The following is a 72,089-nucleotide window of genomic DNA, read 5'->3' as shown; positions in this document are numbered from 1 at the left end:
GTAACCTATCCCTTCTCCAGCGGATCTTCCCGATCTAGAAATTGAACCAGGGTCTCCTGCATTGCAGGTGGATTCTTTACCAACTGAGCTATCAGGGAAGTCTATGCATATAAAATACAAAATTAATAAAATTCATATTAAAACATTAATGTGAGAAGTGATATTTTACCGAAACTAAAGAGGTGGTGAAATCTCATTAGAAGAAAGCTATAGATTGTGTCATTCAATAATTCACCTGATTAAGATGATTTGGAGCTTAATGCACTAGTGTCTGCTGCTGCTGCTGCTGCTGCTAAATCTCTTCTGTCGTGTCCGACTCTGTGCGACCCAATAGACGGCAGCCTACCAGGCTCCTCCATCCATAGGATTATCCAGGCAAGAGTACTGGAGTGGGTTGCCATTGCCTTCTCTGCACTATTGTCTGAATTACTGTGATTTCCAGTATTTTTACTTCTATTCAAAAAAATATATTTAAGTCATTATATAACTCTATTATTGAACAAAGCATCAAAAAACCAGCACTGAAAAAAAAATATTGTGCATTTACTGCTACTCTTTTTCTACTGAATTGCATGTTGATACATTCAAACTTTTTAAATGTTTAAAAATATTCTTAAAACTTTTATCCATTTAAAGACCTATGATGCTTTTATTTGTAAAGTGTCATTATTCCATTTGTCTTTAATTAGAAAATGGAGAGTATTTTAAATTCTCCCAACAGATGATTAGAAATATTAGAAACATGATAGAAAATATTTAATTTGTTGTCATCAAGCAAAAAAAAAACAAATCGAAAAATTCTAATGTAATTCCTACACCCTGTAGGTTGGCAGACTTTTTTGTCTATAAAGGGTCAAATAGTAAATAGTTTAGGTTTTGAAGCCGTACAGTCTCTGCTACAACTATGCTGGTATAGCACAAAGCATCCATGGTCAATGCATAAATAAATGAGCATGGCTGTCTTCCAATAAAACTTTATTTATAAACATAAGTATCAAGCCACTTTGCCTTGTGGCTATCCTTTGCCAATCCTCACTATACTCCAAGAATTTATCCATAAACCTTTAAAATTACTTTTTTCACTAAATATTAGCATAGCTTTTTGAGGAGGCTTAAAATAAAGAACACATTAATGGATAGAAAAGAAGAAAGAAATTGAATGATGCTAATGCCAAAGATACTTCCTGGGTGGCTCAGTGGTAAAGAATCTACCTGCCAATGTAGGAGATATGGATCTGATCCCTGGGTCAGGAAGATCCCCTGGAGGAGGAAATGGCAACCAACTCCAGGATTCTCACCTGGAAATCCAATGGAGAGAGGAGTCTTGCAGGCTACAGTCCATGAGGTCACAAAGAGCTGGACACAAAGAGTTTAGCAACTAAACAACAATAGCAAATGCTTCAGATACACTGATGCTGAGTTTTCAAGAATGAAAAACACAGATATGGACACTATCATCAAGGAGATCACAGAGTAGGATTGAAAATAGACCTTAAACAAATAATGAAAGAAATAAAAGTAAATTACAAACCTGAAAATGCAGAGGTCTATAATTCTAAAAATACCCACTAAGCTTTCCTTAGCTACTGACTCTTGGACAAGTATACAAGAATGAGTAGGCATTTATTATTTTTTTTTTAAATTTTATTTTATTTTTAAACTTTACAATATTGTATTAGTTTTGCCAAATATCGAAATGGATCCGCCACAGGTATACATGTGTTCCCCATTCTGAACTCTCCTCCGTCCTCCCTCCCCATACCATCCCTCTGGGTCGTCCCAATGCACCAGCCTCAAGCATCCAGTATCGTGCATCGAACCTGGACTGGCGACTCGTTTCATATATGATATTATACATATTTCAATGCCATTCTCCCAAATCATCCCACCCTCTCCCTCTGTCAGAGTCCAAAAGACTGTTCTACACATCAATGTCTCTTTTGCTGTCTCGTATACAGCGTTATTGTTACCATCTTTCTAAATTTCATATATATGAGTTAGTATACTGTATTGGTGTTTTTCTTTCTGGCTTACTTCACTCTGTATAATAGGCTCCAGTTTCATCCACCTCATTAGAACTGACTCTTTTGAAGCAAGGAAAAGAATTTTAGGAAAAGAAAAAAATAAGAAAATCACCTAAAAAATCTATGAATGGGTTATATAAGAGGAAAATAGTGCCTTTGACCAACTTAGTATTGTTGAAGAGAGAGGGAGAGACAGAGATGGAGAGATTAGGGATGCATAATGAAATGAAGTTGGAGAGGTAGCTTTTCTTTGTCCTAAGAGCAAATGGGGACCCAGGTGACTGACATGCTAACATCTGCACTCTGGCAAAATCGCTCTCACTATGGAAAAGGGACTACATGGAAGAGTGATGGGGTGTGTCAAGTGTTGAGCAAGAGACTGAGATGGATTTTTAATGAGGATTGTGGAGGTGAATTGGGTTGTGGGGATTGTGACATCTGCTAGAGGACTTTTAGGAAGCAAAGTCAACAGAACTGGGAAGTAGACTGAATACAGTATCTCAAAAATGAATATAACTAAACAAACAAAAAACCTACATGAGTTGTGCTGCTGCTGCTGCTGCTAAGTCACCTCAGTTGTGTCCAACTCTGTGCGACCCCATAGACAGCAGCCCACCAGGCTCCCCCATCCCTAGGATTCTCAAGGCAATAACACTGGAGTGGCTTGCCATTTCTTTCTCCAATGCATGAAAGTGAAGAGTGAAAGTGAAGTCACTCAATCGTGTCTGACTCTTAGCAACTCCATGGACTGCAGCCTACCAGGCTCCTGCATCCATGGGATTTTCCAGGCAAGAGTACTGGAGTGGGGTGCCATTGCCTTCTCCAATATAGCCTAAATTGAGAGTACAGCAGAAACTTCTATTTGCCTATAGAATGCTCATTTTCTACTACTTCTAATAGAACTACGATTTTTTAAATTTTTATTTTATATTGGAGTGTAGTTGATTGGCAGTGTTATGTTAGTTTCAAGTGTACAGCAAAGTGATTCAGTTATACATAAACATGTATCTATTCTTTTTCAAATCTTTTCCCACTTAGGTTACTACAGAATACTGAGCAGTTTTCCCTGTCCACTACAGTGGGTCCTTGTTGAATATATACTTTATTTTTTTATTTTTAATTGGAGGATAATTATTTTATACTCTAGCGATGGTTTCTGCCATAGATCAACATGAATCAGCCACAGGCATACACACGTCCCCTCCCTTTTAAACCTCACTCCCACCCCTTCCCCATTCCACCCCTCTAGGGTGTTACAGAGCAGTGGCTTTGAGTTCCCTGCATCATAGAGCAAATTCCCACTGGCTATCTATTTTACATATAGTAATGTATATATTTCAGTACTACTCTCTCAAGTCTTCCCACCCTCTCCCTTCCTCACTGTGACCAAAAGTCTGTTCTTTATGTCTGCGTCTCCTTTGCTGTCCTGCACATAGGTCCATCATCGCCATCTTTCTAGATTCCATATGGATGGGTTAATACATAATATTTGTCTTTCTTGTTCTGGCTTACTTCACCCTGTGCAATAGGTTTTAAGTCCATCCACCTCATTAGAACTGACTCAAGTGTGTTCCTTTTTATAGAGGAGCTGCCCCAAGTCCGACGTCAGGGGCAGTGGTCGGGAGGAGCTATCCCCCGCCTGAGGCCAGGGGTGGCAGCCGGGAGGATCTACCCCATGCCTGAGATCAGGGGCGGCGGCCGAGAGAAGCAACTCCACATCCAAGGAGCAGTGGCTTCGCGGATGTAGGAGGGCCGAGAGGAGCTACTCCATGTTCAAGGTCAGGAGGGGTGTCGGTGAGGAGATACCCCTCGTCCAAGGTAAGGAGCAGCGGATGCGCTTTGCTGGAGTAGCCATGAAGAGATATCCTATGTCCAAGGTAAGAGAAACCCAAGTAAGAGGGTAGATGTTGCAAGAGGACATCAGAGGGCAGACACACTGAAACCATAATCACAGAAAACTAGTCAATCTAATCATATGGACCACAGTCATGTCTAACTCAATGAAACTAAGCCATGCTAGGTGGGGCCACCCAGGACGGGTGGGTCGTGGTGGAGAGGTTTGACAAAATGGAGAAGGGAATGGCAAACCACTTCAGTATTCTTGCCTTGAGAACCCCATGAACAATATCAAAAGGCAAAATGATAGGATACTGAAAGAGGAACTTCCCAGGTCGGTAGGTGCCCAATATACTACTGGAGATCAGTGGAGAAATAACTCCAGAAAGAATGAAGGGATGGAGCCAAAACAAAAACAACACCCAGTCATGGATGTGCCTGGTGATAGAAGCAAGCTCCAATGCTGTAAAGAGCAATGTTGCATAGGAACCTGGAATGTTACGTTCGTGAATCAAGGCAAATTGGAAGTGGTCAAACAGGATGGCAAGAGTGAATGTCGACATTCTAGGAATCAGCGAACTGAAATGGACTTGAATGGGTGAATTTAACTCAGATGACCATTATATCTACTACTGAGGGCAGGAATCCCTTAGAAGAAATGGAGTAGCCATCATGGTCACAAAAGAGTCTGAAATGTAATACTTGGATGCAATCTCAAAAACGACAAAATGATCCCTGTTCGTTTCCAAGGCAAAGTATTCAATATCACAGTAATCCAAGTCTAAGCCCCAACCAGTAATGCTGAAGAAGCTAAATTTGAACGGTTCTATGAAGACCTACAAGACCTTCTAGAACTAACACCCAAAAAAGATGTCCTTTTCATTATAGGGAACTGGAATGCAAAAGTAGGAAGTCAAGAAACACCTGGAGCAACAGGCAAATTTGGCCTTTAGAATACAAGTCTTTGCAGGGCAAAGACTAATAGAGTTTTGCCAAGAAAATGCACTGGTCATAGCAAACACCCTCTTCCAACAACATAAGAGAAGACTCTATACATGGACATCACCAGATGGTCAACATTGAAATCAGACTGATTATATTCTTTGCAGCCAAAGATGGAGAAGCTCTATACAGTCAGCAAAAACAAGAACGGGTGCTGACTGTGGCTCAGACCATGAACTCCTTATTGCCAAATTCAGACTTAAATTGAAGAAAGGTGGGAAAACCACTAGGCCATTCAGGTATGACCTAAATCAAATCCCTTATGGTTATACAATGGAAGTGAGAAAAAGATTTACAGAACTAGATCTGATAGAGTGCCTGATGAACTATGGACAGAGGTTTGTGACATTGTACAAGAGACAGGGATCAAGACCATCCCCATGGAAAAGCAAAAAAGCAAAATAGCTGTCTGGGGAGGCCTTACCAATAGCTGTGAAAAGAAGAGAAGTGAAAAGCAAAGGACAAAAGGAAGGATATAAGCATCTGAATGCAGAGTTCCAAAGAATAGCAAGAAGAGATAAGAAAGCCTTCCTCAGCGATCAGTGCAAAGAAATAGAGGAAAACAACAAAATGGGAAAGACTAGAGATCTTAAGAAAATTAGAGATACCAGTGGAACATTTCATGCAAAGATGGGCTTGATAAAGGACAGAAATGGTATGGACCTAACAGAAGTAGATGATATTAAAGAGGTGGCAAGAATACACGGAAGAACTGTACAAAAAAGATCTTCATGACCAAGATAATCACGATGGTGTGATCACTCACGTAGAGCCAGACATCCTAGAATGTGAAGTCAAGTGGGCCTTAGAAAGTATCATTACGAACCAAGCTAGGCGAAGTGATGGAATTCCAGTTGAGCTATTCCAAATCCTGAAAGATGATGCTGTGAAAGTGCTGCACTCAGTATGCCAGCAAATTTGGAAAACTCAGCAGTGGCCACAGGACGGGAGAAGGTCAGTTTTCATTCCAATCCCAAAGAAAGGCAACCCCAAAGAATGCTCAAACTACCACACAATTCCACTCATCTCACATGCTAGTGAAGTAATGCTCAAAACTCTTCAAGTCAGGCTTCAGCAATATGTGAACTGTGAAATTCTAGATGTTCAAGCTGGATTTAGAAAAGGCAGAGGAACCAGAGATCAAATTGCCAACATCCGCTGGATCATCAAAAAAGCAAGAGAGTTCCAGAAAAACATCTATTTTTGTTTTATTGACTATGCCAAAGCCTTTGACTGTGTGGATCACAATAAACTGTGGAAAATTCTGAAAAAGATGGGAATACCAGACCACCTGACCTTCCTCTTGAGAAACCTATATGCAGCTCAGGAGGCAACAGTTAGAACAGAACATGGAACAACAGACTGGTTCCAAATAGGAAAAGGAGTACGTCAAGGCTGTATATTGTCACCCTGCTTATTTAACTTATATGCAGAGTACATCATGAGAAACGCTGGGATGGAAGAATCACAAGCTGGAATCAAGATTGCTGGGAGAAATATCAATAACCTCAGATATGCAGATGATACTACCCTTATGGCAGAAAGTGAAGAGGAAATAAAAAGCCTCTTGATGAAAGTGAAAGAGGAGAGTGAAAAAGTTGGCTTAAAGATCAATATTCAGAAAACTAAGATCATGGCATCTAGTCCCATCAACTCATGGGGAATAGATGGGGAAACAGTGGCAGACTGTATTTTTAGGGGCTCCAAAATCACTGCAGATGGTGACTGCAGCCATGAAATTAAAAGATGCTTACTCCTTGGAAGGAAAGTTATGACCAACCTAGATAGCATATTGAAAAGCAGAGACATTACTTTGCCAACAAAGGTCCATCTAGTCAAGGCTATGGTTTTTCCAGTGGTCACATATGGATGTGAGAGTTGGACTGTGAAGAAAGCTGAGTGCCAAAGAATTGATGCTTTTGAACTGTGGTGTTGGAGAAGACTTTTGAGAGCCCGTTGGACTGTAAGGAGATCCAACTAGTCCATTCTAAAGGAGATTGGTCCTGGGTGTTCTTTGGAAAGAATGATGCTAAAGCTGAAACTCCAATACTTTGGCCACCTCATGCGAAGAGTTGACTCATTGGAAAAGACTCTGATGCTGAGAGGGACTGGGGGCAGGAGGAGAAGGGGACGACAGAGGATGTGATGGCTGGATGGCATCACCGACTCGATGGACGTGAGTTTGAGTGAACTCCGTCTGGGAGTTGGTGATGCACGGGGAGGCCTGGTGTGCTGCAAAGAGCTGGACAGAAATGAGCAACTGAACTGAACTGAACTGCACTGAATATTCCATTGTGCATATGCACCACAACTTCTTTATCCATTCATCCGTCAACGGACATCTGGGTTGCTTCCTTGTCCTAGCTATTGTAAATAGTGCTTCAATAAACTGGAGTACACGTGTCTTTTTCAATTACGGTAGAATCACAATTTTGTTGTGAGTGACAACATGCTGAGATTGAAAAGATCTTGACATCCCAACCTAGACAGCATATTAAAAAGTAGAGACATTTCTTTGCCAAGAAGGTCTATATAGTCAAACCTGTGATTTTTCCAGTTGTCATGTATGGATGTGAGAGTTGAGCCATGAAAAAAGCTGAGCACTGAAGAATTGATGCTTTTGAACTGTGGTGTTGGAGAAGACTCTCAAGAGTCTCTTGGACAGTAAGGAGATCAAACCAGTCAATCCTGAAGGAAATAAGTCCTGAATATTCATTGGAAGGTTGATGCTGAAATTGAAGCTCCAATACTTTGGCCACCTGATGTGAAGAACTGATTCATTGGAAAAGACCTTGATGCTGGGAAAGATTGAAGGCAGGAGGAAAAGGGGATGACAGAGGATGAGATGGTTGAATGGCATCACTGACTCAATGGACATCAATTTGAGCATCACCAATTTGGGAATTGGTGATGGACAAGGAAGCCTGGCATTCTGCAATCCATGGGATTGCAAAGAGTCAGACACAACTGAGCGACTAAACTGAATTTAATTGAGAACAACAATTTTGTTGTGAGCGACAACATGCTGAGACTGAAAAACTCTTGATATCCCAGGCTCCTTTGCAGATTGAAGAAATGTGGGGACGTGGACTAACACTCTGATAAATTAAATGCAAGTAGAAGGTGCTGGGTGAAGCTTCTGAAAATTATTGACTTGGCCAGCATGTACTCATTTGCTTCTTGATGTTCTTTCTGGAACGTGTATAAAGTGGATGAATTTCTTGCTGTTTCAGCAAAGTATATAAACAAAAGTGACAATTTAAGGACAAGAAACAGCTAGAAAGAAGACCCTTGACTCCTCCCAAGATTATGAAGCTATTACACCAGCCCTGGACTGCACATGGTACATGCGATAGAGCTGCTTTATATGAGAGGGAAGTAAACTCCAGCTTGTTAAAAACATTATCTGAGTTTTTTGTGACATGAAGCTGAACCAATATCTGATATAAATGATGTTTGATAAAAATACAATCCATCACTACATCAGTATGATTGAGTAAACTCCTAATAACCCAGGTCTTCAAAGGTGTTCTAGGTGATTCTGACACAGGTGATGTTGGTGGTTTAAGGTCTGGAATGTGGGAACCACAGTCCTACCAACCTTTCCCCTGCCCTCTCCTACCTTTTTCACCAAGTGTCACATAAATACAAATGTCCTTAGCCCACAAACACATTTTCAGTAGCATCAAAACTGTATCAAGAAAACTATTCTTACCAGGAACAAGAATACAATGGATGGAAAACTGTTATATATGTGATAATAAACAGAAGTATCCACTTTTAAAAAACAATATTTTAAGGGCTGATAGCAGAAAACATATATCTCTCACTTGTAAGGGGAAAAATTCTGACTTTTGGATAAATTTCCATCTCTTTAATGGAGAAATTGATGCTTAGAAATCATACAAACCATAAATGGCAGAATCAGATTCACATCTTTGTCTCTTTTACTCCAAATACTGAGATCTTCGTGTCTATTATTACATAACATTTTCACTCCTCAGTTTTAAAGTGAAAAGTTTCATGGAAACAGTCCTAAATCCTTTTTATTTCTAATGTCTGATGAATCTACTGTTTTCTATACAGGAATTAGAGAAATACTAAAATCATCTCATGCATCTTAAAGCCCCACCTAGGTCTTGAGGGGACTGCACATATAACAGATGAGCCCTTCTAATACTGAGAAGTCCTTCTTCATCCTCCAGAAGTGACCTGGTAAAATTAGAACTTGAAGGGTCTTTAAGCTCATCAGTCTAAATCCTTTGTTTAAACTGAGGACACTGAAGGCTGCTACACCCATGATATACCTAAAGACACAGCCAGGGTAGGCAGAGCTGAATTTGGCACTTCAGCTTCCCATTCTAAATCCCATGCCCTTTACTATAGACATGCTACCAAAAACTCAGGAATTTGAGAGGAGCTCCCTTTCGTGTTGCTAGCCGTTTGCAGACTCTCCTTTGTGGGAAGACAAAACCACCAACTCTGCACACTGTCGCAGCTTCTAAGAGACAGCTCTGGCAGGTTTGCACTGGGGCTGCGGATGCCAGCTGAGCACTGTGTGTCTGGAGCACAGAGGTAAGTAGCAGTGTCCTCAGCCTGGGAAGCCGTGATGGACAAGGAGCTGCTTTTGATGGAGTTGTCAAGCGTGAAGTGCAGTCTTCCACTATGTTTCTGTCTCTCATTTGAACGCATTAAAATCAGGTGAACAAAGCCTCGCCTTGAATCCTGTCTGTACCACTGTAAGGCAGTTAAAGTAATACTTTTATAACTGCAGTTCATGGTGACATTTTCACCCTCCTGGATGCTCAGGGTCTGAAGCTTCTGTTTTCCTTGCTGGTTATTGACCTCTAGTCAGAAACACAAGGACAGAAGCCAGGAGTCAGTCACTGCATTTTCAATCGCTAGCGTTTGCATTTCCTTCCATAATTTGAGGGTACATTTCCCAATTAACAGGCTTTCCTGGTGGTACAGTGGTAAAGAATCTGCCTGCAATCCAGGAGATGTGGCTTTGATCCCTGGATCAGGAAGATCTCCTGGAGAAGGGAATGGCAACTCACTCTAGGGTTCTTGCCTGGAAAATTCCAGGCACTGAGGTGCCTGGCGGGCTACAGTCCATTAGGTCACAAGGAGTTAGACAGGACTGAGCGGCTAACATTTTCACTTTTCACTTTTCCCAATTAAAGAGAAGATTTTGCCCCTCAGTCTTGTGAGTTCTGAACTTTGGTCACCCTCTTCCCATCACCAAGAGCCCCAACTCACTGGCCAGCTGAAGCCACAGAATCACCAAAGACAGGGCCAGAAGCTTCTCCATTCTTCTTCTTCAGGGGGATCATGGAAGACACAGCTCTCGCCCTGAAATAAAGCCAGGTTCCTCAGTCTAGCTCTCTTTTTTGAGTATATTCATCCAGTCCCTCTGAGTCCCAGAGAGAGTCTCAGGTTTCTTACCCAGCCAATCAAAGGAAGCTTAGTCTTTTTGCTTTCAATACAAACATGTTGATTTCAAACACAGTGAGTCTGAGGAGACAGGCACTGCCATCTTGTGGGGGCAACATCATCCTGCTGAGAGAACCACCTGAGGAAGATTAAGTGTGTTAGGGCTGGTTCAGAGGAAATTGCAAAGCTGTTCTATTCTCTGCCTTTATTGAACTCCAGTTCCAGCCTAGAGTGAGAATGGATACAGATACAATTTTATGCACTAAAAACTCAATGGAGAAAGAACACTGATGCCCAATATTTACAGAATACCTCTGAGGAGCACGGTTAGACTTCTTCAGTCACTTCTGATACCCTGTCCTTCTTCTTTTTTCCTAATTTGCCTCATGCTGGAATGAGATTGTATATGAGTCAGGGTTCTTACTTATGAGTAACAGACACTGACTCTGGCTGAATTAAATAGAAAAGGAATAAGTTAATTAATATTGGGTTTGCCTGAGAATCTTCAATATGGTCAGAGAACTGGACTCCAAAGCTACAGAGTCAGTCTACCAAACATTTAAGAAAGAGTTAACACTGATCCTTCTCAAATTACACTCAAAAGTTGCAGAGATTGCAGAGGAAGGAACATCTCAGTGCAACCTGCTTCATCACTTTGGCCTCATGATCTCATGATCCAGCCTTGCTAGCAGTGCTGAAAGTCATGCATGAGCTCAAAAACACTGATTTCCCCTTACCAAGTTTGACCTCACTGATGCTATTGCTCAGTGCCCAATATGTCAATGACACAGACTAATACTGAGTCCCTGATATGGTGTCATTCCCCAGAGAGACTTCCCAGATGCCTGATGACAACTGGATTACATTCAGTTCAGTTCAGTAGCTCAGTCATGTCGACTCTTTGCAACCCCATGAATCACAGCATGCCAGGCCTCCCTATCCATCACCAACTCCCGGAGTTCACGCAAACTCATGTCCACAGAGTCGGTGATGCCATCCAGCCATCTCATCCTCTGTCATCCCCTTCTCCTCCTGCCCCCAATCCCTCCCAGCATCAGAGTCTTTCCCAATGAGTCAACTCTTCACATGACGTGGCCAAAGTATTGGAGTTTCAGCTTTAACATTAGTCCTTCCTAAGAACACCCAGGACTGATCTCCTCTAGGATGGACTGGTTGGATCTCCTTGCAGTTCAATGGACTCTCAAAAGTCTTCTCCAACACCACAGTTCAAAAGCATCAATTCTTTGGCGCTCAGCTTTCTTCACAGTCCAACTCTCACATCCATACTTGACTACTGGAAAAACCATAGCCTTGACTAGACGGACCTTTGTTGGCAAAGTAATGTCTCTGCTTTTGAATACGCTATCTAGGTTGGTCATAACTTTCCTTCCAAGGAGTAAGCATCTTTTAATTTCATGGCTGCAATCACCATCTGCAGTGATTTTGGAGCCCCCGAAAATAAAGTCTGACACTGTTTCCACTGTTTCCCCATCTATTCCCCATGAGTTGATGGGACTATATGCCATCATCTTAGTTTTCTGAATGTTGAGCCTTAAGCCAACTTTTTTTTTTTTTTACTTTACAATATTGTGTTGGTTTTGCCATACATCAGCATGAATCCACCACAGGTATACATGTGTTCCCCATTCTGAACACCCCTCCCACCTCCCTCCCCATCCCATCCCTCTGGGACATCCCAGTGCACCAGCCCTAAGCTTCCTGTATCCTGCATCAAACCTGCACTGGCGATTCGTTTCTTATATGATATTATACATGTTTCAATGCCATTCTCCCAAATCATCCCACCCTCCCTCTCCCACAGAGTCCAAAAGACTGTTCTATAGATCTGTGTCTCTTCTGCTCTCTTGCATACAGGGTTGTCATTACCATCTTTCTAAATTCCATATATACGCGTTAGTATATTGTATTGGTGTTTTTCTTTCTGGCTTACTTCACTCTGTATAATAGGCTCCAGTTTCATCCACCTCATTAGAACTGATTCAAATGTATTCTTTTTAATGGCTGAGTAATACTCCATTGTATATATGTACCACAGCTTTCTTATCAATTCATCTGTTGATGGACATCTAGGTTGCTTCCATGTCCTGGCTATTATAAACAGTGCTGCGATGAACATTGGGGTACACGTGTCTCTTTCAATTCTGGTTTCCTCAGTGTGTATGCCCAGCAGTGGGATTGCTGGGTCATATGGCAGTTCTATTTCCAGTTTTTTAAGGAATCTCCACACTGTTCTCCATAGTGGCTGTACTAGTTTGCATTCCCACCGACAGTGTAAGAGGGTTCCTTTTTCTCCATATCCTCTCCGGCTTTTATTGCTTGTAGACTTTTGGATCACAGCCATTCTGACTGGCATGAAATGCACCTCATTGTGGTTTTGATTTGCATTTCTCTGATAATGAGTGATGTTGAGCATCTTTTCATGTGTTTGTTAGCCATCTGTATGTCTTCTTTGGAGAAATGTCTGTTTAGTTCTTTGGCCCATTTTTTGATTGGGTCGTTTATTTTTCTGGAAAACTTTTTCACTCTCCTCTTGCACTTTCCTCAAGAGGCTTTTTAGTTCCTCTTCACTTTCTGCCATAAGGGTGGTATCATCTGCATATCTGAGCTTATTGACACTTCTCCTGGCAATCTTGATTCCAGCTTGTGCTTCTTCAAGCCCAGTGTTTCTCATGATGTACTCTGCATAGATGTACTCCTTTTCCTATTTAGAACCAGTCTGTTGTTCCATGTCCACTTCTAACTGTTGCTTCCTGACCTGCATACAAATTTCTCAAGAGACAGGTCAGGTGGTCTGGTATTCCCATCTCTTTCAGAATTTTCCACAGTTTATTGTGATCCACACACTCAAAGGCTTTGGCAGAGTCAATAAAGCAGAAAGAGATGTTTTTCTGGAACTCTCTTGGTTTTTTGGTGATCCAGTGAATGTTGGCAATTTGATCTCTGGTTCCTCTGCCTTTTCTAAAACCAGCTTGAACATTTGGAAGTTCACGGCTCACATATTGCTGAAGCCTGGCTTGGAGAATTTTGAGCATTACTTTACTAGCGTGTGAGATGAGTGCAATTGTGCGGCAGTTTGAGCATTCTTTGGCATTGCCTTTCTTTGGGATTGGAATGAAAACTGACCTTTTCCAGTCCTGTGGCCACTGCTGAGTTTTCCAAATGTGCTGGCATATTGAGTGCAGCACTTTCACAGCATCATCTCAGGATTTGAAATAGCTCAACTGGAATTCCATCGCCTCCACTAGCTTTGTTCATAGTGATGTTTTCTAACACCCACTTAACTTCACATTCCAGGATGTCTGGCTCTAGGTGAGTGATCACACCATCATGATTAGATATCTCCTATGATGGAGATGGCTGAGATTTGTTCTCACTAGAATAGACATTTTACCTGCATATGGATTTGTCTTCTTTGTTTATTATACTCTGCCAGCCTCATCCTCATAAACTCACAGAATGCCTAATTTCAGCAAGATATTCCCCACAGCATTTCTTCTGAGGAAGAATCTATTTTCACAGCAAAAGATTATAGCCATTAACACACACCTACAGAAAATTATTTATCTTACTACATATCCTATCATCCAGAAATGGCTGACCTGATTAAATTTCGAATGGCTTATTGATTCTATGGGCTTCCCAGGTGGTGCAGTGTTAAAAGATCCACTTACCAATACAGGTGATGCAAGAAACACAGGTTTGAGGCCTGGGCCAGTAAGATCCCCTAGGGTAGGAAATGGCAACTCACTCCAGTATTCTTGTCTGAAAAATTCCAGGGACAGAGAAGCCTGGTGGACTATAGTTCATGGGGTCACAAAGGGGACTGAATGAATGAGCATTCACACACACACATTGATTCTATAATAGCACTGGTTGAAAAACAGCTCTGAAAAGATGGCATTCTGTCTCATCAGATGAAATGTATGCTTTATAGCAGAGATAAGTAGTGGTGTTGTCTCCCCCATAGCCAGAATGCACAATTCCAGAAATCAAGGAGGTGGCACTGGGAGTGGATCCTTCATTATTATTTTCAGTAACTCACTAGCAAGATAGTAATATTTTTAACTTTGAGTTGTATTAGTTCTTATTATATAAAAGAAATAATGCTTTCACCAGGGAACACAGCAATGGTTTCACTGAACTGGAAGATAAGACTTCCCTATGGCTATTTGGGCTATATACATCTCACAATTAATGGATAGAAAATGAGGTTACTCTACTGACTAGAGTGGTTGATACCAATTACCAAGGAGGAATGGGTTGTTGCTACATATCAAATATAGAAAGGACTATGTCTGGTGCCTGGAGCCGGCGAGAGGCACTCCACTCGGGAAAAAGGTCATAAGGAAGGAGGCTCAGCATACACAAAGGTGGGATCGAGCCTCGGGAGTCCCCCTGGACATTCTCGAGCATCTACCCCCAAAAAACCAGAGTCTGCCTACTTTATTGCTTTGTGCTCTCACCTCTGACTTTACCGGGGGCTGTCCCCCACCACCATCTTGCTCTCTCTGACAAAGAGTTAACTTACAGCTCCAATTAATAAGTTCCTGGGCAATTAGGAATGTTTAAATCCAAACCCCTCAGATAGCTCTCTAACTCACCCGACAAGTTTACCCAGACTCCTACAGCTATGCATACGATTGTTTACAGTCTCTCAGTCTCCAGAGGCACGGGAAGCTTAAGATATTCAAATAGCTTAGAGCCTCTCAGAGAGTTAGAAACTGTCAGAATAAAACTAGTAAAAGATTTCATTGATGAGCCAATGCTTGCTGCCAAGTTTCCACATCCCCTGTATTGTATCCTTGAATGTGCATTAATTAATATAGTTGGTATGTAGAAAAAATAAGTAGTGGCCTTGGTGTTAGCAACTTTAGACCCTTAAGGTAATACATTCTTTCCTTTGTTGTAAACCCATTACACCTCTGCCTATAGGGATGCAATTTTATCTAACACCTTCGGAAGATGGCTCCAAACCTTAAAATAATTACTCTTAGAGAAAATAAGTCTTATGGTTGACAAACCTTTGTCAAGGGTCATAAAATGTTAATAGGTCTTCTGGCCAGAAGATGATGTAAATCACCTAAACCATTTGTATCTGATAAATTTCCAGGAAAGAAACCCTGGTTTTTGATAAGAATCAAAGACTGCTTACTTTGTATGATTTCACATCCCCTATTATCCTCTATGTGTAACTTAGGGTATAAAAACCCCTGTTGAAAATAAAGCTACAGGCCTTGCTCACCAAAGCTTGGTCTCCCCATGTCATTCTTCTCCTCAATTTCCAGCTGAGTCTCCATCTGGAGTGTGGAGGTCCTCTGCGACCATTTATTTGCCTGGGCTTCTAAGACCCACTCGAGAAGGTGTCTAAGGTGGGGCACCTTCCGCTATTCGAGAGGGTGCCTGTGGCCTCTGTGGTCAGAGCTAACCTGGTGTCACAGGTTATATTGATTTTCCATGTAAACCAAGCTACTCAGCCTCTTTTCTCCACTGAATTTTCCTACTGAGCTATCCTCATTCTATTATTCTTTATATCTTTGATGAATATGTAAATAGTCGCCGACGCCGTCTCCCCTTCGAATACCCTGGATCAGCTGGGGCTGGACCTCGGCAGTCTGGAACCCAGGAGATTTCCTAGGGGAGCCTCTTGGCACTTTCATGCCCAATACTAAAAGTTAATGTTAAGTTACAACAACCAATAAAAAGACAAGATTTTTGAGTACTCAGATCCTTTGAGAATGAAGGATTGGATCACACCACTAGGTAAGTAACCCAATTCACAGAGGTTATGGCTGTGAGCAGGGAAAATATAAAATGTGTAATAAGAAAAAAAGGTCATCTATATCAATTGCAGCATCGCCACCAAATCGGGAATCAAAGAATGTAGTAGTTTCCTACATTTTCTTCTTGCTCTTTACTTTCATGTGTTCCTTTGTGTACACTGCCATTTCCTTCTTCCTTCTCCTCACTATACTTATTCTATATACAACCTGAGAGAGATTAACTTTAGAATTTAGTCTGCATATAACAGAATTTTCAGTGGAATTTCCTCTGAATTTTAGAAGTAATTAATACAGCCAGTGATCTGTAGTGACTGTTGGGACCACAGGTCTCCTCATTTGGGAGAAAGGATGAGAACTTCTTCACTTGTTCAAAGGACAGACTTAGCTTGTGAGATGGAAACAGTCTTTTCACCCTTGCTTGAAAGTTCAACTGTGTGTGGAGGCGTGTGTATGAAAGATGTGACAGTTATCAACTTATTGCCTTTGAACTACAAATTCCCCCTTCATAGATTCAGAGGGTAATTCCAGACATGGGCCTTGTAAACATTTCTCATTGCCAGTTGGCACGATGTTAAGCTTTGTTGGTAGAGAGGATGGAAAGGACCTGGCAGGAAGAGCCAGCTTCTCTTCTGGGTCCCAGCATGCGCTCCACACTTCTTGTCTCTGGGTGCTTGGCCATCCTGTGGGGCACCTGTGATGCTCACGCCCAGCAACGTTTAGTGACAGCCCCCGGGTGCTTTCTTGGCAAGTTTCACAGGCACCCAAGCAAGTTCAGCAGTGCTCCTTTGCCAGCTTCCTACAAACTGTGCTAGAACCCTGGGAGCTGTTCTTCTGCTTGTTAGTCTTGTTCTCTGGCACCTCTGCAAACTTCCCCATCCAGCAGGCTACAGTCACACACTCCCCAGTGAAGCCTGAGTCATCACTGTGATAGGAGAAGAGAGTACATATTATAATGTGTCACTTTCTGTGAAACTCTGGCTTAGTCTTAAAGATAACAATGTCTCCCTACAGATGCTATTCTTATGTTCTTTAGAGTTCTTTCTAGAGTTCTTTAGAGTTCATTAGTAAATAATGCTCTGCTATTTGTTAATAATTCCTTATATTAAACTTTCCTTTTTCAACTTGCCACGATTTTTCTCCTGATGGCCCCTATTTGGATAGTATGAGTCCATCAAGTGCATGAGAAGAAAGGCATTAGCTGCAGAAAGATCAGCAATCACATGTCAGGAAGCACCATTCTACTTGTAAGGAATTTCAGCATGTGGTGATGATATGCGTGGGTGTGGATGAGGTGGCAGCAGAGTCGGAGAAATGGGACTGTATCACTTAAACTTGGGGAGCCCATCTGGGCCAAGAAGAGAATTTTCATACTGTTACATAGGTTTATTTCAGAAGTATTTTTCCAGGTACTAATATCTAAAATAAATATACTTACTATTTAAAAATTAACATATACAGAGTAGGTAATGAGAATTCCCTTTAAAAACAATTCTACAGCTATTTGACAACTGATGACAACTCTGTATCTGAGAGGTAAATTCAGAGTCAGTCTCTAGAGAGACAATGCCCCACAGTGGTCAAATAAGGAACATGGAAATGCTTTCTGTAAGGGGTTTGTGCTGTGCTTCTCTTATAAAGCCAGCTACTGTGTTACCCAGAGCACAGTAATACACAGCTGAGTCTTCTTCCTGAGCCGAGGGTTTTTTCAGATGCAAGGATGCCTCAGTCTGGCTGAGCTCAGCAGTGAAACCCTGGATGCTCTCTCTTGAGGTGTGTTTCAGGAGTAACTGGAGGCGTTGTCTGGGGTACTGGACATACCAGAAGAGCACAGGACTCCCAGAATACGAATAGTTGCACTTCACCTGCACTGGGGCCCCTTCAGACACATAGGTGTGGCTCTCAGGCTGAGTCACTGTCTGGGCTCTTGTTCCTCCTGTAACACAAATTTTGGGTCAGGGATTGACTTGCAAACAGAGCAAAATATTTTGTTAAACCAATTCTGAATCAGAAGACCATAGTAAGATAAAATAAAAAGAGACTTACTCACCAAGTGTGAATATCATCACAAGCACTGAGATGAGGGCGCGCTTCATGTCTGAGCTCTGAGGAAGCAGGAGGCTCCTTTCTGCAGGTTTTTCCTGGAAACAATTCAGCCACATGGACACCCTGACAGAGCCGTGAGTGATTTACAGGGCATGCAAAGTAAAAGCTCTTCCTCAAAGGGCTGGTGGCTTTCTGGCTTTCTGGCTTTCTATCGAGTTCAAGTTGTGTAGCTTCTCCCTCTAGAGGCCAAATATGATACTGCAGGTAATCTCAGGCTTCACGAAGACCAATTCTGAAACAAAATGGAGAGGAATTTCCTCCAGTTAGTAAAACAAAGTGTAATGCTATGTTAAGTAAAGAAGCTTGTTACCAGAAAGATCCAGACATCAATGGAACATAATAGAAAGTCCAAACATACAAGTTACTTATGAAAATTTAGTTATTAAAAAATAGGAAAAAGATGGTATATTCAATAAAACATGCCCTCAAAAATGGAGAGTCGTCTAGAGATTAACAAATAAATTTGGACCCCTACCTTAGCATCTGTTATTAAATAAATTCTGCTGCTGCTAAGTCACTTCAGTCGTGTCCGACTCTGTGCAACCCCATAGACGGCAGCCCACCAGGCTCCCGCATCTCTGGGATTCTTCAGGCAAGAACACTGGAGTGGGTTGCCATTTCCCTTTCCAATGCATGAAAGTGAAAAATGAAAGTGAAGTCGCTCAGTCGTGTCCGACTCCTAGCAACCCCATGGACTGCAGCCTACCAGGTTCCTCCATTCATGGGATTTTCCAGGCAAGAGTACTGGAGTGGGGTGCCATTGCCTTCTCCGAAATAAATTCTAAATATAGATAATTAATATTTTTAAATAATAGTTTTTTTTTAATAAGTTTAGGATGGTCATGAATTTTCTAAGCATGAAAGTCAGAAAGAGTATAGGAAAATATTAGCAGATTAGACTTCACAGAAATTTAAGCTTCTGTATAGGTTTGTTAGTGAAATGCTTAAACATTACCATACCGAGTTATTTTCCATTCATCATCATTGATTCTGACCTTCCTCACACCAGGAATGGGCCTTTAGAATTTTAGATGTACAGTCTATTTTTAAATAGTTCATTAACAAAGTAACAATCATTTGAACTAAAAAGAAGGCAATTGTAATAATTGCCTAAAACTAATACAATACTGTAAAGTTTAAAAATAAAATAAAATTTAAAAAAGGAGAAGGCAATTGTAGAAAGAGGGTACATTTAAAATGTTCCTGATCCCCTGTGTTTAGCCAAGGAGCTTTCTGTTGAAGCCAGCCAATGCTGTGCCAACAGAGCTCAAGTGAGTTATTCCATTGGGGCTCATAATAAATCTAGGGTCAATAGCAAGGAACTCCAGGATAAGGAGCAGAAAACTATAGGTTGTGAAGAAAGCTTTGCATGCAGAGATCAGTGGACCTCTAAGGAAGCTAGTTCTTTTGAAAAAGTATTTTCTCTAGCCCCCAAATAGCTGAGAAGAAAGTAGCAGGTTGAGTGCCATCTGTCCTAAATGGAGAGGAGTACAACGAGATTGGAGAACAAAGACATGTTTTTCTAGTTTTTCAGCAAGGTACGGGCATTGCTGCTGAGACCAGTGCCGTACTGCCTAAGACACTGCTGATCACAGGTACAGAAATATCTAGGCTTTTCACTCTCACAGCATTGCCTCCACTTAAAGTGCCCCAGCAATCAGACACGTCAGAAAACAGTAAAGAAAGGGAAAGGATACCTCAGAGAAAAATAAGGGCTTCATCTGGGGAAAATAAAGTCTGAAAAAATGATCAGGGTCATTGACCCAGTTTCCCTAGCCAAGAATCAGTACACAAAGTTTTCAATGATTGAGAATTCATTTACAAGGAAGCTCTCACAAAGAAGGAATATCTTACTGAATGCTTTGCTTATTTATTGAATCCTCTTGAGGGAATAAATAAAATTAGGAGAATTATGTAAACCTCAGACATAATTATCATGAAAAAATACAGTGTCTCCAACAAGATTTTGACTGATGGAAGAGAAGCAGGACATGTACATGATGGCAATTCCACCTCCCTTCTGCTCCTCTCCAGCACTTTCCCCACTCACCTTGCAAGTACATCACACTGATTCTGCTCTGTAACTATGAAGTAGGGGCCACAATTCAAGTAGCTGTCTCCTATTTCTTTCTCCCCAGTCTCTCTTTTCTGTGCACTACTTCTCTTCTGTTTCATCTTCTCATCTCCTTTCTTCTTCTTCTTTTTTTTTTTTTTTTGTCTCTGAGAGAAATGGAGGTGTAATAGAAGGTAGAAATCATTGGAATAATTGTGAAATGACCATAAGGCTCATATTTTAGAATTTTTAGTCATGAGTATCAAAACTCTAGATAGGTAATGCATGTGATTTCTTCTTGAACTTTTTTTAGTTTCACCATGGCCCTAATCTGATGCTCAATTCTGCTGGGGAATCATCTCTTTACACCATTCAAAGCAACAGATCTTCCTCACAGATGAGTATATGGAGATGCCCCAGTTCCCCATATGACTAGTTCAGATGTTTTCCTAACTGCCAGAAACCCTAATTTAAATGCTCACCAAGATTCTTCTCAAACGTTGAGAAAAAAATTTGTCATTTGGAGTAGCTTAGAGTGCCCTTTGGAGAAGGCAATGGCACCCCACTCCAGCACTCTTGTCTGGAGAATCCCATGGACGGAGGAGCCTGGTAAGCTGCAGTCCATGGGGTCGCTGGGAGTCGGATACGACTGAGCGACTTCACTTTCACTTTTCACTTTCATGCATTGGAGAAGGAAATGGCAACCCACTCCAGTGTTCTTGCCTGGAGAATCCCAGGGATGGTGGAAACTGATGGGCTGCCATCTATGGGGTCGCACAAAGTCGGACATGACTGAAGCGACTTAGCAGCAGCAGAGTGCCCCTAGTGGTCTAAAATTGTTGGGTCAACTAGCTCATCAGCAGCCACTAGCCCTCCATTCTCTCCTGAGGACCATCTACAAATTATCAGGAACAAAAGACCTGTCAGCTTGGGTGGGGATTTTTTAAGTAAACTTATTCCTTCTTCAAAATGTCAGTTAATGGAAACTACTATCTTAAACTATTTTGTCAAATTTCATCTTCAAAGTTGAATGAAATTTTTCCAATCTATTTCAAAATAAGTCCACAACAAATTATCAAAGTTTTTCTATGAGTGAGATCTTTTTCTAAGTCTTTAAAACTTAAAAACTGAATTCAGCTCTGTCTATTTACAAGACGTTGCAGTATAATAGGAAAGACAAGGACACGTGTGTATGTGTGTGTATTCATATACAAAGTGGCACATGAGATAGTACAAAATCAATCTAGAAATAAGGAGACATTTCTTATAACAGAGAACAGTCAGACAAAAAATTAATGAGGACAAAATCGCTTTGTCTTTTTCCTGGAAATGATAGAAAGGAATGTTATCAGAGGTTATGTAGAGATATTGGGTTGGGGGTAGACTAAAGACTAGAGACACTTTCTAGATGAAAATAAAAGTAGGAGATGGACAGATCGGTGGAAGTAATTTGGGAGATATGAGGTAAAGTGTTCTATTCTATTATGCATTTCAAAATTTTAAAGGACATATAAATATATTATTAACCTATCTCTCCTTTCTATATGTAATAGTATACAGTTTGCAACTTGAGTTATGGAACTCAGTTATACATCCTGATGACCTATTGATGCTCACACCCTGCTTCATAATAATTAAGTCCCCTTTATATGAACCTTCAAGTTTCAAACTTTCAAAGATGCAAACATGCATTCTCATGTCCAGTCACTTAAGTCAGTTCACATATCTGGTGTAATTTTCAAGGTACTGTAATTTTATTTTGTTTTCTTTATTTTTGTATTTGTCTTTTATGTATTATTTGTGTGAAAAGTATTGTAAACCTATTACAGTACAGTACTATATAATCGATTGCTTAGTTGGGCAAAGCTAGCTTTGTTGGACTTAAAAACAAATTGGAGTTGTTCACACGCTCTCAGAATGGAACTCATTTGTATGCAGGGGGATTAATGTAGAATAGATGTGCAATACAGCTTTTGAATTCATTTTATGAGAAGCACTTTGTGTTTCTTTTTTCCAACTATTACCACCCTCAAGTGCCACAATAAATGTTTCAAGCTTGTCTCCTGAGCAGAGGCCAGAATGAAGTGAAAGAATAAGCTAGGTGGCTACCTGGAGGAAAAGCACTCAAGGTACAGGAAGAAGAGCTGCAGAGACCCCAGGGCAGGAAAGCAATTGCCATGTCAGAGCAATATCAAATGTGGTGAAGGTGGAGAGAGTAAGGAGGAGACAGTGACTCATGTCAGAGAGGGGGCAGGGAACCAGATGGAGTAGTCTTACAGGTTGTAGTAAGAATCTGCTTTTCATCTCAGTGAGATGAAAAACCACTGGAGAGTTGTGAGCACGGAAGCCACATGATCTGAGTTATGTTCTCAAAAGCTCACTCCACTGGGTGGAGACCAAACTGAAGAGGGGCAAGAAGGAAAGAAGAGAGATCAGGTAGGGTTATTATTGCCACCCCCAGGCAAGAGATGAGAGTGGCTTGGATCAGGTAAGAGCAGAGTTGGAAGTGAAAAGTGATGAATTCTGGGCCTGCTCTGAAGAAAGAGCTAATTGACTTTCCTAACAGATCAAATGGAGATATGAGAAAAATTTAGGAGATAAGGGCAACTTCAAGGTTTCTGACCAGGTGATTAGAGAATTTCATAGACAGAGCTGCCTTTTGCCTAAATGAGGATGAATTCATAAAAAGCAGCTGGGAGGTATGGAGGGTGAAGTAGCTGGAGTGGTGGAAATCAGGAGATCACCTAGAGATATACCAAGAAGATGCCCCAATGGGGATGTCAGATAGATCATTTAATATACAAGTTCAGAAATCAGAGGAGCCAGGTGGGTTTCAGATATAAATGTTGATATTTAAATAGTTTTTAAATCCAAGAGACTGGATACAATTAGTTGGAAATAAATTGTTGGTAGAAAGTAAAGAGTTCTAAGAATAAATTCTTGAGGCATTCCAATGTTTAGAGATAAGGGGGATGAAAGAAAAACCATCAAAGGAGACTAAGAAGGAGCAACTGATAACAGGAAGAGAACCAAGAAAGTGCTCGGTCTCTAAATCTAAATAAAGAATTTCAAGAAGGGAGCATTCTATAATCTCAAATGTCATCATTATTTGCTATGAAATTCATATGTTGAAACTCTAATCCCCCAATGTCATTGCATTTGAAGGTGGGGGTCTTTGAAAGGCAATTAGGGTGGAGCCCTCGCTGTGGGATTTGTGCCTTTGTAAGAGATGCAAGACAGGCTGCTTCTCTCTCTACTCTCCATTTGAAGCTACAATGAGAAGTGAGCAGTCTGTAAACCAGAGAAGGGATCTCACCAGAAACTCACCATGCTGGCACCCTGACCTCAGACGTCCAGCCTCCAGAATGATGAGAAACAAATAAATCCATGTTGTTTATAATCCACCTGGTCTATTGTACTTTGGTCCAAACAAAGACACTGCTTTAAGTAGTTAAAAATACTAGCTGGAACAATAAATGCTTGTAAAGACAAATATAAATAGGCAAATTTTCCTATTAAGTTACAGAGACAATCTGAATAATATTCAAATCTTCTGTAAGAGACATAAAAATAATGCAATGAAGTGACAGAAATGTTAAAAGTCTGTGATTGGGCTCCCTGCTGGACTCAGGTGGTTCAGCGAGCATCACATTCACAAAAGGAAGGATGAATATGAGTGTCATCACAGATATGGGATGGGGAGAGATTATTCCTTTGTTTGGTGCTAAAGGGGAAAGAGTAAATTAGATCAGGGACTTATACTTAACATCAGAATGGAACATGTAACGTTAATTTTTTTAATCAGTGCATATTAATAAAAAACTACAATTTTCTTTGTCAGTCATAAAGTCTAAATATGACTCGGTCTCAGGTGAACAACTTTGATACTTGTTAAAGCCATAAAAAAAAAAAAATGACTTGGGCACCACATGTTTATATTCACAAAGGGAAAGTCCCATTCCAATTGTCAATGGTCAGAACAGACAGGTATACGGTGCCAAATTAAGGGGACCTCACACTAAGGAGAATGTCAACAGAGGAGTATCTGCAGAGAAACCTGAGCTATGTTCTAACAGTAAAGAAAATATAGCACACGTATAAATGACTCTGGAAAGAATTGTGAGAAAAAGGAGAGCACACTTATATAAACTCAATAAAGCGGGAAGGAGTGAAGCCAGGAGAGCAGGAATGAGAAGAACTTCTGTAGGTACAGAGGACACAGCGGTAAACTGACACAGACACTCAACACAGCAAAGCAATTAGCATCCCATGCAGGTAGGAGAGAGGGTCTGTCATTCAAGGAGCACTCCTTCTGTGGTCTAATAATAAGATGCAACTCTAAAGGGGAAAGACTTCCCTACCCAACTTATTTTAGCATAGAGAACACTAAAACCTAATGTTGAAAAAATTAAGCAGAGAAATCTCCGCTGAAATGAAAGTCTGGTCAGCTGGGGTCCTCTTGACAAGGCTAAAACAACTTCCTTCTTTCTGAGCACTCCGTTGACTTGTACCAGGTTGAAATCAGTTCTCCCTTGTGTTTCTATTTACTTCTTGATCCTGTTGATAGATTTTCTTTCACATGTAAGACCAAATCATATGGTCAGTTTGAAAGTTTATATGAAAATTTAAAAATGGGACCTAATTAAAATTAAAAGCTTTTGCACAACAAAGGATACTATAAGCAAGGTGGAAAGATAGCCTTAAGAATGGGAGAAAATAATAGCAAATGAAGCAACTGAGAAAGAATTAATCTCAAAAATATACAAGCAACTCCTGCAGCTCAATACCAGAAAAATAAATGACCCAATCAAAAAAATGGGCCAAAGAACTAAATAGACATTTCTCCAAAGAAGACAACACATGAAAAGATGCTCAACATCACTCATTATCAGAGAAATGCAAATCAAAACCACAATGAGGTACCATTTCACACCAGTCAGAATGGCTGCAATCCAAAAGTCTATAAGCAATAAATGCTGGAGAGGGTGTGGAGAAAGGGGAACCCTCTCACACTGTTGGTGGGAATGCAAACTAGTACAGCCACTATGGAGAACAGTGTGGAGATTCCTTAAAAAACTGGAAAGAGAACTGCCATATGACCCAACGATCCAACTGCTGGGCATACACACCGAGGAAACCAGAATTGAAAGAGACACGTGTACCCCAGTGTTCATTGCAGCACTGTTTACAATAGCCAGGACATGGAAGCAACCTAGATGTCCATCAGCAGACGAATGGATAAGAAAGCTGTGGTACATATGCACAATGGAATATTACTCAGCCACTAAAAAGAATACATCTGAATCAGTTCTAATGAGGTGGATGAAACTGGAGCCTATTATACAGAGTGAAGTAAGCCAGAAAGGAAAACACCAATACAGTATACTAACACATATATACGGAACTTAGAAAGATGATAATGATAACCCTGTATGCGAGACAGCAAAAGAGACACAGATGTATAGAACAGTCTTTTGGACTCTGTGGGAGAGGGCGAGGGTGGGATGATTTGGGAGAACGGCACTGAAACTTGTATATTATCGTATGTGAAATGAATTGCCAGTCCAGGTTCGATGCATGATACAAAGTGCTCGGGGCTGGTGCACTGGGATGACCTAGAGGGATGGGATGGGGAGGGAGGTAGGAGGGGGGTTCAGGATGGGGAACACGTGTACACCTGTGGCAGATTCATGTCAATGTATGACAAAACCAATAAAATATTTTAATTAACCTCCAATTAAAATAAATACATTTATATTAAAAAAAGAAATTTTATATGATTCAAAATATCTGATCAAACATATGTACTCTCCTCCTTTCTCACCAAACTGCCCACTGGGATAAAATTTACAAGTATAAAAAGGATGATACTAAATCCATAATGTGAAAAAAATAAAAAGATGAAATATAGCAACAGTTCCCATAAGACAAAAAGTAGATACGAGCATTCTGATGGGTGAGACAGAGAGGGAGAAAGCACAGAATGAGCTATGAGATTTTATTGGACATGCAAGTGAAGGAAACTTACTCCTTAGGTACCTGTAGAGATTCTGGACTGAGAAAGGATAAGTGTGATGGAGGGCAGGAGGAACAGCACATGGGGATGAACTGGAGGTCACTGTGTGGAATAGTTATACTAGTCTCCCTGCTGCTGGACTTACATGTGAGAAGCATAGCAGGCTGTCCTGTATGTGGGCACCTGATGTTCACTAAAGTTGAAATAAAACACCTGGAGTGCTGTTTTTTCCTGTGAGTACTTAACAGAGCTAAGTGAAGTGCAGTCGCTCAGTCATGTCCAACTCCTTGCAACCCCATGGACTGTAGCCTACCAGGCTCCTCTGTCCATGGGATTTTCCAGGCAATAGTACTGGAGTGGATTGCCATTCCCTTCTCCAGGGGATCTTCCCTACCCAGGGATCAAACCCAGGTCTCCCGCATTATAGACAGATGCTTTACTGTCTGAGCTACCAGGGAAGTAACAGAGCTAAGCCACCTTCAAACTGATATTAGGTGGAAAGGAGAGGAAGAAACAAGTTAATAGGCAGTTTCCTGCTCATTCATCCTAAAAAGAAGCCTGCCAAGTAACATGGTAAGTCCACATGGCCAGACTACTGGCCAAGAATCCCATTCATGAAGAAACAGGGATTTGTGGAGAACAGGGACACAATGACATAAGAAGTCCATCCCACTACCAAGTTCTTCATTCTTAAATATAAACCAAGAACAAAGTAACACTAGTCATTAATAAGTACAGATGGTATCTCTTTCCATACCTTGAAGCACCAAGTCATCAATTGTGAATATGACAGTCATTATACCTGGAACCAAAGTTGTGGCAGAATGTCATGCTTTATGGTCTCGTATGGAAATGCATATTTGGAGAATGACCAAAGGATCTAAGAGAATAATATAATGTTTCCTTGGTCACTACTCTCAAAAAATCTGGAGTCTTTGTTTGAATAATAATTCTTTATATTTTTAAAAATTTTTCTCTCTTCAGTTCTTTATCACACATTATTTTAATTTTTCCAGGTTGTTAAGAAATAGAAAGGGCTTCCTGGTGGCTCAGATGGTAAAGAATCCACCTGCAATTTGGGAGACTTGGGTTCAATCCCAGGAATTTAGGAGACCTTGGGAAGATCCCCTGGAGAATGGGAATGGTTACCCACTCCAGTACTCTGACCTGGAGAATTCCATGGACAGAGGAGCCTGGCAGGCTACAGTTCATGGGGTCGCAAAGAGTTGGACATAACTGAGCTAACACTTTGACTTTTTGCTTTTCCCAATTAACAAGAAGATTCTGGCCTGGAGAATTTTATGGACTGTATAGTCCATGAGGTCGAAAAGAGTTGGACATGACTGAGTGACTCACTTTCACTTTCAAGAAATAGAGAAAGAAATTAACTTTTAAAATAAAATAATTTTCAAGTCTACCATTTATTGAATGCACTCACATGACAAGAGAGTTCCATGCTAGTAGTGAGAGAGTCAGTTCCTAGGCAGGTTGATAGGGAGTCTAGGGGTCCCTAAGGAGAGAGGGGTCTGGAATTCTCAAGGAGGAAGAAAGGACAAACTTTTTTCTTTCTCCACATTCCTTAGGATTATATAATAATGTATCCTGCCTAAGGACAGTCTTAGGATTAAACCTTGTTATCTTAAAATGTTAATTATGGGAGTAGACCTGGTCTTTACAAGGATGTATCTTGCCTGAGGACAGTGTTATCTTAAAATGTAAATTATGGGAGTAGGTCTGATGAGGTCTTTACAACCTCCAGACATTCTTTGGATTATATAACCTCATTGTTAACACTAGCAAGCGGGTACTCTTTCTGCCCCCTTCTGATGTCTATGTCAGAAGCTTTCTCTTTCTCCTTTATACTTTAATAAAACTTCATTACACAAAAGCTCTGAGCGATCAAGCCTCGTCTCTGGCCCCGGATTGAATTCTTCTCCTCCGGGGGCCAAGAATCCCGGTGTATTCACATGATTCAACAACAACCTTTCAGTAGTAGACACTGCTGGTGCTCAACCTAGACCCCCTTTTCCAGGCCAGTGGACCCAATTCCCAGCTGCTGCAAATGTTGGCTATGTTTGGCTCATAGCTGCCCTCTTTCCCAGAAAACTGATCTACACCAATAAACATCACCATTCTCCAGTAAAGTATACCCATGCTCCAATGAATACCTTATTCTAAGATCAGCTGTATGGCCCCTTGACTCAAGGTGGGAGGGATCAATTCTGTGGGGCATTTCATGCTCCAGAGACCCCCATGAAGTCAGGCTGGATCAAGAGTTCAGCTCAGCCACATTCATTTTTACCCTCTTACCTTCGCCACTTAACTTGCTTTTCTCAAAATAAGATGGGAGTCAGAAATCCCAACTTTGGCTTTGTTAAGGAAGTCAACCTAAGACAATATGCTACCTCACTTAATCCTAAACCTATCCTGAAATATGTATGAGTATAGCCTGAAATCAAGTCACTTATTAGCAACCAAAGATAATCAGACCAGCACCACAAACCAGGTTCTTTCCAGTGGCACCAGAAGACACACAAGTGGAAAGAGAATTCGAGTATCTTGAGCTCAATACATTTCATGCTCTTTCTCATTGCCTTTCAAGTGCTTTTTCCATGATTTGGAAATATTTCTGAGTCATAAGTTTCCAGACTGAGAACTTGAAGCAAATTCCGATTAGATTACATCCTTCTTTGCATGCTAGGTTGCTTCAGTTGTGTCTGATTCTGTGCGACCCCATGGGCTGTAGCCTTTTATACTTTTACATCCTTTTAGTCAGTGACTATGTGAACAAAACTGAGTAAAAATCTTAGTCATTTCCAGCTTTTCATGCTCTTTGGACTAAATAAACAATGTCATGTCTAACAGACCACTACTTCAGCTTTACGACAACTGTGACTTCTAATTTTTTCCCCTGGGTCTATTTGTTGTTGTTCAGTCACTCAGTCATATCTGACTTTTTGCGACCCCATGGACTGTAGCATGCCAGGCTTCCCTGTCCTTCACCATCTCCTGGATCTTGCACAAACTCATGTCTATTGAGTGGTGATGCCATCCAACTATCTTGTCTTCTATCATCCCTTTCTCCCCTGCATTCAATCTTTCCCAGCATCAGGGTCTTCCAATGAGTCAACTCTTTGCATCAGGTGACCAAAGTGTTGAAGCTTCAGCATCAGTCCTTCCAATGAATATTCAGGGTTAATTTCCTTTAGGATTGACTGGTTTAATCTCCTTGCAGTCCAAGGGACTCTCAAGAGTCTTCAACACCACAGTTCAAAAGCATCAACTGATTTCCATCAGATCACAAACATTTTCCCTGGACTTTGGTATAAGTTACAGGACAATTCCACAGTGCCAGTGAGTCAGGAGAGGGCAGATATTCATATCCTTGTTGGTCTTCCCAGCTCTCTCACCAACATTTTCTAAAACTTCCTCAATACCATATGGTCTTTGATAACTGACCCATGTAGGTCTTTAATCACCATAACATTGGTTACTCAGAGATCCTTCTCAGGAAATCTGTACCCCTACACCCTGCTGTAGGTGTGGGATAATCTATGGCTGTAGCTAATTCTCTCTACCATCCCCAGCCACACTCAAGTACATAGGAATCAATGCACTCTCCCACAAGGCTCACACCTGGAACTTTGAGTTCTACTCAGCCTTTACTCAAAAATGGTAACATAAACCTCTGATCTGAATTCCTGCAACTGTCTAGGCTTCTTGTTTCAACCAGTTCTCACCTTCTGATGTTAGTCCTTCCATCAACCCATCAAATGTGTCCTTATCTAATCCACCAATGGGGTTGCAGTTGAAGATGAAGATGGGTGAAGATGAGGTGGCAGATCTATAACTAAAATAATTCATGACTTACAACTTTTTCAAAATAGTTGCTTAAGACTCCTTTCTGGGACTTCCCTGGAGGTCCAGTGGTTAACACTTGGCCTTCCAATGCAGGGGGACTTTCCAATTCTCTTTCCACTTGTGTGCCTTCCAATCCCTGGTCTGGGGACTAAGATCCCACATGCTTCACAGGCAAAAAGCAAAAAACATAAAATAGAAACAATATTGTAACAAATTCAATAAAGGCTTTAAATGGTCCACATTTAAAAAAAAAGACTTCTGCATTTATGTTTTTCCATTATTTTCTAAAGCAATGAATATCAAACACCTTGAATATCTACATGGGGAAAGAGCAAAATGTACCAGGAACTATGAAGGAGTATCTCAGTTATCATATTAAAATATTGTCATATATAAAAGCATAATAATACCAATTCCAGTGAGTAAAGTTATGGTACAAGACTAAAGTACAATAAGAAGATTGTAAAATATTTCAGTCATTCAGACCAAACTGTGTCTTTAATTTCCCTTCAGAATCAGCTGTTTTCAGAATTATGAAAATACTTCCCTAATCAATCAAACCTTCTACACTGTTACTCTTAATCCTCATCTACAGCTTAGAGAGGTAACAGAATGTCTGTGCCTGCAGCCTAAGCTCTCCAAGAGGCACTGCCGTGGCCCCAGCAGGTTTGGGCACAGGCTGCAGGTGCCTGGGGAGCACTGTGTGCTCACTGCACAGAGGTAGGTGGCTGAGTCGCTGGGCTCGGAGTCTCTGATACGCAGGGAGACATGCTTGTTGGTTTTATTGGACTGCGCTGTAAATTTTCCTTCCTCTTTGTTGTTGTTGGCATACACGTACAGCAGAAACTCAGGGCCTTTCCCAGGGTACTGTCTGTACCATGCGAAGTACTGAGAACTGCTGTCAGAATAAGTGCAGCCGAGAGACGCGGCGGCTCCCTCTGGGACGGGCAGAGACGCAGGACTCTGCTCCACTGTGTTCTGCTGGCTGCTCACCGCTGTGCAGAGACATGAACGCTCAGTCAGAGAAGGTGGGTTAGGTGGTGATGCTTCCTCTCCAGAATTCAAGTTATCTTTTCACAGGCCTCCCACCTCTACCATCCCTTATTTAAGGGAAATAGTGTTCATGTTTCTCCATGAGTCTAAAAGGGACAATGACTCCAAATAGTGTATTTTATGGTCCCGTAGAAATGCCCCAAACTTACAGATCAACTGAAGCCACAGGATCACTAATAAAACTCTTGAGGATTTCATCATTCTTTCCTCCTCTTGTTCACTGAGGATTCAAATTTTACGCCCTAAAAAAAAAAAAAAAGAGTCGAGCTCAGACATTTCAATTCTTCTGCTTTAGAAATCATAAAAAGAGCCTGTTGTATCAAAGACAAAAGAGACTTTTTTCATTACCCATGCAACACACACCACCAAGCTCCTCCTCTCTCCTCCCACTTTCTCCCTCCCTCCCTCCCTCCCTCTCTCTCTCTCTATCTCTCTCTCTCTCTCACACACACACACACACACACACACACACAGGAAGGAATACAAGAGTAGGGTCCCTGAGAAGACACTGCCATCTTGTGGACTCAAGACCCTGATCAAAGAAATATTTGAAGCATACTATGGGAACTGATGAAAATAAAAATTTGCCACTTTGGTTACATTAAAAATTTGAGAAGCATACGGTCCAAGTCAATGTGTGTGGGGACAGAGTGATATCTGCATGTGTGTTTTACATCAAATGGCAACGCTTGTCTGATTAGAAGCAGTTTTGTCAAATGGCCACTCTCTCACACTGAAAAACCAGTCCTAAGATATTCTAGTGATAGAAATCTGGGCGAGGCTCTCATGATTCAGGGGATTTGTGTAGCTTTTCTTCATATCAGGCCAACACTTCCTATCTTATTTCCCCACCTCTATGTTTAAAGAAATCTAATCTAACTCGAATCCTCTTAAGACACAATGACCTAAAATCTAACTGAACAAACATGTTTCCAGCTCACAACTTGGGCAGATTTTTAACAAAGTCAAGGACTTAATTCTTAATTCCATTTTGTACCAGTGGCATATGTGTGAGGAATCATCGCTTACTTGGACTGATGGTAGAAGTAGATGGACCAGCCTTCAGTACCTAGAGTGTAAATAGAACCTGAAGGACATGTTCATGAGTCTAATCCCTCCTTTTGTACACAGCCCTGGCATCTCAGGATTAATCTCCAAAGTTATGGGTCTGGTATCAATCTCTCTAACAAGCTTCCCTGGTGGCTCAGTGGTAAAGTATCTGCCTGCCAATGCAAAATATGCGGGTTCAATCCCTGGGTCAAGAAGATTCCCCAGGAGAAGGAAATGGCAAGCCACTCCAGTATTCTTGCCTGGAAAATCCCATGGACAGAGGATCCTGGCAAGGCTATAGTCCATGGGGTTGCAAAAGAGTCAGACGTGGCTTAGCACCTAGACAAAAACAGCAACAATCACTCTCTGCCTTACTATTGTACCCTAACCAGCAAACCAGGTTTATCAGAAGGCTACTATGCAAGAAGCTTAACTGAGTCTAACGGAAAAAGAAGCACAGACAAGTACTGTTCCTTCTCATTTCACCTCCTGCCTCATGCCCTTGTAGAAGCTAGTGGCTAGAGACCAGCAATGCAGCAGGTCCCTTTCTGCCCAAGAACTAGGTAAACAGTATCCATCAAAGATGGACTGGTCAGGTCCTCCCTATTCCCACCGACGACTGTGTAGGAAGTAGGATGAGGGAGAAGATGCTAACAGTGGGATCTTTTTCTTTAAGAGAACACTGCTTTTGACAAAACTTACACAGCTATTTCTCACTCTCCTCCTCTTCTGGGAATCCTATTAAACTTATGTCACAAAATTTGACAGTGTCCCCCAGGTCCTTTAGTCTCAGTTCATTTTTCTTCATTCTTCTTTCTTTCTGCTCTCTGACTGGACAACTTCAATTAACCTATCTTCAAGTTCTTTCTCCTGCCTATCCAAATCTACTGTTGAATTTTTCTTAGAAAATGTTCTCTGTGTAACAATTTCTCTACCCTGAGAAAGTGCTGAGTTATGTTACATATAGACAAGCCCTTTGCGTTAGTCCTTGAGGGAGCCACGAGACAGGTTAAAGCAGTGAAGCTCTGCTCTTTCATGACAAAGAGCTCTTCCACCTCCACCACTGGAACCCACCCTGGGGATGCAGGCAGCTATCTAAAAACTGTCATGGATCCAGTGATGGAAAGACGGAACAAGGGTGAGTGAAAACAGCACAGGGCTTTCCTGTCAGGCGTCCGTTTCCTTCTACTTATGTGTTTGCTTGGCTACTGCACAGCTCTCTGTGGTGTTTGCCTCTATGTACAGGTAAATGTGCTGAAGTTTCCTGTCTTTCCAAGCGGTCCTCTTCCTGGACCTTTGGCTGAAGACAGAAGACTCTTCATGGCCTTTTTTGTCTACATCTATTGGCATTTCCAGGTTCCTGGCTTCTCTAGGACTCACTTGGGTTACATGAGGCAAAAGGAAGCTCAGGGAACTTACTGCTCTATCACTCCTCAAGCCCCAAGTTCCTAGGCTAGTCTGGCTTCTTCTCTCCAAATTCTTATGTTTTTCTTTTACATGTGGTCCAGGGTTTCTAACTTTCCTTAACAGGTTGAGTAGGAAAAAAAAAAAAAAAATACACCTACTACAGCTTGTCAGAAGTGGAAAGAAAGCATGATGCTGTCTTCTTTGCCTGAAGAGTGAACCTCTGACCAGCTTGGCTAGTCCACCTTCTTGGCAGTAGGCCAGTCAAAATGGTATTAAAATTATTTAATTCTTGTTCAGCCACCTAGATTCTTCTGTTGAATAAATACGGTTCTAGATTCTGAAGATAACTATGGTTTACTTGAATACACTGCTCTAAGAATTCCCTTAAATGGCCCAGTAGGCCCGAGGTGGTGAATATAAATGATCTCTGTAAATAGAGTGAAAATGCCCTTATTCCTCTTGCTCCTTATCATTCTATACAAAAGTTTTGAGTGTGATTAGGAAATGAGTAGGAAAAATGGCAAAGTTATAGCTACTAGAATGATCACACCAGTTTTGTTGTAGTGGAAAAGAAGTACCAACAACCCTGGTACTAGAGAAGGGAATACTTTAGACCCTGGAAAGTTTGTGTTTGTTGGAAGGGAAGATTGTTCGTGCTCTGTTTGTATGCTAGACCCAGCATTGCAGCCTAAGCAGAACAACCATATGGTCTGTGAAAACAGAAAAATTGGTATGAATACAGCTTGTCCTGGACTGTTCTGTTTCTGACATCATCAACGGAAGCTGTTCAACATGGATTCCCAACCCCTTATGTGTACAAACCTATAAATCAGCACAACTTTGTTTCAGTATGGCGGGTTCAAATGCATATGCTTTTGGTGTCTGCCCATCTTGAATTATGCCTCATGAATGACGCTGCTCATATAACTTAATAAGTGATGTAATGATGATTCTAATCAAGTTGAACAATAAATTTAAAACTGAACCAATCTGTCTCCCTTGGAGTTATATGTTTGTGTTTGGGAAGAAAGAACATCTCTCCATTGGGAAGGATGGTTGATCTTTGGTCCCTTTTTAGAAATTAAACCAAAAACCAGTGTGTCCAATTCCCTTGCATGGGTCATAATGACTATTATACGACATCCAAGCTGTTTATATCCTGGAACTTATTCACAGTTGACTGAATCTGGGATCCTAGGAAACATGACTGAGCTTAATCATGCAGATTGGTCTCATCCTGCTATATAAATTTCTGCTCACAGTTGCTGTTTATTTGCTAAGCTGTGTTCGGCTCTTTTATGACCCCATGGACTGTAGCCTGCCAGGCTCCTCTGTCCATGAGATATTCCAGGTGAGAATACTGGAATGGGTCACCGTTTTCTGCTGCAGGGTATCTTCCCAACCCAAGGATCAAACCAGTGTTTCCTGTGTCTTCTGGATTGCAGGCAGATTCTTTACCACTGAGCTACAAGGAAGCCCTGCTAATAGTGGATTTAATTAACTGTTGTTAGAGAAAAATCAAATAGATTTAATCTCAGTCTTTGTCATTCAGAGAAATAAGAACAGTGGATGGAGTGGCAAACTCTCAAGAAAAACTTCTAGAAATGAATACAATTTAGAACCATGAAGTGAATGTTGTTGAAAGGCAGTTCGCTGTGAGTCTCTTATACTTCTACATGATATTCTGGGTTTACCAACAACGTAAGGTCATTACCACTCAACCTGAACCATTTCTCAGAGTTGTGCTTGCAGCGTGTAACCTTGATGGATGGGGTAATGTCTTCTCTGAGACAAAGAGTGAGCTTGCTTACCACTTGGCAATAGCAATACCAAATAGCAATGAATTCCTCAAGCTTGCTATTCATCAGCTGTGACACAATCCCTCATGCATAGCATCCATTTACACCCCTGAACTCTGGTGTTGGAGAAGACTCTTGAGAGTCCTTTGGACTGCAAGGAGATCCAACCAGTCCATTCTGAAGGAGATCAGCCCTGGGATTTCTTTGGAGGGAGTGATGCTGAAGCTGAAACTCCAGCACTTTGGCCACCTCATGAGAAGAGTTGACTCATTGGAAAAGACTCTGATGCTGGGAAGGATTGGGGGCAGGAGGAGAAGGGGACGACAGAGGATGAGATGGCTGGATGGCATCACTGACTCGATGGACATGAGTCTGAGTGAACCCCGGGAGTTGGTGATGGACAGGAAGGCCTGGCATGCTGCGATTCATGGGGTCGCAAAGAGTTGGACACGACTGAGTGACTGAACTGAACTGAACTGAACTGAAATCACCATGAGAGATTTATGGACAAAGGCAACTGAAGCAAATATGCTAGTGTTCATCTGCTTGCTGTGTCCTAAGTAGTAGTATCCTTCATCTCTGACACAGAATTTGTGACGTTACTGATAGCACCAAAGAAACAACAAGCTATTAGCCTGTAAGAGAGTAAGATCTGCTGCTGCTGCTACTTCTGCAGCTAAGTCGCTTCAGTTGTGTCCATCTCTGTGCGACCCCATAGACAGCAGCCCACCAGGCTCTGCCGTCCCTGGGATTCTCCAGGCAAGAACACTGGAGTGGGTTGCCATTTCCTTCTCCAATGCATGAAAGTGAAAAGTGAAAGTGAAGTCGTTCAGTTGTGTCCGACTCCTAGCGACCCCATGGACTGCAGCCTACCAGGCTCCTCCATCCATGGGATTTTCCAGGCAAGAGTACTGGAGTGGGGTGCCATTGCCTTCTTTGAAGTAAGATCAAGACCTGACAAAACCCTGTCTGCCACCTTTAGAGATACTATAATAAATACTTGAATTTGAGAAAAATGTTTCCCCAAACTGGTCTAAAATGGATCTTTTCTGAAGGATATTCTTTATAGCCTTACATGGGACTTAACTATTATTTCTAATGAAATGCTTTAGCAATTCTGTTACATACTGTAATGGAATAAAGACTCCTGGGAAATTAGTGTTACACACTCAAATGACTATTAATCATGTGAGGAACCTAATACCAGTACACAATCAGAAGTAGAATAAAAATGAACCAGCCCTCTGACCATAATTATGATCTCTAATCAAAGCTTTTTAAAAAAAACTTATCTCCTATAAAATGTTTCTACCAAGGCTAATTATTTGAATATGTTTCCTGAGACTTTCTCTTGCAGTAATTTGAAACCAAATTTTGACACGTGCTCATAATTATTTGACTTGAAATTCCTTTTATATTTTCCAAAGTCTTTGGGACATGTCTTTTTTTTTTCTCTTTTACATATTTCACTTCAGGGTTTCTAGCTTTCAAGTTGACCAGATTCATTGAGATTACACCTGATAAAATGAAGTCAGTTGACTGAGGACAGACTGAGACCCTGCGTAGATCTAATTATTTAACAGAGCCTACAGAGCAAAGGAAGGCTGGAACCTGAGTCTTCAAGTAAGAGCCAGAGATAACTGAACTATACCACATAAGAAGCAATGAGAACATACAAATAGTTAAGAGCTTCAAGGGTGGAAACGACAAGAAGGGAAAAGGAAAGCAAAGAGGGAGAAGGCCCACACAATATTTATTTAGTAGATATTTATCACCTGACTACTATGGGCCAGTCACTGTTCTAGACACTAAGAGCAGAGCCCATGAGCAGAACACACAACAGTACTGACCTCACAGGACTTATAATCTAACTGGAGTTACTAGCAATGAATATATTGACATGACAATCAAAAATACGCCTGCTCATTATGGTTATCATTGGGAAATGATAAAGGTGTTTGATACAGAGTTAAGAAAAGGTTTGTGGATGGCTACACTAGTCAGGAAGTTCAGCAAAAGTCAGAAGGTTTTCTCTACAGTAATGATATTTGGAGAAGAAAATAGAAACCCACTCTAGTATTCTTGCCTGGAAAATCCCATGGACAGAGAAGCCTGGTGAACTACAGTCCCTGGGGTCACAAAAGAGTTGGACACAATTTAGTGACCAAATATAAACAAGTGATATTTGACCAGAGACCTGAAGGATGAAAATAAGTCAGTCTCAACAAGATCTGGGGGAGGAAAATTGCAGATAAATGAAAGAATAAGACCCAACGTGGGACAAAATGTGACAAGTTTAGAAAACTGAAAGATCAGCATCGTGACTGCACAAAGAGTCAGGGAAGAGAGTTATGAACTAAGACTGAAGGGTCAGGTGGGATTCACATGTGCAGAATCTTGTATAGCATGGCCAAGAGTTTGTATTTTATTCTATAGGCAATAGAAATCCATTGAAGCATTTAGGCAGGTAGCAACAACTTTGATTTATAATTAAAAAACCACTGTTGCTACCAGTTAGATTAGTGCTTCTCAAATTTGAAAGTGGTAGAATCACCTGGGGATTTGTTAAAATGAAGATCCAAATTCAGTAGATTTGGAGTTGATCCTGGGATTCTGCACAAGTTCTAATATTGCTGGTCTATATTTTGAATATCAAAACTCTGGGTAATACACTTTGAGAGAAAAGAGACAAGTTAGAAGGTAACCTGGATCAGAACAGTGTTTTCCAAATTTTGTTTAATACATCTTATTTTATGAAGAGGGAGAGGGTGGGATGATTTGGGAGAATGGCATTGAAATATGTATAATATCATATATGAAATGAGTCGCCAGTCCAGGTTCGATGCACGATACTGGATGTTTGGGGCTGGTGCACTGGGACGACCCAGAGGGAGGGTATGGGGAGGGAGGAGGGTTCAGGATGAGGAACATATGTATGCCTGTGGCAGATTCATTTCGATATATGGCAGAACCAATACAATATTGTAAAGTTTAAAAATAAAATAAAATTTAAAAAATAAAATAAAATAAAAAGAAAAGATCAGTTCAATTCAGTCACTCAGTCGTGTCCAACTCTTTGCAACCCCGTGGACTGCAGCATGCCAGGCTTCCCTGTCCATCACCAACTTCCAAAACTTGCTCAAACTCATGTCTATAGAGTCAGTGATGCCATCCAATCATCTCATCCTCTGTCATCATCCCCTTCTCCTCCTGCCTTCAATTTTTTCAGCATCAGGATCTTTTCCAATGAGTCAGTTCTTCACATCAGGTGGCCAAAGTAGTGGAGCTTCAATTTCAACATCAACCTTCCAATGAATATTCAGGACTTGATTTCCTTCAGGATTGACTGGTTTGATCTCCTTGCTGTCCAAGGGACTCTCAAGAGTCTTCTCCAACACCACAGTTCAAAAACACCAATTCTTTGGCACTTAGCTTTCTTCATAGTTCAACTCTCACATCCATCCATGACTACTGGAAGAACCATAGTTTTGATTAGATGGAACTTTGTCAGTAAAGTAATGTCTTTGCTTTTAAATTTGCTGTCTAGGTTTGTGATAGCTTTGAAGCGTCTTTTAATTTCATGGCTGCAGTCACCATCTGCAGTGCTTTTGGAGCCCAAGAAGATAAAATCTATCACTGTTTCCACTGTTTCCCCATCTATTTCCCATCTGCCATGAAGACCAGATGCCATGATCTTAATTTTTTGAATGTTGGGTTTTAAGCCAGCTTTTTCACTTTTATGAAAATATATTAGTTCTTATTCTCTGTGAGGTACTCTGATGTTTTCTAATCTTATTTTTTATTAAAAAATATGTAAAGACAAAAACCTTACTGATTAAAATAAAAGGAAATTAAAACTGAAATTTTTCACTTAGTAAAATGAAAACTAACTTAAAGTAGTAATATCCTGACTTGGTATAGTATTAGAAAGGCAGCAGCTTCATGGGTTGCTGTTGAAGCCACAGCTTCGTGAAAAATTTCTTCATGGAAACCAAACATTTAATGTCATGTTTTTCCCCTTATCCAAGCAATTTCACTTCCATTGAAACTACAACTTAAATGATGTTTGTTCATAAAAATATTGTCTATAATACTGCATAATTGGAAAAATACCAAAGAGTGATTAGTTTTTTAAATACATCTAAATAATGGAAATTAGCCAATCATTTAAAATTATGCCTTTAATATATGTTTTCTGACATGGAAATAACTACAATGTTGAGAAAAACAAATATGTTTGTAAATTCCGGGTATATTACAGTCCCTCTCACAGAAAAATACAGCTGTATAATACATGTACCAAAAATTCTGAAAACTGGTGATAGTCATAGCCTTTATGCAATGAAATTATGGGAGTGTTCTCTTTTGAAATGTGTTTATATCTTCTAATTTATTTAAAATTAATGTATATATAATTAAGTAATAAAATTTTAGCTTAATTTAAATTTAAAATACTAGACTACTTCCTTCAAACTCTGGATCCATTTTTTATCTTTAGTGGAAGAAGCAATTGACAAAAGGTCAGAGTGTCTGAGTTCTGTTCCCAGCTCCCATTTTGTTATAAGTCATGCTTTAAGTGGCCATTCAAATCCTGTAGATCCTAATTATTTCACCTATGAAATGAACGGCATGGACTGAATCAGTATTTGCTAAAGTTTGATTGATGCAAGAGGTCATGGTAGGCAGTACATAAAAGAAAATTGTAATTGTTGCAGATAAGGTATTATTTTAATTTGTAATATATTACATATAAGATATTATTTTAATTTGTAATAAAAAAAATATAGCCTGCACATGAAATATATGGTTTCATATATCAGATCAGATCAGATCAGTCACTCAGTCGTGTCCAACTCTTTGCGACCCCATGAATCGCAGCACGCCAGGCCTCCCTGTCCATCACCAACTCCCAGAGTTCACCCAGACTCATGTCCTTCGAGTCAGTGATGCCATCCAGCCATCTCATCCTCTGTCGTCCCCTTCTCCTCCTGCCCCCAATCCCTCCCAGCATAAGAGTCTTTTCCAATGAGTCAACTCTTCACATGAGGTGGCCAAAGTACTGGAGTTTCAGCTTTAGCATCATTCCTTCCAAAGAAATCCCAGGGCTGATCTCCTTCAGAATGGACTGGTTGGATCTTCCTACAGTCCAAGGGACTCTCAAGAGTCTTCTCCAACACCACAGTTCAAAAGCATCAATTTGCCGGGGTCCAGCCCCGGCTGATCCAGGGTATTCGAAGGAGAGACGGCATAGGCGACCTATTTATTTAAATATTTATCAAAGATATAAAGAGTAATAGAATGAGGATAGCTCAGTAGGAAAATTCAGTGGAGAAAAGAGGCTGAGTAGCTTGGTTTACACGGGAGACCAATAAAACTTCAAGACAAGAAGTTTGCACCACTTACGTAGGCCGCAGGTGTCCTTCCGTTCTCCTGAAGGAGAGGAGACACTGAGGCCTCCCTGGTCAGATCTTAGAAGCCCAGGCATAATTAGCAAGCATGGCCGGTTCCGCGCTCCAGATGGAGACTCAGCCAGAATTTGGGAGAGAGCGCGACATGGGGAGACCAAGTTTTGGTCAACAAGGCCCGCACTTTATTTTCCAAAGTAGTTTTTATACCTTAAATTGTGCATAGAGGATAATGGGGGAAGGGGTGGAGTCAGGCAAGGACAGCAGCTCCAGGTCTTAATCGAAGCCGGGCTTTCAAACTTATCATATGCAAAAGTACAGGTGAATTACATCATCTTCTGGCCAGGAGGCCTGTTAACATTTTAAGAAACTTATCTTTCTCTAAAGGTGATTATTCCAAAGTCAGGCACCAGCCTCCAGAAAAGCACTGGACAAAGCTGCATTCGTATAGGGCAAAGATGAGGTGGGCTCAATCGAGAAAAGAATTAACTCAAGGGTCCAAGGTTACAAACATTGAGGCTACCACTTACATTTCTATACACCCGTTATATCAATCAATACACTGCCAAGGACAAAGTAGGTAAGGAGTATGGAGACTTAGCAGCAAACATTGGCCCAATAAGTGAAAAACCCTTCACCAATACAATTTCTAATCAATCTTTTAACTACTCAGAGGAATCTTGTTTAGACAGTTTAGAACATCTCCTGCCTCTAACAGCTGGGAGGCTCTGAACAATCACATGTGGCCGGAAAAACCTATTCAGGCAGGCTAGAGGATTTCCAAAGAAGTTTGTAGGTTAAACACTGTCACACCCAGGAATTATTAACTGGAACTGTAAGCTAACTCTTTTTTCAGAGAGAGGTAGTGGGGGACAGCCCCCCGTAAAGTCAGAGGTGTAGGTGAAAGCACAAAGCAGAAAGTAGGCAGACTCTGGTTTTGGGGGTAGATGCTCGAGAATTTCCAGGGGGACTCCTGAAGCTTGATCCCGCCTTTGCGTATGCCGAGCCTCCTTCCTCATGACCTTTGTCATGGGCGGAGTTCCTCACATTGGCTCCAGGCAGTGATAGAATTCCAGTTGAGCTATTCCAGATCCTGAAAGATGATGCTGTGGAAAGTGCTGCACTCAATATGCAATATGCACTCAATATGCAATATGCCGGATCCCGGCATCAATTCTTATGTGCTCAGCCTTCTTCACAGTCCAACTCTCACATCCATACACGACCACAGGAAAAACCATAGCCTTGACTAGACGAACCTTTGTTGGCAAAATAATGTCTCTGCTTTTGAATATGCTATCTAGGTTGGTCATAACTTTCCTTCCAAGGAGTAAGCGTCTTTTAATTTCATGGCTGCAGTCACCATCTGCAGTGATTTTGGAGCCCAGAAAAATAAAGTCTGACACTGTTTCCACTGTTTCCCCATCTATTTCCCATGAAGTGATGGGACCAGATGCCATGATCTTCGTTTTCTGAATGTTGAGCTTTAAGCCAAATTTTTCACTCTCCACTTTCACTTTCATCACGAGACTTTTCAGTTCCTCTTCACTTTCTGCCATAAGGGTGGTGTCATCTGCATATCTGAGGTTATTTCCAGCTTGTGTTTTTTCCAGTCCAGTGTTTCTCATGATATACTCTGCATAGAAGTTAAATAAGCAGGGTGACAATATACAGCCTTGACGAACTCCTTTTCCTATTTGGAACCAGTCTGTTGTTCCATGTCCAGTTCTAACTGTTGCTTCCTGACCTGCATACAAATTTCTCAAGAGGCAGATAAGGTGGTCTGGTATTCCCATCTCTTTCAGAATTTTCCACAGTTTATTGTGATCCACACAGTCAAAGGCTTTGGCATAGTCAATAAAGCAGAAATAGATGTTTTTCTGGAACTTTCTTGCTTTTTCTATGATCCAGCGGATGTTGGCAATTTGGTTTCTGGTTCCTCTGCCTTTTCTAAGACCAGCTTGAACATCAGGAAGTTCACGGTTCACATATTGCTGAAGCCTGGCTTGGAGAATTTTAGGCATCACTTGACTAGCGTGTGAGATGAGTGCAACTGTGCGGTAGTTTGAGCATTCTTTGGCATTGCCTTTCTTTGGTTTCATATATAACATTCATTAAAACAAGGATAACTTTTTGCACAGTCATTAAGTAAGTTTAATATTAAATTAGTAAATAATTGTATAAATGGTACACAGATATAAAAAATATGAAGACTATGAACTAATGAGTATGACGCTACTGGTGAGGGTACAGCATGGTGAAAACTTGCTTTCTGAACTGGAGCCTGAGCACAAAGGGGCCTGCCCTCTCACCTGAAGGGTAGATGGTGAAAAGAAATATTGGCAAACAGGCCCAGGAGGAGTACAATTTGCACTGAGGAATGAGCTTTTAATAGTAACAAAAGGAAATTTAATTCAATATAAATTCAGATTCATCACATAAGGGAGGGATAGATTATCCTTGATTTCTGTTTGGAGACAGAGATTTTAAGAAAACTCCCTCTGTGGATAAGGAAACACCTTCATTCTCACCCCAAGCCTAGACACCTGTAAAGAGGCCCAGCTGGAAGTTGTGGGACAGGCTGCAGGTGCTTGGAGAGCGCTGCGATGCAAAGCACAAAAGTAGGTAGCTGAGTCTCCAGGGTGGGAGGCTGAGATATGCAAAACACTGTAAACCTTTTCTTTTCCCAGGAGTTCTTTAAAATTTTTGTCTGCCTCCTCTTTCTGGCTTGATTGAATTAAAGACAAAGATACAAGTCCTTTCCCAGGCTCCTGCTTGAACCAAACGAAGTTGTAAAATGTTTTCTTTTGATAAGTACAATTAAGATCGGCGTGTGTTCTCTCCTGGATACTCAGGAATGAAGGACTCTGGTCCAATGTATATTGGCTGCTCACCCCTGTTTGAACAGAGAACCATAGACAAAGGAGATATATTAATGGCCAATTATTTTTTGAAAGAATATATTTCCTTTTCACAATCCCCCCCAGGTGACCCCAGTAACACTAGTCACCCTTCTATAACTTTCAGATTTATTGAGATTACTAGGATCTGCTCTTTTTATTCATAGCTTCAAAACCAGCCAACTCACAGCACAGCTGCCAATAAAGAACCAGGAATGAAACTCCCAAAGACCTCCATTTTTTCCATTCGCCAGACTCATGAGAACTCAGGTTGGAATCTGTGGGCTCTCAGACACTACCAGGTCAAGTAACTTGCTTATCTGAGTGCATATTCATGAATTTGCTGTCACAAGACCTGAAAGACCCCTCAGCAAATCAGAAATCAGATCCATGCCCCTGTGCACACACACTCACCCAGTGTCTTCTGATCTCTGAAGGGGTAACATGGAGAGAGGACCACATCAAGATCAAGTGCAGGGTCATTGCAGAGTAGTTGGAGAGATACACCTACTATTTATCTCCTAGATTTTTCTGTTCTCTTTCTACTTATATAAAATTCTTGACCATCTACCATGTACAAATTATAAAAATTGAATAATTAAAATCAACCCTCTCCAGGGAAAACCTCGTAAGATTCTTTTCTCTCTGATCAGTGCAAAACTTTCTCAAAGAGCTGATATATATGAATTTAGTTATTGACACTGTAGCTCAGGATAATTATCTTATATCCGGACTCTGTTTCATAAGTCTTGTATGGATTCTTCTACCAATCTACATTAAATTATACAAGAAGGAAGGTATTGTCATTTTCTGTGCATAATGCCTGTGAGATAAAGAAAACAAACACAAAAGACATTAGCTGTCTTATCAAATATTGTCATCAGCTTCGTCAACATTTTGCTTTTGTACTCAGTCGACATTCTACTAGTTGCTGGACCCCACACAGAGCTGACCTCTCCCTTTTAATCAAAATTATCATCTACTTCAGGATAGTAATGTTCTCTGTGTACCATCCATTTGACTTTTTGTTGTCACTGTAAGTCATGGTTATCAGGGAAACAAGACCTCTCCCAGTGTCCTGTGTGTACCACCTTAGGTTGTTAAAGGGGCTCACTGTAAAATTGCATTGAAATGTGCAATTCTCTCCCTCCAGGACCACCAGGGATGGAGGACTCTGTTCCACTTGGTTTTTGCCACTCACGCCTGTTCAAAAAGCAAAGAGAGATCTGAGAGATAGCTCACCCATTTTTATTGCTTTCTAATTTGCATCTCTTACTCCTTTCCAGAATGAATCCCAGCTGAACCATAATATGGCCCTAAATTCTTCTCTCCTTCTACCCCAAGCAATACATGCAATACACCTTTTTGAAAACCTTTAAAAACATACCCTGGACTTACTGTGTCAACCTGGCTAAAACTCTTCATTAACTTAAAACAAAAATGAAGCCACAGAACCATCAGGGAGGGTCTCACATGCATCTCCATTCTTCTGCACGGGGCTGTCGCCCAACACTGACTTGTCTATTCAATGCCTTTTATTTTTTTACATTAACAAAGGATTCTCAGGGATTATGCTTAGCCAATCAGAGACTACAACCCTATTGAGCCAAAGACCAGATTTTGCAGCTTCATACTCAACCATACCCACAGGCAAGGCCAATGCAAATATTGCCATCTGGGATCAGAGCTATGGTTGCTCAGAACCTTGGGTTAGGCTTCTTGCTAGGTTTCCTTCTCACTATTTTGAACATAATACTGAATATAAGCCCCTGTAAGTCTCTGTAAACAGAGTAGGTTAGTACATAAAACATATGTTTAAAAACCTCTGTATGAATTCTGACTTATTGGATAGGAGAGTTAAGCCTCAGTTTTCTTATCTGAAAATATATATGGTAACACTTTCCTGACATTTTTGAAAGATTTAAAAGACATGATGTGGACTATCAGCATAATGGCAAAGGAGGAAGCCCTATCTCTCTTTCCTCCTCAGACATGGACTTAACAATGATATTAGCAACAATATACCTTGAAGGACAATGCCAAACCCAGTTAAAAGTAAATGCACTCCCAGAAGAACAAGCTGAAGGCAGTCACATTTACAGGGGAGAGAAGAGCAACTTCACTTCACCCACCTCAGTCCCTCAGCCAGATGGGCTCATCCCAGTACCAAGGATGGCCTGTGCCCATCGTGTCCCCCATGGGGAGGGGAATGATTCTGGAGCTTGCACCCGACCTTCAGTCCTCTCTGGGTGCCCTCTGTGGGGTGGCTTTCTATCTTGCCTCGTGCCCAGTATGACAAGCAGAGAGTAATCCCTCGGGATAGTGAGAAACAAAGGAAAATGCAGGACATCTCTTTTGCTGCCAGTCCTGCTCTGTGAACTTGGAAGAGCAGAACTGAGGTTCTTCCTCCACAAGGGAAAAGAGAGCTAATGGGGGGAGGAGAAGGAACTGGCCTTACTCCTATCATTTCAGAGTAGGAATGGTCTCTATCTCCCCCAATTCAGGATGGAGCATAGCCTGGTCCCTTGGGATAGTAAGGAATAAGGGAAGGGAGAGTGTGGTTCCACAACGAGCACTGCCCTACAAGACTGGGAATCAGCACAGAACTGGTTTTAACCCCACACAGAGTGAAGGGGGCCTTATGCCAGATAATTCAAAGCATCCCCCATGGAGCCATGGAGTTTCTACTTGCTTCGGGTCATACTTAGCACTGAATCACTGGCAGGGCTTGGTCACTGGAACAGCTAGCAGCAAAGGAAAAAAGAATGGTGTGGTATTACAGCTAGTACTGATCTGCAAGGTGGAGAAAGGATAGAACTGAGGTGTTTCCTCCAAATGAAAAGACAGGAAACCTACGGGTCCTTGTCCAAATTTCCTCAGGAGTACACTCTCAAAGGGACTGGTCTCTATCTTTCCTCATATTTAGCACTGCTGACTGAGGAAGGTCTCTTCTAGTCAAGACCAGAACATAAATACTGGGAGAGGTACCTGCTGCTTCAAAAGCTCACACAACAAAGCAAATCTACAAGATGCATAAAGAATTGAGAAAACATGATACAATCAAAGGCAGGAAATAAATTTCCAGTAACCAACTGAAAGAAATGGAAATCTGTGAATTACCTTAAAAAGTGTTAAGTGTAGAAGCTTGTGAAAATTTTCTTATTGCTTCTATTTTCTCAGTGAAATAGGAGGCCAATGAACACTTGAGAGTGTGGATATCTGAGGATTTATTCCAAACTTGACATATAATGCCCAAAGATTTTGACAGCAAAATAATGGCAAAAGATATATCACATAAACACTTACCTTAAAAAAGCTATCATATTATCCCCTCGTATAACAAACTAGGCCTTCAGAATAGGATTATTAGAGCTGAAGACACGCGCACATTAAATTAATGCTATTGGTTCTGTTTCTCTGGGGAACCCTAATACAGAGAACTTTTAAAATTCATAAAGAGATTTCATAAGCAAAAAACCATAGTCTTAAGTTTGTATGTACCTAAATAAACTATATTGTGAGTTTTACATACTTTTGTGAACATTTGTTATATTTCACAATAAAATTATTTTTAAACATTGATGGCTCAAAGAAATGGTTAATTAGAAACTCTTACTTCAGGGAAGAAAGAAAACAGAATCAGTCCAGGGAAATCAAGAGCAGAAGAGCTGAGACAAGACAAGAGAGGAGAGAGGCAAAGGGAGCAGGAGAGGAAGAGGAGAGAGAAGCAAAGAGCCTTAGACCACAGAGATGTCCATACCTGTTCTGCTTAAATTAGGGACGAGAGGTTTGAAATACAGTTATCAATTTTCAACAACACCCTCAACAGAAGCAAGGATAGTTACTAAATTAGATTTTTACAAACTTCATCAAAAATCAATGTGGCAACAGAAAAAAAATTCAAAAATGTCCTACGAAGCAATGGCAGAGTTCAAAACACTGACGCAGCTGCAGATTTCAAGGCATTTCAAGTAGATGTGATTCCTCCAAACTCCAAATTCCAGTCCTCATTATTTAAATCTTCTTCAAGAAGACAGATGGCACAAAATTGTTCTTGCTTTCCAGTGTTGATTGTCCACCTCCCATCCTTGTGTGGACTAACTGTGAACATGTTTTTAGTGACTTTGCCTGGGTCCCCTACTGACAGAGCAGATAGTTTCCATTGCCTGAGAGTCTTGTCCAACACCACAGTTCAAAAGCATCAGTTCTTCAGCACTCAGCTTTCTTCACAGTCCAACTCTCACATCCATGGGTTAGGGGAACAATTTCACATTACTTTCATCACTCCTCCCTGCAAAGCACACAGCTGGGCTTCAGGAGAAACATTCTTGACCTGTGATTTCTCCACAGAGGAAAGTGAGGGCCTGTGAGTGAGGATCTGCTCTCCAGCTTTGGGAGAACCTACAGAAAAGCCTCACCCCTTTCTCACCTCACCCAGAATACTTAGGTGTGCTGCTCAGCTGGGGAGTGGGGAGCGCATGGGAACATCAGCCAGGTCTCCAGGAGGGCATTAAAATGGACACGTTTCCTACTACTGGGGCACCAGCTCCATCAGGACTACCCACCAATGGCTGGGGATGCCTTGCCTGCCAATCATCAAAAGTGGCCCAGGGATTCCAACCAACACACAACGTCTGACTCAAGCACCACCCCACCTTGTCATTGCTCCCAGGGCACAAAGAACAGCCAGAGTGAGGCTTTGCAGATGATGGCACCCCACTCCAGTACTCTTGCCTGGAAAACCCTATGGATGGAGGAGCCTGGTAGGCTGCAGTCCATGGGGTCGCTAGGAGTCGGACACGACTAAGCGACTTCACTTTCACTTTGCACCTTCATGCATTGGAGAAGGAAATGGCAACCACTCCAGTGTTCTTGCCTGGAGAATCCCAGGGACAGGGGAGGCTGGTGGGTTGCTGTCTGTGGGGTCGCACAGAGTTAGACACGACTGAAGCGACTTAGCAGCAGCAGTAAGCATGTGCAAAAGGCGGCCCCACTCTGATGGCCTGGAAGAAACAAGACAGATGTAAACAGCCAACATCCCCCTAAGGAAAGGAAGAAAAATGGAGGTTATCAACACCGAGACTGGCCTCCTAGGATCCAGAGAAGGCCATGAAGTTTGCAGTAAATTTTCCAGACAAATACACCATTTGATTTGCAATCATTTGAACATGACATTTTCAAATCACTTTCTATGTTCAGTTCAGTTCAGTTCAGTTCAGTCGTTCAGTCATGTCCGACTCTTTGCAACCCCATGAATTGCAGAACGCCAGGCCTCCCTGTCCATCACCATCTCTCAGAGTTCACTCACACTCACGTCCATTGAGTCAGTGATGTCATCCATCCATCTCATCCTCTGTCGTCCCCTTCTTCTCCTGCCCCCAATCCCTCCCAGCATCAGAGTCTTTTCCAATGAGTCAACTCTTCACATGAGGTGGCCAAAGTTCTGGAGTTTCAGCTTCAGCATTACTTTTCCTCAAATACACAAAAAATATATACTATTACTTGGCACTAAAGGAAAACACATGTCACATTTTCTCAGTAAGAAAGTGGTCAATGCGCATAAAAGAGATGTCAAACAAAGTAAAGTTGTAATTTATTAATATTTCTCATAGAGCTATTTCAAAGCTGATGTTTGGGAACAAGACAATGAAATGGGGAATGCTCAGCTCAATATTTAATATTAAGTGGAAAAAGATACTAATTAAGATAGGAATTTATAAAAAGAGTAAACTGAATATTAGCAACATTGTGTGATCATAGACTTGTCAATATCATATTAATTATATAGAGCATTTTCTTATATTTGGCATGTAATTTGTATGATCAGAAAAATATGCTGTTTTCAAAGCACAATATTTTTAAAACCCATTCATAACAAGGATTGTGATATGGATAGCAGGGGGAGTATTTATAGAAGAGGAGTCTGAATGGCAAAATGTAAAGTTGGTCTTACAATTTCAAAATAAATCAGTAAATTACTAACTCTCTTCAGGAATTCAGTAAGCAACAGGTATCCAACAACATGTTCTAACCCTTTCTAGCTACCCTTGAGCCTAATATTCTTATCCAATGCTTTTTATGGCTTCCTTGATAGCTCAGTTGGTAAAGAATTGCCTGCAATTCTGGAGACCCAGTTCGATTCCTGGGTCTGGAAGATCCCCTGGAGAAGGGATAGGCTACCCATTCCAGTATTCTTGGGCTTCCCCTGTGGCTCAGCTGGTAAAGAATCTGCCTTCAATGCGGGAGACCTGGATTCGATCCCTGGGTTGGGAAGATCCCCTGGAGAAGGAAAAGGCTACCCACTCCAGTATTCTGGCCTGGAGAATTCCATGGACTGTATAGTCCATGTGTAGGAAAGAGTTGGACATGACTGAGTGACTTTCACTTTCTGTCACGTGTTTTTTATGACTAGCACATCAGTTTCCACCCGCAGACAAACAATATAACGTTTGTCATATTTGAAGGTTGCACCAAAGGAAGGGGGCTGTCCCAGTCACAGATTTGAGTACAGACAGAAGATGCCTGGGAAGCACTGTGTACTTGCTGCACAGAAGTAGACAGCTGAGTCTCCAGCTTCAGTGGTTGTGATGTGCAGGGAGAGATGTTTGGTTGTCTTATTCAATAAAACAGTGAGTCTCTGGTCTTCCTCTTTGCCCTTGTTTGAACGAATAGCTATAAGGAACTGGGGACCTTTTCCAGGTTCTTGCTTATACCAAGGGAAATACGCTGAGTTACCATCTGTATAAGTGCAGGTGATAACAGAGCTGTTTCCTTCCTGGACACTCAGGGTAGGACTCTGCTCCACCTTGTTCCCAAGGCTGACACCTACGGAGAAAGTAGAAGTCAGAGAAAGGAGAAGGGTTGTCAGGTTATTTAGCTCTAGAGTTTACTTTTCCTTTTCTACAATAACTAGAAGAAACCGGAATAAAGCCAGTCTTGGCATGTAAAGAATATCTACTAATACACTCTATTTTCCTTAAATCCTTAACTCACAGTCCAGCTGTAGCCACAAGAATGTGATTAAAGCTCCAATGGATGTCTTCATTGTTTTTCCCATTTAGGATCAATTGTGGATCTGCAGTCTCCAGCCAGAAGAGCTGCTTCTGTTACCAAGTGATCCCTTCTTTTCTCTAGTGGTTTCTTTCACTGTCTACCCAGCCAATAAGAAAAAGGCTCTGCTTCTGCCCCAAGCCTACCTATCTATTCAGAACCCACTCAATGAACCCGCCACATGTTCTGATCAGCAGAGGTGCACTGCCATCTGGTGGTCACATCTCTACCTACTGAACTCTGGTTAAATGTCTTTCTCATATCTGTGCCTATGAGGGACTCTGATGCATAAAGACAGCAAAGATCAAACAAATTATGTCTTAGATTGAAAATTTAAATGCACAGTAAGAATGTAGAGATTAAGATTTACACCTCTGCACACAACTGAGTCATTTTTAGTAAGTTAGAAGGAGGTAGATGCTGTTGCTTTTCAGCCAATGATGGGCCTCATATTAGTTTTGAAATTAGAAAAGCACGATGATTCACTCTTAAACATAAAAATATAAAACTTTCCTTTTCAGCCCGTATACCATGCTCTTTTGTCTACTACGGGGAGAAAATCTTTCTAAAAGGAACATGTAAGCCAAAGAAGAGTATAAGAGAAAAAAGATCATTTGATATTCTGAATGCCTATTTTTTTTTAATTTTATTTTATTTAACTTTACAATATTGTATTGGTTTTGCCATATATCAAAATGAATATGCCACAGGTATACATGTGTTCCCCATCCTGAACCCTCCTCCCTCCTCCCTCCCCATACCATCCCTCTGGGTCATCCCAGTGCACTTGCCTGTTAACTGTGACTGTAGTTAACAATACTGTACTTTTCATTTGAAAGTTACTCGGAGTGCAGACCTTAAATAACTGACCATAATAACAACAAGACAAAAACCCTGGTAATTATGTGCAGTGAAAAATGTGTTCACTAACCTTATCAGTGTTATCACTTCAAAATATATACATATATCAAATCATTATATTAGACACCTCAAACTCACACATAACTTAAAAGCAGTGAGTGACTCAGCCTTAGAGGAATTTCCTCCAGAGTATGAGTATGAGTCAATTCTACTGGCATGCTTCTGCTGCCTTAGCTGTCGCTGGCTCAGAGTCTATATTCTATTATTTTTCTTCCAAACTCCACTACAATGTTGTTTCCCCAAGACAATGACATTGACATTTCCCCAATGAAAGGTTCTTTCCACAAGACATTTCCCCTTAACTTCTGTGAGTTTCCAGAATTATCTTCCTCTGCCAAAACCACTTTGATTACTTGGAATTTTCTGGTTACCTCTGTGAGAATAAAGCCAAGAAAGCCTCAATATTGCCTGTGTCTTCTAGAGAAATAGTGCAAATAGAAGATTCACCCTAAAGAACCTGTCGTAAGAAACGGTCCCTGGGCAACCAAGACTACCTCATTTCCAGAGGTAGAAGCCCCTCTCCTGTGATTTGGATTCTCTGGCCCTGTGGATTACAAAGAATAAATTAACCTCTGTTCCATATCTCATACCTTTAGAAATTTACACAGCTATGGTAAAGAATATCTACTCAATATATTAAATGTATATTTATTAAAATGTGTGGGGTTTATGTGTGTTAAACTTCTTGCATTGCAGGCAGATTATTTACCATCTGAGCCACCAGGGAAGCCCAGGTAATACACAAAGTTTGGAACAATTTTTTATGTGACGTTCTTAATTCATCAAAGACTAACTTCCACTTTTCTTCTGGATTTAGAAAGCAATTATTGCTTGTTATAAATTCTCTGGTGGCTCAAACAGTAAAGAATCCGCCTGCAATGAGGGAGACCTGGATTTGATCCCTGGGTCAGGAAGATCCCCTGGAGAAGGGAATGGCAACCCACTCCAGTATTCTTGCCTGGAAAAATCCCATGAACAGAGGAACCTGGCAGGCTACAGTCCATGGGGTCGCAAAGAGTCAGACATGACCGATCAACTAACACTACTATAAAGAATTGTGGAGAGCACTGGTGTTCTTTACTTATAAGTAATCTCACTCAGGCCTCCTATTTTAGTGCCCGCCACAAAACTTCAACCCATACATACACAGGCACTCGCAAGAGCAACACCATCTTTCTCAACTATTCAAAGATAACTGGTCCTTCTTTTGTAAACTCTTCCACAGCACACATTGTGACACCTTTAGCACTAAACCTAGGTTTCTTCTTCGTCTAGTCTGTAACACAAGCTTTGATTCTTCCTTACACTTCTCACCTTCTGAAATTTTGCTGACATCACTATGTGCTGTGATCTCCTTATCTATTCTTTTTGTGATTGCAGGTTTATACCCTTTCTGATTTCTTTACTATCTTAGAGATAAATGTGTATTATTAATCTACTATGTTTATACAAATTTCAGAGAAAACATTTTATTGCACAACATTTTGTATTGTTTAAAGTATACTTTGACAAGCATTTTATTTATAGAAATTTAAAAATAAAATTTGCATTTAAACCAATCTAATAAAAAATTAGCTAGATTTAAGCCAACAATGCATAACTAATATATACTAGATTTAAACCAACAGTGCATAGCAAAAATATATTAATGTTATGACTATAGCTCATTCATAAAGCCTAAAAATACAGCCTTTGAAAAAAGTAGAAGAAAATTTTCATGAAGGTGGAAGGATGAAGCAAAGAAAAATATTTTAAAGCAGGAGGCATTTCAAGGTCAATAACATTTTTAATCATTCTTACCATAATAGCCACTGCAGAACCAGAAAACATATGTTGTTTACTTCTGTGCTTAAAACTTTCTCCCAAGCAACAAAAGTACTCCTAGTGTGCCAATAAATATATGTTAATTAAATAGGATTGCACCAATATTTGCAAAGACCAGCAGTATATTTGCAGTGCAATACAGAGATTGATTGCTCTATTATTCTTTTCAATACACCATCTTCTCTTACTTCCTTATCTCTCACAATTTCAAGATTGTTACAAAATACTCAATATTTTTCAAAAATCTATAAGGGAAAATCTAAAAAAGAATACATATACTATGTGTATACATATTATACTTATGTACATAACAATTACTTTGCTGTACACCTGACACTAACACAACATTGTATATCAACTATTCTTCAATTTAAAATTAAAAGTTTTTAAAAGGTCATGGTTTTTGGAGACTGTAGCTCTCCTATTTGGAGAAGGCAATGGTAACCCACTCCAGGACTCTTGCCTGGAAAATCCCATGGACCGAGGAGCCTGGTAAGCTGCAGTCCATGGGGTCGCTAAGAGTCGGACATGACTGAGCGGCTTCACTTTCACTTTTCACTTTCAGGCATTGGAGAAGGCAATGGCAACCCACTCCAGTGTTCTTGCCTGGAGAATCCCAGGGACGGGGGAGCCCGGTGGGCTGCCATCTATGGGGTCTCACAGAGTTGGACACGACTGAAGTGACCTGGCAGCAGCAGCAGCAGCAGCAGCAGCAGCAGCAGCTCTCCTATTACTTCTCCTGCATGCTCTGTCAGGAAGACACTGTGCAAATCACCCCTTCTCTGGTGCACTCTGGCTCAGTATATTGTATACAGTATAAAGTATATTGTATACTGAAAGTATAATAAAACTCAGTAAAGCAAAACCCATCAAGTTGTCCTGGAACAACCAGCGGGGCATGGATTTTGACTGCAAGGATGAGCAAGGGACTATTGCATTGTTTATGTGGTTTAACCTTGAAGTTACTTTGGTCATCATTGTTAAGGAACCATTGGTGTCAGACAGTTTTTAGCTTCACTAATAAGACATTGGGTAAAGGGAAAGTTTCCCAGTGATGCAGTGGTAAAGAATCCGCCTGCAATGCAGCAGACCCAGGCTAGATCTCTGGGTCAGGAAGATCCCCTGGAGGAGGGCATGGCAACCCACTCCAGTATTCTTGCCTGAAAAATTCCATGGACAGAGGAGCCTGGAGGGCTACACAGTCCATGGGGTCCCAAAGAGTCAGACATGACTGAAGTGACTGAGTACTCACACAAGGGAAATGTTTACTTCTTGTTCCTATGCTCTAGACATTGGTATGATTTTTGTATCAACTAGAGACTGAGTGAAAAACCACCATAAACTCTGCTGGGACCAGAGGGGATCAGAGACATTCAGCACCCAGGCCCCGTTGCTGCTCAGAGTTTGTGCTCAGCTCCCCCTGCAGTTTGTGTCACTGTGTCTCTCAGAGCACAGTAGTACACAGCTGAGTCTGACTCTTGGCCTGAGGCTTTCTCCAAGTGGAAGGAGGTAGTTTCTGTATTATATGTGGCTTCAAAACCTTTGTTGGTTCCCTTGTCGTTGGCATTCATGGCTTTCAGGAGGAGCTGTGGACCTTCTCCAGGATACTGGACGTACCAGAAAAGATTAGGGTACCCAGAGGTTGAATAAGTGCAGTTTATAGTCACAGAAGTCCCTTCTGAACGACTCATGTGGCCATCCATCTGGGTCACTGAGTTTCCATGGGTTTGTCCTGGGCAAATTATAAAAAAAAATTCTGTGTCACCTTGGGCATATTTTTCTAGGATAAAATTATGGTTAAAGATTTTGCTGACATAATAGAAGGAAGAATCCATGTTTTAAGAGGCATTTTACTTACCAAGCATTAAGAGTATCACAGTCACTAAGCCTGGAGAAGAGCTCATCTCTGGAGTGTCACCTGAATAAAGTTCTTGACTTTTAAGAGGAAGAAAGGTTGAAATCACAGTGAAGTGACAAATCGAAACCTGTATTTCACACAGGAAATGTGTTGGTGTCAGGAAGCTGCACCCTCTCGTGGACAGACAGAGGAATGGGACGTGTGTAACCTAGTCTCCCAAACATGTTCTCATCCCCAGCTTTATTTTTGAGACATATACCAGTCTTCGGGGCTTCCCTTGTAGCTCAGTCTGTAAAAATCCGCTTGCAGGGCAGGAGACCCAAGTTCAATCCATGGGTTGGGAAGATCCCAACTCATTTCCTTGGAGAAAGAAATGGCAATCCATTCCAGAATCCTTGCCTGGAAAATCTCACGGACAGAGGAGCCTGGTGGGCTGCAGTCCATGGGGTCGCAAAGAGTTGGGCACGACTGAGCGACTAACACTAACACTATACCCGTCTTGAGATGGCACTTGGAAATCTGAACAAGTTGCTCTAACCTCTTAGGTCTGTTTTGTTGTTAGGCCTCTACCTAACAGAAGTCCTTTAACAGAACATCCCTAGCGTATGTCTGTAACTGAAAAGATACCAATTTCCTTGAGCGCGGTAAAACAGTCCTTTACATCGTCATGTATTCCATGTGAGCTAGTCATAATTCAACAAATACCAGAAAAGCATTTGGGGTTGAACTTAGAAGAAGTAATAAAAAACCAAGTCATTACTGAGTGATTCTTTACTTTTCGACACTGTACCCTAATATGTAGAGCAGTCAACTGAGATTTATTACATCACAAAATATCTGTCCAATTAAACAAAAATGATGAATAAACAATCTTTGAGGAATCACTACTTTTTGAAAAGCACTGTTTCCTTGGTTGGTTGGTTTAGTCTCTAAGTCTTGTCCAACTCTTGGAACCACATGGGCTGTAGCCTGCATGGCTCCTCTGCCCATGGGACTCCCCGGGCAAGAATACTGGAGTGGGTTGCCATTTCCTTCTCCAATGCATGAAAGGAAAAAGTGAAAGTGAAGTCGCTCAGTCGTGTCCGACTCTGAGCGACCCCATGGACTGTAGCCTACCAGGCTCCTCCGTCCATGGGAGTTTCCAGGCAAGAGTACTGGAGTGGGTTGCCATTTCCTTCTCTAGGTGACCCCATATACCTACAAAGGACTATAATTGCAATATTATTGACAGTAATGAAACCTTTTCTCTGCATATATATGTTAAAAGTAAGGCCATGCTCTAGGAATATTATTCAACATCATGGCAAATAACAAAGCCCCCTGGCCTGTTATTCTACCTCTTGATACAGTATCCAAAGTTTATCAGCCTTGTCTCAAAATAACAGCAGCCTCAGATAAATTGGTTGAAGTGTTATCAAATCTTGCTCTAGTATCTCCATTGAATCTGATGGTACCACTTGCAGTACAAACCGCTCTGCTCTCTGAGTTATACACTATAACTCTCTGAAAACACCCAACACTTTCATATCAGTTGTCTGAATAAATATGAAATATGATTAATTTCTCCTCCCATTTTTCAACTGTAATATATTTCTAAATAAAAGGACACTCATGATTGCACTTCTGTCATTCAAGAAGTGTCCATGTCCAGAACAGGCCTTTCGGACATTCTCATACAAAATTCTTCATTAATAAGTATTTAACCTTCAAAATTGAAAGGGACAATACCAGGCTGTTTATGCATTATTACTCCAGACCCCTTTATAAAACTCAATCCTTAAGGAAGTATAATTAATTCAAGTAGCTGAACTTGTGCATTGCTCTTGGGCAAGTCAATTTACAAAAAAAAATTGTATTCAGTGTTAGTCAGTAGGTTTGGAATGCCATTCATAGCTTCCAAATACAATGGAGACAACGAGATATCCTAACTCTCTGATGTTTCTTAGTCTTGGTATATGTCTTATGTACTCCAATTAAAATGAACACTAAATACATGAATTATTTTATGTCATCATGCTACTCAAAGAAATTTTGTCATAATGACAAAGTCTCTCAGCATGAAAGATTCTGCAGAGTATGGGGTAAAAATGATCGAGCAGATTATCACATTAAACATAATTTTCTGAATAAAGTCCTTATGCAAGAACCTCTTCTAGAACATAAAGGCAAATTCATGGAAAGGCTCAAAAATTCCATCTATGTTCAGAATGCCAGACCCTGATTCTGTAAAGAATGACTAGGAATGATTGGTTTGTTTGATCCATGAGGACAAAATATATCAAAGCCAAGACAGGAATCTGGTGAAGCTAAATGATCTCCATTGAACTCTTACTAAATCCTTGAGATATGGCATTAGGGAAATATTGGCTGCAACATTTAAAAAAGTATTGTAGGAAATTTTCTAGATTGGTAGATATTGGTGTCAGCTCATGCATTTCTTGGAACCCACAAAATCCCATAAAATTTGTAAAAGTCGAATATGAACTAGAATACTATACCAAGGAAATAATTGAGTATTTCCAAAAGAAATTTAAACAATTTCACATCTCCATGGGTTATGAGTATGTACTAGTAACAGTATTTTTATTCTTCACATGGGTTGAAGCAATCATTTGATAAACCACAGCACTCACCATAATTAAAAATGAACTTGATGCTGTGTTTACTACCTGTGTCGTTTCAAATTGTATCTGTATAAGGAAGCAGTTTCTCTGAGACAGTTATATAAAGTTTTGCCCTCACTCAGAAATTTTGCTACTCTTATTGTCCCTCTATCTTCTGAAGAAGTGGAAAGAACAAATGGAATATTAGAACTGAAATGAATTACAGTATCAGGCACCCTTGAACTACTGTGGCCTAATACATTTTTAATTAGCCTTCGCCCCCATGTCCCTGCTTTCTTCCCTCACAAAGTCACCCGTTGTCTCACTACCAGCTTATCCCTGATATGCCCAGGTAACTCACAAGGGCCCAAACCACACGTATTCCAATCCTTCACCAACTGAACTAAATGAATAAACCCATTATAGTCAGTCCTTTCATCACAGGCATAGGTTGATTTCCTAGCCTTTCATTTAATCAGCTTTTTCATGACAACCTGGGTGACCGGGTGCTGCCAAAATACCCAGAGAAAAACTGCCATTGAACTTGTGGAAATGACTTTAACATGTTCTATTTGTTATCAGTTCAGCACGTGAAGTACAAGAAATTGATCCTTCATCACATGTGTACCAACTACTATAACATCAGCTCAGTTCAGTTCAGTTCATTTCATTCTCTCAGTCATGTCAGACTCTTTGCCTCCCCCATGAACCACAGCACACCAGGCCTCCCTGTCCATCACCAACTCCTGGAGTTCACCCAAACCCATGTCCATTGAGTCGGTGATGTCATCCAACCATCTCATCCTCTGTTGTCCCCTTCTCTTCCTGCCCTCAATCTTTCCCAGCATCACGGTCTTTTCAAATGAGTCAGCTCTTCGCATCAGGTGGCCAAAGTACTGGAGTTTCAGCTTTAGCATCAGTCCTTCCAATGAACACCCAGGACTGATATCCTCTAGGATGGACTGATTGGATCTCCTTGCAGTCCAAGGGACTCTGAAGAGTCTTCTCCAACACCACAGTTCAAAAGCATCAATTCTTTGGCACTCAGCTTTCTTCACAGTCCAACTCTCACATCCATACATGACCACTGGAAAAACCATATCCTGGACTAGACAGATCTCTGTTGGCAAAGTAATGTCTCTGCTTTTTAAAATGCTATCTAAGTTTCTCATAACTTTCCTTCCAAGGAGTAAGCATCTTTTAATTTCACTGCAGCAATCACCATCTGCAGTGATTTTGGAGCCCAGAAAAGTAAAGTCACCCACTGTTTCCACTGTTTCCCCATCTATTTCCCATGAAGTGATGGAGCCAGATGCCATGATCTTAATTTTCTGAATGTTGAGCTTTAAGCCAACTTTTTCACTCTCCACTTAAACTTTCATCAAGAGGCTTTTTAGTTCCTCCTTACTTTCTGCCATAAGGGTGGTGTCATCTACATATCTGAGGTTATTGATATTTCTCCCGGCAATCTTGATTCCAGACTGGGCTTCATCCAGCCCAGCATTGCTCGTGATACACTCTGCATAGAAGTTAAATAAGCAGGGTGACAATATACAGCCTTGACGTACTCCTTTCCCAATTTGGAACCAGTCTGCTGTTCCATGTCCAGTTCTAACTGTTGCTTCCTGACCTGCATACAGATTTCTCAAGAGGCAGATCAGGTGGTCTGGTATTCCCATCTCTTTCAGAATTTTCCACAGTTTATTGTGATCCACACAGTCAAAGGCTTTGACATAGTCAATAAAGCAGAAATAGATGTTTTTCTGGAACTCTCTTGCTTTTTCCATGATCCAGCGGATGTTGGCAATTTGATCTCTGGTTCCTCTGCCTTTTCTAAAACCAGCTTGAACATCAGGAAGTTCACGGTTCACGTATTGCTGAAGCCTTGCTTGGAGAATTTTAAGCATTACTTTACTAGCGTGTGAGATGAGTGCAATTGTGCGGTAGTTTGAGCATTCTTTGGCATTGCCTTTCTTTGGGATTGGAATGAAAACTGAACTTTCCAGTCCTGTGGCCACTGCTGAGTTTTCCAAATTTGCTGGCATATTGAGTGCAGCACTTTCACAGCATCATCTTTCAGGATTTGAAATAGCTCAACTGGAATTCCATCAACTCCACTAGCTTTGTTCATAGTGATGCTTTCTCCTGTCATCCCCTTCTCTTCCTGCTCCCAATCCCTCCCAGCATTAGGGTCTTTTCCAATGAGTCAACTGTTCACATGAGGTGGCCAAAGTATTGGAGTTTCAGCTTTAGCATCAGCCCTTCCAATGAACACCCAGGACTTATCTCCTTTAGGATGGACTGGTTGGACCTCCTTGCAGTCCTAGGGACTCTCAAGAGTCTTCTCCAACACCACAATTCAGAAGCATCAATTCTTCAGTGCTCAGCTTTCTTTAGAGTCCACCTCTCACATCCATACATGACTATTGGAAAAACCATAGCTTTGACTATATGGACCTTTGTTGGCAAAGTAATGTCTCTGCTTTTTAATATGCTGTCTAGGTTGGTCATAACTTTTCTTCCAAGGAGCAAGCATCTTTTCATTTCATGGCTGCAGTCACCATCCACAGTGACTTTTGGAGCCTCCAAAAATAAAGTCTATCACTGTTTCCACTGTTTCCCCATCTATTTGCCATGAAGTGATGGGACCAGATGCCATGATCTTAGAAATAGATTCAGGGATTAGATCTAATAGACAGAGTGCCTGATGAACTATGGACAGAGGTTCGTGACATTATACAGGAGACAGGGATCAAGACCATCCCCATGGAAAAGAAATGCAAAAAAGCAAAATGGCTGTCTGAGGAGGCCTTACAAATAGCTGTGAAAAAAAGAGAAGTGAAAAGCAAAGGAAAAAAGGAAAGAGATAAGCATCTGAATGCAGAGTTCTAAAGAATAGCAAGGAGAGATAAGAAAGCCTTCCTCAGCGATCAATGCAAAGAAATAGAGGAAAACAACAGAATGGGAAAGACTAGAGATCTCTTCAAGAAAATTAGAGATACCAAGGGAACATTTCATGCAAAGATGGGCTTGATGAAGGACAGAAATGGTATGGACCTAACAGAAGCAGAAGATATTAAGAAGAGGTGGCAAGAATACACAGAAGAACTGTACAAAAACGATCTTCATTGCCAGGAGCCACCAAGGGAGATCCCACCCATGACAAGGTCATGTGGAAGAGATCTGACGAGCAAGGCAGATCATAACTCAAGGGACCCCCTGGATCTGCTCGAGCATCTACCCCAAAACCAAAATCTGTCTACTGTTTATTATATTATGCCTTTCACCAACTCTTCTGACATTAACAGGGGGCTATCCCCAACCACCTTTCTCGGGAAAAAATCAACTTAGGGCTTTAGTTAATGGGCATGATAGGAGTGTTTCAATTCAAACCTCTCTGATGGCTTTCTAGCCTGCCTGACAGGTTTATCTAAACTCTTGCAGCTATGCATGTGATTGTTCACAGCCTCCCCACCGTGAGAGACATGGGAAGCCTAAAACATTCTAAAAATATACAGCCTTTTGAAGAGTTAAAAACTATTAGAGTAGTGCTGGTGTAACATTTCATTATTGGGCCAGTGCTTGCTAACAAGTTCCCATATCCCTTATTCATTGTGCACCTGGGAGTGCATTGGTTAACATAGTTGGAATGTAAGAAAAACAAGTAATAGCCTTGGAATTAACCACATCAGACCTTTGAGCTAATTGGTTCTTTGTTGTGACCCACTGCACCTTTGCTCCATGAGAATGTAACTCTGTTTAGCACTTTCTGAGGCTGACATAGATAGACATACAAAGAAAAAACACTTCAAGGGAAAGTAGGTTTTCTGGGTAAGCAGACTTTATCAAAAAAGGGTCATAAAATGTCCACAGGCCTCCAAGGCCAGAAGATAATGTATACAACATTGTTTGCGGGAAAGGTATGCAGAAAAAATCCTGGTTTCGATAAAGACAAAACAGATGTAATGTTTGGGCTGACTCTGTATGACTTTGCATCTTTCATTTCCCTCTATGTACAAGTCAAGGTATAAAAGTTCCTTTTGAAAATAAAGTTATGGGCCTCGCTCACTGAAGCTTGGTCTCCCCGTGTCATTCTTTTTTCCTTTTCTCTCCTTTTCTCTCTCTGTTCTTCTTTCAGGATGACTCACTGGGGCACAGGGGTTCTCTGAGTTCACTTTTTTGCCTGGGCTTCTAAGACCTGATCGGAAAGGCGCCCTGCATCTTCACCAGGGAGGGGGCGCCCTGTGTCCTCACCGCACCGAGAGGGCGCCTGCAGCCTCCGTGAACAGAGTAGGTTCTGTGCCAGGAACTTTATTGGCCTCCTGTGTTAATCAAGGAAGATCAAGCCTCTTTTCTCTTTGCTTTGCTATCCTTTCGCCTATGCTGTAATCCTGAGGGTACCCCTGGATCCTGCTAGGGCTGGACCCTGGCACTTCATGACCAAGATAATCACGATGGTGTGATCACACACCTAGAGCCAGACATCCTGGAATGTGAAGTCAAGTGGGATTTAGGAAGCATCACTTTGAACAAGGCCAGTGGAGGTGATGAAATTCCAGTTGAGCTATTTCAAATCCTAAAAGATGATGCTGTAAAAGTGCTGCACTCAATATGTCAGCAAATTTGGAAAACTCAGCAGTGCTCACAGGACTGGAAAAGGTCAGTTCTCACTCCAGTAACAAAGGGCAATGCCAAAGAATGTTCAAACTACCACACAATTGCACTCATCTCACATGCTAGCAAAGTAATGCTCAAAATTCTCCAAGCCAGGCTTCAACAGTATATGAACCATGAAATTCCAGATGTTTATGCTGGTTTTAGAAAAGGCAGAGGAACAAGAGATCAACTTGCAAATACCCGTTGGAGCATAGAAAAAGCAAGAGAATTCCAGAAAAACGTCTACTTCTGCTTTATTGATTATGCTAAAGCATTTGACCTTGTAGATCACAACAAACTGTGGGAAATTCTTAAAGAGATGGGAATACCAGACCACCTGACCTGCCTCTTGAGAAATCTGTATGCAGCTCAGGAGGCAACAGTTAGAACCGGACATGGAACGACAGACTGGTTCCAAATCAGGAAAAGAGTACGTCAAGGCTGTGTATTGTCATCCTGCTTATTAAACTTATGTGCAGAGTACATCATGAGAAACGCTGGGCTGGATGAAGCACAAGCTGGAATCAGTTTGCCAGGAGAAATATCAATACCCTCAGATACGCAGATGACACCACCCTTATGTCAGAAAGTGAAGAAGAACTAAAGAGCCTCTTGATGAAAGTGAAAGAGGAGAGTGAAAACGTTGGCTTAAAACCCATTCCATGGGGTAGGTCTCAGTAGAAAATATCAACTGTTGTATTCCTTGTTGCCAAAATCGGAGACAACTCCCCACTAAAACACTAAGAATAATATCCTCACAGTCCTGACTAAGCTGCAGGCTCATTAGCAAGATTCCCAGGAACTTTGCCATTATTCCTGTCTCCCTTTGATTTTCAGCGCAGCAGTGAGATCTAAGCAAGATCCCTACTCTAATGATACTCCATAAATACTTCTGATCACTATGATGGAAGTCCTATAAGTCCAAATAACAACAGGGCTCACTAGCAAGATTCCCAGGAACTTTGCCATTACTCCTGTCTCCCTTTGGTCCCCAAATGACTCAACTCTGAAAATTGATAATGACCCAAAATCCTTATGTTTCTGCTTAATATATTGCAAAAATAGTCTATGATACCAATCAGAATCAAAAAACTTTTCGACTCCCCCACCATCATCCCCATTCTATTTGCCATGCCATCCACAACAAGGGAGTGGGACAAAAGAAAAGAGAAAGAGGGATAACAGAGAGTAAAAGATCCAAACACAGAGAAGACTTGGAAAGAATCTTGTGGGGGCTTAAAATACCAAAGAAATGTTCAAAATTTGTTTGACAATAATTGCCTGACACTTAGACTGAATTTTTCAAAAGCTGAGAAGCTTGTTGTCTAAACTGACTGCATGCAATGTGCATGTAAGGGTGTGTAGTGTGTGTGTACACAGTGTGTGTGTGCATGCATGTGCATGAACTGAGGGGCATCAGTGAGCTAAGGGACAACAGTATACATACCACAGATTTTCTCCTTTTGTATAATTGAGCAGCTCAGAGACAATAATGGGACAAAGGCATCATGCCCTTTTGTGTTTTTTGAATTTTAGACCATAGAAATGGAATACCTATTTTAAAAACAAATAAGACCAATATTTTTTAAAATAGTAAAGTAATATATGGATTTGCTAATACCTTCTGAAAATAATACAGTAAAATAAACACTTTAGAAGGTACTACTTTGAGGACCCCCTGGGCTGTGACTCCCATCCCACACGGGGATACTGCACAGGTGCAGCCCCATCTGTCGCAGTGTGAATCTCTCACGATGCAGTAGTACACAGCGGTGTCTCTCAGGGAAGCCTGGGGCAGGCTCAGGGTGCTGAACTTCCTGTCAGGAGGAATTAACAGAGATGCCACTTCATTTTCCACGTTTGTCTTATATCCCTGAATGATAAATCATGGTCCCTGGTTGGGGAACTGTCGATACCAGAAGATATAGTCACTTTTAGCTATTGAGGTGTGGTTACAGGATATGTTCACTTCTTGTCCTTCATATGAGTCAATGAAAATGGGCTGGGAGGTCTTAGCAAGACTCAAAGTACCTGTGGAAGTAAAAAACACAACACTAGCTCCTATTTTGAAATCAAATTGAAGGTCCAACTCAGCACCCTCCAGGTTCTTTCTCATGTAACCCCCCTATTTCCTCACCATATACAGACACACACAATTTACTTCTCACTTGTGTTTTAGGACACATTTTTAAAATAATTATTCTGAGGAATTCCAGGAACACATGAACAGACAATTTACTTCTTACTCATGTTTTGGGTGTATATATATATATATATATATATATATATATATATATATATATTCTGAAGAATCCCAGGAATACATGAACAGAAGTGGCAGGTCTAATTTCTTCCTACCATGGATAGACCAGAGCTCAGTAACCCTGAATGTCTTTATTTCTCTCACTCCTCACATAAATGCCAAGCAACAGCCTGGAGAAAAATAGGACTCCAAAGCCATTCCTCAGCATCTTGAATTAAGAGCAATGGTAGCAGGCAGGGTTGTAGATCTTTGTCTGGACCCAGATCCCAGTCTCTCTTAATGCCATAATAACTCACCCAAGGTCAGGAGCACGGTCACTCTTGTCATCTGCCTCATATTCTAATGTAAACCAGGACCCAGAGTCTAAGTTCTGTTGATGAGTCTGAGCCTGGACCAGACTATGAACCAGGGAAGAGACGTAGCAGCAACTTCCAGAGCTCACACTAGCAGCTCTCACACGGGGCTGTCCCCAGAAGCAAGCCAATAGCAGGGCGACAGCTCCTCAGAATGGGCTTCCCCTCAAGGTTCAACTGAGCACTCAGGAAGAACAGTGGTAAAAACTTCTAGCGCAACAGCACAGCAGCCTGGATTTCCTTTTAGATCTTTGCTATGTTCTAACCCTCTAAAGATTTGGTCTGAATGAAACAAATATTTCAAAGGGTAGATTCCATTGGGCTCCTTATTCCTCATCGATTTTCCACAGTTCCAGAAGGTGCTCACCCACTGTAGTCAGTCTCGTATTCATAGAGCTCTGAGAATAATCCATCTGAGGTGGTCGTTTATGCCCAGAAATACCCCATGGTTCCAATGTAAGATGAAATGAAATCTTAATCTTATTCCACAAAAGAGCAAATGAGGCCATCTGAACTGGACCTTTCATCTGCTGACACCCTGGTGTCCTTTTGTAATCACACTAAGTCCACACCTTACATCTGCTACTCAAATTCCCTTAACAGATATTAAACGGAAAAGCGGACCCCTCACTAGTCCCTACTGTCCAGCTAGGAAAAGATATTTGATGTGGAATCAGTCACCAAAACAGGAAGTGGAGGAGAAGAAGAAAAGGCACAAGTTCAGAGTCAAGACAGACCTAAATCCAAATCCCAGCTCTTCCACCTTGTGACCTAGGGCAACTCTCTCCTTGGAGCCTCAGTTTCTTCATATATAAAATTGAGACAATAACACCTACTTCAGAGTCAGCCTGTTGTAACAGTCAGCTGCTGCTGCTGTTGCTAAGTCGCTTCAATCGTGTCCGACTCTGTGTGACCCCATAGATGGCAGCCCACCAAGCTCCCTCATCCCTGGGATTCTCCAGGCAAGAACACTGGAGTGGGTTGCCATTTCCTTCTCCAATGCATGAAAGTGAAAAGTGAAAGTGAAGTCGCTCAGTCATGTCCGATTCTTCTCGACCCCATGGACTGCAGTCTACCAGGCTCCTCCGTCCATGGGATTTTCCAGGCAAGAGTACTGGAGTGGGGTGCCATTGCCTTCTCCGAAACAGTCAGCAGTAAAGTGTAATTGCTTCTCATTCCTTTCCTTCTTTTCTAACCCACATTAAAGAACCATGACCAGTAGAAAGCAGTTGTGTAGGAATTATAGTATCTGTGACTATTTTTAATGTATATATGGATCATTCACTCTTTCTTCAAGAAATACCCAGTACAGAATCCCCTGGCAGTCCAGTGGTTAGGACTCCAAGTTTCCATTGCAGGATGAATATGGGGAACTAAGATCCCACAGCAAAAAAAAAAAAAAATATATATATATATATATATATATATAAACTCAGTAACAGTAAAAAAAAAAAAAAATTTAACTCTGAAAAAGAGCTAAATCCAAAAGAGATCTTAATGTTAGTTGAATCAGCCAATTGCAATCATCCAAACACGTTAGACACTCACATTAATGTGGAAAAAAATAGTGGTATTTTGAGTTCTTTGCTCATATAACATGGGAAAGGAAAATCACTAGAAAATATTTGGGGAGCATTTCCAGGTCTAAAATTGTTGAAAGTATTCTAAGTAAGCAATTTTTTCATTTTCCCATGGAAAAGATCAATGAGTGCCAATGACTTCTAGTAACATTTTGACACACTATATATGAAATAACAAGTATGGAATATCCAGCTTCCTTCAGTACCAGGTGGAGAAGAAAGAAGGATTTATGAGGGAGTCAAATATGCCAGAGCACCTTGTACAGAAGTAACATAAAAGGGTCACATTTTAGAATCAGCTCATTGCAACAGCGACCCCATGTGGTCCATATGTGGATTTAATTTGCAGCTTGTACAGCTGGTGGGAGGTTTTTGGATCTTCTTCCTTGGTCACACTGCCCTTGGGTTTCAATTGTGGTTTTGTTTCCACCTCTGCATGTGGGTCATCCACTGGGGCTTGCCCCTGAGGCTGCCCTTAAGGACTTGGGTTTGCCCCTGTGAGGGCCAGATGTGGAGGTGGTGCAGCTGCTTGGGTTGCAGGGGTTCTGGCAGAACCAGTTACTCAGGAGAGTTGGCGGCTAGGACAGCAGGAAATGTGCTCTAGAAGGGTATGGTAGCCAGTATTGGCCAATACGCTCCAGTATTCTTGCCTGGAGAACCCCCACCCCCCGCCCCCACCCACCCCCCCCCGCCCCCACCCACCCCCCCCAACAGAGAAACCTGGTAGGCCAGTCTGCTGCTGCTGCTAAGTCGCTTCAGTCGTGTCCGACTCTGTGCGACCTCATACACAGCAGCCCACTAGGCTCCTCTGTCCCTCGGATTCTCCAGGCAAGAATACTGGAGTGGGTTGCCATTTCCTTCTCCAGGTAGGCCAGTCTACAGGGTCTCAAAGAGATGGACACTATCGAAGCTACCCTGTGTGCATAGGCACAAGATTTTTTTTTTGCCTGTGGCACCTCTGCCGCAGTGAGAGTTGAGCATGAAGGTGGCACAGCTGCCTGGTTTGTGAGGACCCTGGCAGTGCCAAATGTGCAGGGACACGGACTGCCTCCACTGCAGGACTTTTGGCCCTATCAGCGTCTGTTTGAGCCTCTTGTAGCTGGTCATCAGAAGACCTCTTTGGCTAGTCTTTCTCTAAGGCTCTGCCCCTTCAGGCACTTAGAGGGCTTCCTTGCCTGGGGTCCTTCTCTGTTGCTCGGGTGCATCAGGCACATAAAGGAGCCCCTCAGCTGGGGTCCTACTCTATAGAGGGGGGCATCAGGCACTTAATGGGGCACCCTGGGTGGGGTCCTACTCTGTAATTCAGTGGTCAGGTGTTTATTGGGCCAGCCTCCCTATTGTTCAGTTGCCGACGCTGGAGTGTAGGGGGAGAGAGGCTATAGTGATGGCTCCACCCCCTATGCGTGACTCAGCAGTATCATCTTGCTTCCATGGCTGCCTGGCTTTTCTGCACAGGCATTGCACACCACAAACTCCTCCCTCACATCCCCTCAATCTGTCTCTGTGCAGTCAACAGCAGCCCTCACCCGGGGATTGCTCCACAATCCCTAAACTCCAGCTCCCAGCCACTGTGCCATCTGGGGTCTGTATGGCTGTGGCAAGGACTCTCTGATTTTCATTCCATGTAGGCTGCCACAGATCAGCTGTTTCACTCTCAGCCTTAAATGTTTCTTCTCTGACTCAGACAATTGCTCCAGTGTGGGGATTGGACCCCTGCTTCTGTTCCCCCACCTGCTGAGAGCAGGTCCAGTCCTACTAACACTCCTATTTTCCCCCTAGTTCTTTCTCCTACCGAGTTTTGTGTGGGTCTATATATTCTTTTCTGCTGATCAGATAATCCTGTCCACTCTCAGCTGGTGTTCAGCATGTACTTCTGTGTCTGAAGGTGTATTCCTGATGTTATCCATGGAGAGAGATGTACCTCATGTCCACCTACTCCTCTGCCATCTTGTTCTCTCTCCTAATTTTATTTCTTTTTTATGTCTTTACCTGACTGGTCATATTTTCTGTAATGGAAATGCCTTATTTTTGTGTTAAGATATTTCACTAAAGGTTATTATCATTAAGAAAAAGAACTAAATAAGTTAGACTAATATCTACTGACCTGTGGGAATGCACATGACTGTACTATGTGAAAAATAAAACATTTATTATATATATATGCTCAGTCATGTCCAACTCTTTGCAGCCCTATGGACTACAGTCCACCAGGTTTCTCTGTCCGTGGGATTTTCCAGGCAAGAATACTGGAGTGGGTTGTGATTTACTACTCTGATACACACACACACACACACACACACACACACACATCAATATTCAGTTCAGTCGCTCAGTCGTGTCCGACTCTGCAAACCCATGAACCACAGCATGCCAGGCCTCCCTGTCCATCACCAACTCCCAGAGTTTACTCAAATTCATGTCCATCAAGTCGGTAATGCTATCCAGCCATCTCATCCTCTGTCGTCCCCTTCTCCTCCTGCCCCCAATCCCTCCCAGCATCAAGGTCTTTTCCAATGAGTCAACTCATCACATGAGGTGGCCAAAGTATTGGAGTTTCAGCTTTAGCATCATTCCTTCCAAAGAACTCCCAGGGCTGATCTCCTTCAGAATGGACTGGTTGGATCTCCTTGCAGTCCAAGGGACTGTCAAGAGTCTTCTCCAACACCACAGTTCAAAAGCATCAATTCTTCAGTGCTCAGCTTTCTTCACAGTCCAACTCTCACATCCATACATGACCACTGGAAAAACCATAGCCTTGACTAGACGGACATTTGTTGGCAAAGTAATGTCTCTGCTCTTCAATATGCTATCTAGTTTGGTCATACATTTTCTTCCAAGGATAAGCATCTTTTAATTTCATGGCTGCAGTCACCATCTGCAGTGATTTTGGAGCCCCAAAAAATAAAGTCTGACACTGTTTCCACTGTTTCTCCATCTATTTCCCATGAAGTGATGGACACCTGCTTCCAAATAACATAGAAAGATCTTTGATTTACTTGAAGATTTAACTACAAAGCTTAATGAAGGGAATATTTATAGATTTGCAGGTAGGGTTAAGGAAAACAAATAAGAGATGGGAAGCATTAAGAAACTAGCAAGAGCTGAAAGTCTGTATCAACCTGGACAATCAGAGGAAACTCTTAGTGAAAGGGGAGGCAAGAGCTGTGAAGTGGATCCACCAGAAAGGAGTTGCAGGAGATAAGATATGCTTTCCCAGTTCCAGCATCTACTGGCCTCCTGCTCAAATGGGGGACCCAAAGCAGTGGTGGGAAATTGGGGGACCAAAGGGATGGAGAAACCACAGTGATTCCCTGTCTTCTTCAGGCTCCAGTTCCTGTGGGGCAGGCCCACCTGGTTTCAGCTGTAGCCTGGTAATCCACCTAGAAGGAGCTTTTATTTAGAATTAAATCTTCTGATCCAGACCACAGATGAAGCAACCACAGGACTACCATCTCTCTTCTGGGATAGGCAGGTGTGCACTTCAACTGAGGTCCTGAAGCAGTGGGGCTCTCTCTTATTAAGCTCTGGGGTTTTTGTTCGGCTTTTCCCATTACTTCAAGCACTGTGAGCTCCTGGAGAGCACAGAAGTAATTTGCAGAGTCTTCAAGCTGTAAGGCTGAAATGATGAAGCTGACGGATTTATCTGCTTTCTGGAAGTTTACAGAGTAGCGGCTGTTCCTTGCATTACCGTATTCTGAATACTGACGAATAAGGAAAGTCATCTCTCCCCTGGGAAGCTGTTTATACCAAAAAATATTGTAGTATTCCGTGGTCCAACTTACTTCATATCGACAATTCAGGGTGACTGTCTGCCCCACTTGACTGGGTACAGCTGTCTGGACTTGAGTTACTTGCTGGGCCACACTGGATCCTATGGGGGAAAAAACAAAACAGAGATGAAGTAGTAAATAAAATAGTGTGGGATTTAGATTAATTTAGGACCCAGAGACAAACCAAATTGAAGTTACAAAATGCTTCTTTTTCTCCAACCCTCCTTTCCTCCCCAAGTCCCTGTGAAGTCCACGTGTCTGTGTGCAGGCCTTTCACCCTGAACTCTCACACCCAGGCTTGGAAGCATTCCTACCAGAGAAGGTGATGGCCAGGAACGCCCAGAACAGGCTGGAGAGCGGCATGAGGCGTGGATTCCCCTGCACAGATGTGCTCAGTTCTGCCTCAAGCTGAGAGTTCACTGTCTCTGTAGCCTGGATGCACATATACATAGTACCTGTTCCTGTGTGACTCCTTCAAACAGGAAGTGGGGTTTGTCATGTTCATAGATCACATGGTCTTTTTCACAGACAGGAAAAACTTTTGGCTCACAGATGTTTAATTTTCTACTTTTCTTTCCTTGATTATTATGTTAGGTAGATCCTGAAAGCGTCATGGAGAAAGCAGTTAGTATTATGTGTGTGAGGGCTTCCCTGATGGCTCAGATGGTAAAGAATATACCTGCAATTCAGGAGACCCTGGTTTGATCCCTGAGTTAAGAAGATCCCCTGGAGAAGGGAATGGCAACCCACTCCAGTGTTCTTGCTTGGAGAATCCACGGATAGAGGAGTCTGGTGGCTACAGTCTATGGAGTCCTAAAGAGTTGGACATGACTGGGCGACTAACACACACACATGTTAAGGGTTTGAGCTGAGAGAAACAGAAGACTAAATAAGTTGACATACACTGATAATAATTTTGCCAGCCCATTCAAAACATATTAGTATACACTATGAATCCTTCCTGTAATCTACTTACTGGTCATTCTGGTCATTCATTTAGCCTATGCTTATATTTCTTTTCCAGAATTTAATGACTCTTTAAAAAACCACAATAAAACAAACTCACAGATCTTTAGCTTTCTTATGTGTGTGCTGTGCTGTTGCTTCAGTCATGTGCAACTCTTTCCAACCCCATGGACTGTAACCTGCCAGGCTCCTCTGTCCATGGGGATTCTGTGGGCAAGAATACTGGAGTGGGTTCCCAATACAGGAATCAAACCCTCATCTCTTTCACTGGCAAATGGGTTCTTTAACACTAGTGCCACCTGGGAAGGGCCAAGAATACTGGAGGGGGTTTCCATGCCCTCCTCCAGGGAATCTTCCTGACCCAGGGGTTGAACCAGCATCTCATGTCTCCTGAATTGCCTGCTGGGTTCTTTACCACTAGCTCAACCTGGGAAGCCCTTTAGTTTTCTTGACAAAAGGCAGTCTTTTCCAAAATAATTAATGTATCTTTTTCTTTTCTCAC

The 72,089-nt window shown here is 41.5% G+C and overlaps 1 long non-coding RNA gene and 1 gene segment (V, D, J or C); both read right to left on the bottom strand.

Annotated features, from left to right (window-relative positions):
- Nucleotides 1-17,482: 17,482 nt before the first annotated feature.
- Nucleotides 17,483-18,315, bottom strand: LOC147365044 (T cell receptor alpha variable 16-like). The segment is given in 2 exon segments: nt 17,483-18,029; nt 18,144-18,315. Coding segments are annotated over 2 exon segments (468 nt in total).
- Nucleotides 18,316-30,864: 12,549 nt separating this feature from the next.
- Nucleotides 30,865-41,088, bottom strand: LOC147365043 (uncharacterized). Its single transcript, XR_015133562.1, has 3 exons — nt 40,842-41,088; nt 31,332-31,424; nt 30,865-31,124 (listed from the first exon to the last, which is right to left on the bottom strand). It is a non-coding gene; the product is annotated as an uncharacterized LOC147365043 (long non-coding RNA).
- Between the last annotated feature and the right edge of the window lie 31,001 nt (nt 41,089-72,089).

The sequence above is a fragment of the Bos grunniens genome, chromosome 10 (genome assembly GCF_055505025.1).
Source record: "Bos grunniens cultivar Pamir isolate PY7600 chromosome 10, Bosgru_T2T1.0, whole genome shotgun sequence".
Classification (NCBI taxonomy): domain Eukaryota; kingdom Metazoa; phylum Chordata; class Mammalia; order Artiodactyla; family Bovidae; genus Bos; species Bos grunniens.
The sequence above is the reverse complement of the archived record's forward strand: the minus strand, read 5'-3'. Positions and strand labels throughout refer to the sequence as shown.